Genomic DNA, 72,089 nt, shown 5'->3' with positions numbered 1-72,089 from the left:
TAGTGTATCAGATACAAAACACGCAACATTAAATTTTGTGAACTATAAGTTAGCTAAGTGCATGATGTCTCTTTAAGGAAAGGATTCCAATCAGATTCCATCTAGGGCCCATTGAAACAAATGTGCATTTTGCTAGTAAAATGACCAGAGCTCCAGGTCTTTACCAGAAAAATGACAACAAGTTACATTATTTGATATCAGTTCCCTGCTGCTCCTTGGAGGAAGACAGTGCTGTAGGAAAGCTGACGTCTACCCAAAGGGAATTAGCAGGATAGAAACCTGTTAAGGTTCTAGATATCAGCTGTTGATATCAATTTCATGCCAGATTGTAAAAGTGATTATTAAGGAGGAAAGAAAGAAAAAGACTACGTAGACTTTCAGTGGGATATTCTAAAAAGTCAATTTAACTCAACTCCACATTTTGTAGCTTTGTTCCCATATCTGTTGATTGCTAATATGAGATCCCAATAGACAGAGATGTGCTATGATGCAAAATTTAAAATGCCAATATACTTACCGTGTTTGTTTAATTATAAACTGAGAACAAGGAGTTTAGAAATGATCTGGCTATATTGTAAGCAGTCATGTAAGCAGTTTGGAGAGTAATATACAGAAAAAAATATTTTCAAAATAGTACACAGAAGGTATGTAACCAGGTTCCAGTGGTATTTGAGGAACACATCTCCTTAAACTGATTTAAAAGTGGACATGTAGAATCTCACAAAAAAAAAAAAAAAAGTTATAACTATTATTGATAATGTGTTCCAATACCCATTGCCAAATGTGCTTGAATTAGAGGGCAATACAATTTCGCATTCTTAATGTCAAATGTAGAATATATGAACTCCTTTTGCCTATAATCACTTAGATCAAGCCTTCCTCTTGCACCTGTAATGTGCAAGGAATCTCAGCATGTAGCATTTTGCCATCCATGGTTTGGCTGACTATGATTCCCAATAAATCACTGGAGCCAGAAGATCCTGAAAAAGAGTCAAAAACCTAAGAAACAGTACAAGTTATAAAACAGTCAGTCAGTTAAGATAAATTTGGGGAAATAATAAATCATTTGGTTCAGATGCAACTCCATTCTCTGGAAAGATTGTGTTAAATTACTCAGTAGAAGACATCATCTGGAAAAGAGAACATGGGTGATTTCCTTGTTAAGCAGTTAGCTGCATGAACTGTAACTGAAAACGATGAATGTAGAAGACATTGTTTATTCAGGATAAACACAAAAAGCAGTTAATATCATTTGTGAAAGAGCCAACACTCAGAGCACAGATCATATTCAAAACTGGAATCTGAGCGATGAAGACAGATGAATTTTTAAGTGGACTAGATAAGCATATAAAAAGGCAGAGTTCTCATCTCAATTTTGTAGCCAATGAGTGGCAGCACCTGGCTGCAGCTGTAGGCAGCAGAAAAAAGGTCTGGAGCAGTAGGAGCATGAAGCTTAAGGTGACCCTTCTGGCAGGGTCCTTCTAGAAAGTGATCTGGAGAATCCTGAGTAAAGAGTTGGACTTGCTGCATTCTTGCTCTCTTTAGGGAAATCAGAGAGAATATACATTGCTTGTAAATAACAGGATCAATTTTTTAAAAGTCCTAATTCTTTCATCCAATTTATTTTCTGCTACTACAAACAGTCCGTACACCTTCAAATTTTGGCTATCTGTTCTGGGCACAAGCAGATAAAATGGTTGAGAACGTACTACACAATCACAGAACACTCCAGAGAGCAATGGTATCTCTGAATGTTGTAAATAATGCAGAAAGGGCATGAGATGCAGAAAGGAGGTAAATATTTAGTCTGAGATTGTCAAAGAAGCATGAGGGAATTAGACTTCTAAATCCTAATAAAATTCAACAGGAGCTGGAAACCTTAATTCTCTTAGTCTCCTTTGAAAATCCCATTTGTAATTTCATATTTAAGGAGGAACACTGGTTCTACATAATATCAATTTCGCTAAGAAGACACCAGTCTATTTTCTACACTTCTCATTTCAAAAGGCTTGTTAATCAACATTGTAAACATAACCAGTCCAGCTGAGGTCAGTGGGTCAAAATTAGACTCAAAGTGTGGGGTAATTTTCTGTACTGATTTATACAATTAATATCCATAATATTTTTCATTTTGCTTTAGTTAACAGCTATACTACTGTATTTAGAATATTCCCTTGCTGTTTCCTACTCAAGCACTTTAATTATGAGATAAGGACTTACTGTTTCCTGCTTTGATAGGAATTGCTCATCTCTCAAGTGAGTTGGAGTTAACAGTGTTTTTTCTTTTTTCTTTTTTCACATTAAATAGACTTCCTTTATTAATTCCTTGTGTTAGTGCATTTCAGTACACTGAAAAAAATAAAATGAAATAAAATAAAAATAACATAAATAAAATAAAATAAATAAAATAAAATAAAATAAATAAAAAACCTTCAGTGTTATGTAGCATATCCATGATTCTTTTCTCTCCCTGAAATATATTTATTTTGTGTAGTGGTGTATGTTTTCCTCTTTGAATCCTTCACTTCTTATTTGTCAAGTAAGCAGTTTTATTTGTTTTAGCTAAAAAAGTTAAGAAATATCAGTTTTTATATAACTTTTATATAAAATTTTTTATATATATTTGGTCTTCTGGATTGTTTCTCACACCTCTGTGTAACAAAATGGGAAAGCAGAAGTTTATACTTACTTGGCACTGTTGTACACATATACAACATGCAAGGCTGTGGAAAATCAAGCTCTCCAGTTCTTACCTTCTCTTTGTATGTTTTTACACATTGCTGCAAGGCAAAACCAGGTTATATTAGACAATACTTGTGGGGATGCAGCTGTGTACTAATTACCTTTCCAGACTATCAGCAGAAAAATGAAAGCAATATAGTGTAGTCCATTAATTTTACAAACATTGGGGCAGATCTTCAACTGACGTAAGTGGACATTGCTGCAATGACTTTATCTGATGGATTTACTCCTGCTGGGGATAAAGCCTCCTTTATTGACTTTTCAAAGCATTTTTAGATTTCAGGCCAAACCTTACGTTACATTTTGATTAATTTCTCTTAGCCCATGTAGATCTAGCCCATCTTGACTGCTGCACAGATTATACTCATCCCGTATCTGAAGTGTAAGGTTACTATTGTATTTTATTTGCTGTGTTGTATAAAGCTTCTCACTGATTTTTAATCCATGGATCATTCTTATTCAGCATTACAAGTAGATTTACAGGATCTGAGCAAAATAACTCTAAAAAAAATGAACTGCTATCAGATGTGATCTTTTCAGTTTAATAGTAAATTAATTACTTATTATTTGTATTTTAAACAACAACAAACAACCTCAGCTTTTGTTATGATAGAAAGCATGCTATCCTTTTTAACATCATTTTAGGGACCACTAATAACATCGAACAGTTATTGAATACACTCAAACCATTTCTTTTTCTCTTTCTCTTGGATGTAATGAGCTAATCTACCTACACAAGGGGCTGAATACAAAGTGTGAAGAGGAAGGTCCATGGAAAGAAAGGGACAAATATATACATTGTTGAAGTTTGCTTATTTGGAGCTGAGTGAAGTCCATAAATTGAAAGTACCTTTTAAACAATGGAATGTGCTTCTTTGAAGGAAACTGAAATTAAAAGGACCTCAGACAAGCAGGGATCCTGCTTCATGGATAGGCTTATACTGAAAAGGCTCTGCCGCGAAAGCTATGACCAATGTTTCACATCCATGTGGCACCAGGTAAGCATCTAAATTCAGTCTGAGTTCAGACCAGAGATGTATTTTGTTGTTCTTGTCTTTCTTTTTATTGCAAGAGGCCACATCAAGTACAATCTAGACAGGCCCCATGACCTAAAGAATCGGAAGCACAGCTCACAGCTGGAGGTGGCACACAATGGCAGCATGTACCCATGGCTGTCTACAGACATTCTCTGCTGTGAAACAGAGATGATCTAGAATGAAGGGAATCCACCTGAAGACATCCAAGGAAACTCAAATCCTTCCAAAACTGGCCCCAGGGGCATTTGCTTTAAGTAAGCAGCATGGACAAATATCTGATCGGGTCTAAAGAGCAGCCTGGGAGAGAGATGGTAGAAAAGGTCTTGGGTCTTGGTGAAGATAGGAACTACCAAAAGAAGTATAAAGTAACTGCTTCATTACCAAAAAAAAACAAACAAACAAACAAAAAAAAGAAAACACACTCCCATTTCAGTTTTGAAGTTTTGATTCTAATTTCCCAAGAAGAGGAGAACAGGAGAGTTTATTCCTAGTACAGATATTGCTGGGTTTGTACCTGGAAGTACAGTAATACCAAAACTTCTTAGATTGTTCTTTAAAAAAAAAAAAAAAAAGCAGTGGAGGAGTGGGAGAAAAAAGAAAAGATTAATTTAAACAGATAACATTCATTAGATATCCATGAAAATCCAAAACAAATACATTGCCTAATCAAGAATCAAGATGAAAGAACAAGAATACTTGTGATGTTTTAATCTGAAAAATAAACAGTTCAGTATATTGATAGGGCTTAATTATGTCCTTTCTTACTTAAATGACTTTCTGTATTAAAACTGTAGATATTAAATTATGCTAAAGTAAAATATTCTTTATCATTATTTAACATTTCTTTTATACTTGTGAAACTTTTGTGAGGTTAGTCCATAAATGCACATCAAATATTTTAATACAAAGGATGTTGACTTAAACTCATCATCTGCTTAATCAACATTTTTAGTTTATTATCAGAAAGAATCAGTAACCTTGATGCACTTTATCTTAATTTATGCTTTAATCAAATAGAGAGAAAGAACTAAATAATAAGTGATCACATTAGAAATACATTGCAAAGTGTGCACCAGAAAAATAATTCAGCAATATTTGGCAGCAAATACTATCTTCATGCAACCAAAGACTGACAATATAGTAACACATTCCTTATCAGAGTATATTTCTGTTGTGGGGCTGTGAACATCTATTATATTCCAAATTATGACTATAGTTGTACCTACAGTCCCTCTAGGTTATACCTGACTGACGAAATTAGTACTATTATCTTGAAGCATGTTTTCTTAAAGATATTCTTTCCAGATTCTTCCCTGAGTCCTTGTATACAGGAACTATAAGACAGTCCTTGAGGTGTTCCCAAGCAGTTCAATCAGATGAACTTGAGGGCAAACTCAAGCTGAGATTGGCATGTATGAAAAAACACTCCTGAGCGAGCAGCAGCAGGCAGGTGATGAGTGAAAAAAAAAATAGGAGGGCTCTCCTACTACCATGCTGTCATGTAATAAAGAAGTATTGAACACTCACTTGGGGTTTGTTTGTTTGTTTGTTTTTAGCACAACTTCACTCTTCTAAAACACTCCTGAAAACTTTGAAAGGGAAAACTGGAACAAATATTCACAGAACTTCTGCTCTGCCTTCATGAAGATGCCTTCTTTACAGTTAGAAACAAATACAAAACAATGAATTAACTGAGAGAAGTGTATCCTTTCATTCAGGTACTTATGCACAACAGAAACAAGGTGGGTCTTTAGCTTATGTAATAACTTGTTTTTTTTTTCCATTTCTAACCCACTGTCCATGCAAAATAAATATTCAATATACCACAAACTCAGAGGGTGCCATGACCCATGATGTGGTGACACGGGCTTTCTTCTCTGTCACAGGGATTCAGACAGGAGCAAATCCCAGGGGCATGGGATGTAGTTGAGGTCTCAGCAGCTTCACATGTTTCAAAATACATTTCTCATATTTGTTGCTTAAAAACTCCAGCACTTCAAACAAAGCATTTAAAACTTAATACCGGCTGCATCCTCGGAGTAATAGTTGATGATCATGAATATCTTATGGAACCAGCTGGAAATTATTTCCAAGGAAATAATTTAAACAAATATATGGAGAAAGAGTGTATTTTTTCAAAATCATCAGGCACTAATCAGTTCTATGAAGGCTGGGTGTTTTCAAGAACTCATAGCTTCCTTTCTGACATTCTGTAGTTGTCTATAATTCTTTGTCACAGATGAATGTCCTTGATTTCATCTATCATGCTTCTTTCTGCCTTCTTTTTCCCTAGTAAATTATTTTCCCTTTTCAGATTCCATGATGATAAACAAATAGTTATCTACAACAAATGAAAAAATCAATATGGTTGCAGAAAAAAAGTATGAATTCATGGAGGGATTTAAGTAAGGTAGATGTACTGAATCTCAGAGAAGGAGAAAAGATCACACCTTGTTCTGGACTCAAGGAAGCTAGACCAAACATTTGTTTGCGAAAATCAGGGGTGATGTTTGCTTTGAGTAAAATCATTTCCCAGGTGTACAAATGTAGCTTAGCCCTAATCATTCAGACAGAAATGGTCTTGTCAAGGCTTATTTGGTAAAACTAATTTTTGGGGACCATAGAAGTTCCTACTCATTTAAGCCAAAGTGGTATGTAGGTAATGTAAATTAATACAATCGTTACATGTTTGTACATAGTGCTATCACGAGCCTTCAACAAAGGCTGCGTATGCTTTTCACAAGACAAAAGCCAAATTAAGATCTCAGCTAAAAATAAGAATTAGATTTCCATTTATCATTGTACAAGCCATTCAAAATCACTGGCAAGGCCTGGAAGAAGTAGTCTGAGCTTTTGGGATGTCCAAGAATTTTATAAGTAGAATAGATCCTACAACTCATGCTTCTGTTTTGAAATTAAACTCAAATGAGGAAACTGATTATCTTCGGCTGTGAGCTGAACTGTATGGTCTCCTGAAGCATCTGGTATTTGCATAATGTAGTCTGAAAGTCCTTCTTTGCCTTTACAGTACCTTTTGTATTCTGGGTTAGTGAATTCAATGACTATGAAGAGATTATTAACTTTTTTCTGTTTATCCCAGAAGAATAAAGCGAGGCCTTGTTTTTTCATGTGTTCTACTTGATGAATGTGTTTTTCTCTATGTTATTATCTTTTTGCACTGAGAACATTTTCAGTAAAAATCTTGTTTAGGAACCACATGAAACTGACACAAAGCATATGCATCCACAGATTTATTTGTCTTTTTGCAAAGTGAGTTTCTATTACCATGTGTACCCTTTTAAAAGCTGCTGAAGTATAAAAGCTTTTATCATTTGGTGAGTAGCTATTTTATATTACTACTTTATGGAGTCACATCATAATCTGTCAAACTCCCCTTTATAATTATTAGTGAATCCTAAATGACAGAGTTCATTCCTTGACACCTTGTATGACAGTAAAAAATAAGATTTTTCGTGTAAGTTGCTTGCAATATAGACTAATTGGCATACTAATTGACTTTTACTATAATTTAAGTTTATTGTTTATTGCTTTTAGATTGTTAGCTGACATTCATTTTTCTACTATAACACAGTAGATATTGTTTTCGTAAAGACAAATGCACTTTAATTGTACCATACCAGTGAGATGTCTCAGTTTTCTGTTTGAACAACCTGTATACCTAAGGTGAGGTTTTTTAAGGGATTTTGTCTGGACTAGTATTATTCAAGTGACAGGATCCTTTACTTTCCAATATTTTAGGTAAGTCAGATATATGGTTTATTGGCCATACTTAATAGCTTGCTTAAATCCATTAAATACAAAGTAAGTTTAAGTAACATTAAAGATCTATCATAGGCCAACAAACAGAAAAAAAGTTCTAGATCAAATTTGGAGCAACCCTTTGTAGACAGACGAGAGAGGAAGTAATTTGGTAACATGAATTAGTCTCAGGTTTAAATCTATATTTCTAGATTTTATAAAGCTAATGTCAATCACTGGATGAATTTTATTAAAATCAACTTAACAGCTGTGATTTATGTATATAATATGCCAAGGGATCTAGCTGATAAATTCAAATTCCTAAAAAAAGTAACACTGCTTTTTGTGTGACATAATAAATCTCAGGATAGAGTACTGACCGTTGCCTGGGCTCTATTCAGATTTTTCATCAAGAAAGACATCCATTTCTTTGACACCATCAATAAAATTAGTCTATTTCATTTAAGGCATGTTTTATTCTACAGTGTATATGAATATTACATCATCTTTATTTTTAAGCATCTATTTCACAGTAATGTTATTACCCATAATAAGTTTCATACTGATAGTGCTGACAGTACTGAAAATTGTCCTCTCTTCATCCACACAAGCAAGCAAAGGTAATTTTCTCATACTGCGGTCCAATTTTTGTGCCATACAGATAAGCCCCATGATCTGTATCACATTTATACATATATGTCTAGGTATCCAACACAGTAAATTACAGTGATTATCATTATCTGGTACAAGGAGCTCTCACTCTAAAGCTTTGTTACAGCTACTCTTAAACTCTGCTTAGAAAACTGTTTTGTCCTTGTTATTGACTGAGGATATAGATAAAGATTCATTTTTCCTCAAGATTAACTGAGGAACACAAAATGACCTGGCAGAACTTGCACAACTGTGGCAGAGGGGAGGAGTAGGACTGTATTTCTTCCAAAAATGAAACTTTGCTGCTTCTTGTGGATAATATTTGTTCATGTGGATATCATTAGTTTACAAATGATTTCATAAGTTGTGGATGATTTAAGTGCGACAAATGAAAATGCACATGTAACTTTAGAGCCTGACAAATAAAAAATACTTGTAACTTCTCTGTTGAAGTTTAGATTTTGAATATGGAACCAAGAAACATTCATTCCAAATGGCAGACATTTATCTTGCCATGTATTTTTTTAAGCACCAATATTCAAAGTTCTTTAAAATGGAAAGAGTCAAGGCATTGATGGGCAGAGTACTTTTTAAAGATGTTAAATGGACCATCACTTCAAGAAACGATTGACATTGACAAAGAAATTAGAATCTCAGAATTAGACATTTTATCATCTAGTTAAAGCCTGAGAAAGCAGAAGGCAAAGACTGAGTCACCAAGGAAATGCTGAAAGCTTGTTATGATGAGATTCCCAATAAAACTTCCAATTTTTTCAGTGAAGGAAGGAACCTGAAGAAAACTCAGAACAAGGTGAAAGCCTGTCTGCAGTGGCTGGTGAGTATTACAGGTCTTTCAGTGATAGGCAAAGTCTTCTGTAGTCTCACTTTAAGTAGAATAAAAGATATGACTGGGGAAATCTACAGGAAAAGTAGAACAAAGATATGAACAATTAATTCAAGAAAATGAATTCATAACATCCTGAGATTTGCATAGACTATATAAATATATATGTATATATGTATATATCTGACAAGTGTCAAGTATCCACCACAACAAGTATGCCATGAGGCAGCTGGTGAAACAGAGAGCAACTTACTAAAGAGCCAGCCTGCTGAACCATTTTGACAGGCATACATGAGTGTGGTTTTTCAAGCACTTCTGTTAGGAAGAGACATGCACAGAAATCATTACTATAATGGTATCATTAATAATTCCACCATCATCATTAGGTGTTCACACATTTAATTTGCTTATGGTGCTTAAGATGTTTTACCAGCCCTGGAAGCTCAAGGAGGATGGACACCTCCCATTGTGGTGGAGATCAGTGGACTGTCTTTCAAGAAGACCTTTTACATTCTAGTGAAGCTACTAGCATAACCTTTAAATTTGATTGATTAAGCAATGAGTTGGGGTCAGTCTTAAAACTGTGCAGACCAGAAACAGACATTTTGCTTTGTGCTACTTCAAAAAAAAAAAAAAAAAAAGAAACTAAAAGAAATGAAACAAAACAAAATGAAAGAAAATGGAACAAAATGAAAAGGAGTGCCTTCTTATCATCAAAGATATGCAGAACTTCAAAAATTCCAAATACAGTGAAAGGTTATCCATAGCATTTTCTGTTGCATCAAAACATACATAGTGTCAGAGAAAGTAATAGTTTGGTAAAACATATATTTTATACCAGCTATGTATATGGGTCATTATTTTCACCTATACTACTTCATATTTCACTGTGAAAAGCTTAATTCTGACCCAGGATGAAAAGCTTTCCCACCTCAGTATAGAATGTGAGCAGCAGAAACAGGTCCTGGTTTTCCTTGGTACATAAAGTCATAACATCTCCCTGGGAATACCAGTCAGTATTAGAGATAGCAACAGAATACAGAGATAAAGTGCTTCCTGGCAGTGGAGGAACTGAAGCAGGCAGAGGAGGGTTGGCTGATATACCCTAACAGCGGTAGTCAGGATGAAGTGGACCTAATGTGGAAGACAACCCCAAGCAAGAGGTTACAGACAGGGAAGTCCTACTGATGGAGAAGCAGTCAGACCACAAAGCAGGAAGAGAAAGAAGGGACTTCTAGGAGAAGAGCGGAAAGGAAGCACTTCGGAGTCCTGAAAGACAAAGCTAGAGAAATGGATGGATGGAGGCTGAGTGTAAAGGCAACTTCACAGGATAGTAGGATACATGCCATATAGGGGTACCAAAAGGATTAAAATGAAAGACAGGAAATGCTGAATGGTAGCATGAGAGTATAATCCAAGTGAAACTATGGTTGATGACGACTTTCAAGGACCAAGCAAAGGATATTTGAACAAGCTGGAGGTGCACAAGGAGCTTGGAGGAGATACAACCAGGACAGCTGACCCAAACCAGCCAAAAGATATTCCATACCATATGATACCATGTGGGACAATAAAAACTGGGATGAGTGAGAGGGGGGTGGGGGGATGGGACATACCGCTGCTCAGGGACTGACTGGACATCAATCAGCAGGTGGTGAGCAATCACATTGTGCATCACTTGTTTTTTATATATTTGTTTGTGTGTTTGTTACTATTATTTTCCCTTTGTTTTCTATCCTATTAAACTCTCTTTATCTCAACCTACAAGTTTCTACTTTTTTTCTTCCGATTCTGTCCCCCATTCCACTCAGGGCTGGGTGAGCAAATGGCTGTGTGGTGCTTAGCTGCCTGCTGGGTTAAACAACAATTGCCTTTTTGGCAAAGAAAAGATTGGCTGTCTTTGAGGAGGAAGGATGAAAGAATAAAGTTGGAGGCCAGAGGAAAATATACAGAAAAAAATCTAAGGAATGAAAGAATGCTGACTATATTGAGATGAGAAACAGCAATGCATGAAGGACTTTTGAAAGGGTAGGAATGGAAATCTCCAGGGCAAAAGGGGAAAGTGTACATGAGTGAAGAAAGATGTTGATAGTGATGATGAATCTTGTATCTTCATAAACTACATAAATGTCTCTCTTCTATTCAAATAAATAGAAAATTGCCAGTTGTTTCAGTAAGGACATCAGTTCAGTGAAATTTTGAACAGGCGGGAGCATAGACTGGGGCTAGTCCATAACTGTGGACTTATGCAACAATTACGTACTGTGTGGAAGACATTTATCAAGGACACGTTCCAAGTTTAGTGAAGGTAATTCACTTGGGGGTATGTGTGTATGAGAAGTTCTACAGTTGTCTGTGACCCTAACTAAATGGACCACAACTGCTCATTCCTTTCATGCTTAAAACTTTACTCACTTAAGCTGATAACTCTTTACATTCTTATTTGTCTAGTAGCAGATGCCTGTGGCAGGGTTTAAAATTCACCACTTAAAACTGCATTTTGGTCTAATGACATAAGTCTTGTTAATGTTAGTTGATGTTTGCTATCTGAATCCCTAGAAAAACACTTCAAATTTTACTCAGCCTTCAGTCAGTATCCTGACTTATCTTTAAACTCTCTGTGAAAAGTACTTCTGGTTGTCAAGCAAATACAGTTTCTAATTAATTAAACTTTTAAAATTCTTTTTCCTTATATAAGCAGAGGAATATTTAGTTGGTATAATGCTTTGCTTTGTCTATAGTACATATGAAACATTGAGTATCAGCTACAGAATAGCTCCACTCTGAGATAACATTCATGAGTGGTCTGTGTGTCAATTTACTTTTATTATTCCTCATTAACCTTTTAGCATTCAGCTTCCAATTTCCAGTATCACAAAGCAAACATCAGCTGTGGAGTAGTCAATAGTTCCTTCTGCCACTGGACAATAATAATACAAAAAAAGATGTAGTTTTTCATTTCTTTTACACCACACATATTTGCTTATGATGACAGCTGAAATTCTTTGAGAATTGCTGTGCTTTGTTTTTGTTTTTGCTTTTAAATTAGTTCTTCCCCAAATTATAATACGTGAATACTTTGTTGAGTATTTTTGCTACTAATTCTTTTTTCCTCAAACACAAGATATATGATTACAACTTTTCAGCACTTGCAGTGTGCAACATTTTAAAATTTTTGCAATTTTTGATATTTTTTCTATTGTTTTTCCTCTAGCTTGTACAATTTCCCTTACTTTTGTTAAGTCCTACTCTTTCTACCTCATATTTTAGATTTTCAGTCTTTTTTATCTTCAATACTCGTAGTATTGAATGAACTTAAAGGCTTTTTGGAGGACTGTATTGTCAGCTGAAAGACTTCTAAGACTTCTGTGAATTGCCAGGTACCAACTACTATCAAAAATTGGTTTTAAATTTATTTTTGCTGCATTTGTATTTGCGCTCATTAGTCATAGCTCTGGATTTTAATGTTCTCTCCTCTGAGCAGCAATCTCATCTCTGACATGCTCCGTCTCTCATTTCTGAATCATCTCTATTGGTCTTACTTTTTTTGCACTTTTGTCATAATAATTCTTCTTAAAAGAACAATTACTAAGTGAGGCCAGCTCCCACTGCAGAGGTAGCATGCTTTTATAACATACTAAATTGTTCACTTTTCGAATGTAATATTTTAGCACCACACTCTTCTGAGTGGCTTACATTAACTGTGTAAATACTGTTCTATGTAAATACACTTACTCTCAGAAATTTCACTTGACTGCCGGCCTAGCCATGACAACATTTTAGTGGTCTCAGAATTGTACTAGGGTATACCAAAGAATCTAATTTTACTAAAAATACTTATGAAATTACACCAGTACCAAAGTCTTCTAGTTTTCATTGACTAAAAATGGTAAGCCATGTGTCACAAATGCCTACCAAGGCATTCTGCCATCTGCTCATATAATGTGGTATGTAAAACAAGCATTTCAAATACCTAGCATACATAGTCCAAAAGTATATAGCTAAAGAAAATAATAATACTATGATATCTAGCATAAAATTACTTTTTCATTGGTTCCATTATGTCGTTAATCTTTCTAGCTGATATTCACAACATTTTATTTTTTATTGCCTTCTATGCATTTCTTTATAGTCCACCTCAATGCTATTCAGTTTTATATTTTTGGAATACCCAAAGTCTTGAATATGCCAGATTCAAAATGTCTGCTCTTAGTTTCCAGGGTCCTGCCAACAAAATAATATAACCTACACACTCATTTCACACTGGTGAGTGCTGGGTTTACAGCTTCATTTGCAGTCACTCTTCTGTCTGAACACATCTCCTCTGTTCCGCCATTTCATCATTTTCTTCTCCCTGTCCCACTTCATTTGTGCTCATTTCATGAGGCATAGCATATCTTCTAATGCAGTATATATTCTTCTGCCCTGACTTGTTTTGCGGTAAACATGCAAATGCACAGGTTTTGGTGAGCCTTCTTGATTTTTTTTTCTGAAATTATCATTGTAGCTGTAATCCTATTTTTTCTGTATTCACGGAAAATTAAAATGTTGAAAGAATGCAAAACTTCTGGTTATTTTGTAATTTAATCAAAGGCCGTGATTTTATGGAAACAGGAAAGTGATATGTATCCACATGATCACAAACACCCTTTCATTTCTTTAACACAGGCAGTCATTTTTCACTAGTATATATTTTGTGGTCTTGATTATTTTGGCATACAGAGACTCTCATGCCACAGACAGCATTTGTAGTAACCCTTTTTTAACTATGTATCAAATTATATGTATTTTAGTACACTTGGGTAAAATTATAAACTTACCTTTTTATTTTTTTCCTTTTTGTCAGTGATAGGAAGGTGTGTGCATTTTCTTAATCTTCAAAATGTGAGTCCTTTAAAATCCTGCTGTTGTGATTTAGACTTAGAGAGGCTCAGTTATTAGATGAGTACTGCCATTTGACTGAAGTAGAGGCCGTATTACACACAGAAAAAAAAATAAATAAATCTCTCTTCAGGTACTGTATGAATTCTTCCATGCAACTATTTCCTTTTGTTTTAATAGCTTTTTTTTTTTTTGCCTATTTAAAAAAAAAAAAAAACTTTTTTCCTAGGCTCAATTGCAGCATTCTCAATACCCACTAATCTCTAGATTCTGTCCAACTTCCTCATCTTCTGTAAACTACCAACTTCCAAATCCAGTTTGTAATAAACCTGCTATAAACTTTTCTAAGGTTTACTTGTCCCACAGGAATTTAGCTTTCATTTTACTTTCTCTAATACACATTGCGTACCTTGTCACTTTGGTTCCATTACATCCTGTCATTTATATTATAATAAGTCATTCCCGAGTTAATCAACATCCCTACTTACAATGTTTATTAATGTGACACATTCTGGTGTTCCTTCTTCTGTGACCATTAAATTTTAAAAGCATATTCCTTCTCCTTTCATTCCTCTACCTCTTTGAAAGGGATTTTTGTATTTTACTCTGCTTTTTTCACTATGTTCCCCACCCTCCATGCTATTCTATTTTCCTTCATTTTACATACCCTTGTCAAATGAGCCTAACAATATGGTACTTGATGTCTATTTTTCTTTCTCTCTCTTTTTTTTTTAATAATTTTTCTCAGATGTCTAGAAAGACCTTAATGGTACCAGTAATTGTTTGCATGAAAATTAAACCTGTGGGACCCAGTCAGGTGAGCTCTTATTATCCTGAGTGCTATACAAATGCAGTTGTTGCCTGAGGTCAACAGGACACAGAGTTATATATTTTGGTTGCAGATTTAATATAAGAGAAGGTGCAACAAAGGATCACAACAGAGCAAGAAAAGGAGAGCACAGGGTACCACTTCAGAGCAGTAGATACACTTTGGCCTGAACTTATATTAATTTTCAGCACTTGGAAAGTCTGGAGAGTCTAGTTGAACCTAGTTACCCTGAGCCCCTGCAGAGTCTACAAAGACAGCTGCAATGAAGCACTTTGGCAATAGGAGTGTAGTGTAGAGGCTGCTAACTCCCAAAGTGACTCAACACTTTACTTCAGTCCCTCAGAATACCTGGAAAACCTGGAAACTTAAACTCAGATGACATAATGTACAGGCAAATACTTTGACCAAGCCGGAATCAAAATTTTCTCTATATGGCCTGTATCCATTGCCATCTGTAAAATCTCTTTGGCAGTACAGATAAAAATATATGATGTGAAGAAAGAAAATGTCAATTACTCAGCATTTCCAAACTCTTGACTGAGATATGAAAAGAAAGAAGTGTATTTTTATCTTGTTTTTCTCATCCTTACAACACACTATTGCATTCTAGCTCCAGTTTAGGCTTAGTTTCAGAGGAAAAAATCATGTGTCTTTTTATCATTGCTTGTGGATGCTCATTGTCAGAAATGTTGCCTGAGATGAAACATTTGCCTGAATTATCTTGTGAACAATTATATCTATGAAGTCTACCACTTAAAATAAATCTTCCACGCTTCCTTCCACTAACGTCCTTCAAAAATTGGCAGAATGTCAACCCGTCTTACTGACACAGTGAACTTTGCAGTCATAGTACTGCCTGCATTTTTACCTCCTTCCTATGTAAGTGGAAAAAAATAAGGAGTTTCTGTCTTTCAACTGCCATTCAACCTATATCTTTTAAACCATACCATACACCATGTTGGAAACCCAGTTAGCTGGGGGGTAAAATTCCATTACCATTCCTATTCAGTTCTGTCTTCACAGGTTAGACAATCCAGGCTCCTGGTAATTTGTTACTTATCTCTCAACTGCCAGCAACTTAATGATACTGTTTTTATAAAGCAGTACTTACAAGTAAACATCATATTTCAGAGGCTATTGCATCAGAATCCAGCTCAAAAAGACTACGATTGTGTTTGGTTTTTCATTGACGTATGCTATAGGCTTGTATCTACAGGTCAGGTCGGTACCTGAAAGTTATAGTGTTACAATTTGGATGATGATTTTGCTATTTAAAAATAGTGTGCACCTAAATGTGAACATATAAGTATAGATATACATTAGATGGAGATTGCTTAACTCCATTCCTGTGTTGAATATCTATACCATTATATAGCACATTCATATTTGTAGGATCATGAATGCTCAAAAAGGATAGTACAGCTTTAAATATACATTATGTGCTTAAAGTGGGAGAATTTTCTCTTTAAGATGAGCTTCTTTGGTTCTTCTAATCATTCAGACTTTTTCAACCCTAAAAACTTCCAAGTTTTCCCTTCTAGTTAAATATTTGAGCTGTGGATCATTTTTTCCTGAGGTATATTAGCTCTCATTTTTCCCATGTTAAATCTCATGGGCAGTTAGCCAGCTTCTTTATTACTCCTCCTATAATCTTTTAACCCTCCCTTCATTTTCTGCTTTCTGAACCCTTTATGAGAGAATCAAAGTGAACTCTGGAACATATGTACACGCAGCTACGTCCATTTTAAATTGCTAATTGCACCTTTTTCTTGAAGACTGGGAATGGATTTGCTTTCTTTATAGCTTTATTCTGATGTAATGCCACTCATTTGTAAAACTGCTTCATGTGAGAGAGGAGTCAGGCAGCATGGTCCTGATTTGAAGCCTACTGTTGAAAAGACCCTTATTGACTTTAGTAGGCTTGGGATTCAGCCATAAATCTGTGAAGTCAAATGATAGGGTCAATGGTTTAGTACTCTATAAATTTCATTTAATAAATGAATGCAAAATTTGATCCAGAATGTCCCCATAAATTTATACTCTCTTTTCGCATCCTTTAAATCAATATGGATGCAACACGAGGAATGTATCAGTGTCAAGCTACCAATAGCTCTGCCACTGTAATTTTTTGTTTTATATGCCCTTCCTTTTAAAGATAAGAAAACAAACATCTCTACTACGTTCATTTTTAATAACTATATAAATTCAAATTCAGAGTGACTTTGGGGGTTTTATACTTTTAAAAAAATATTGTACAAATTCAAACTCACTCTCTGGGGAAAAAAAAAAAATCTGTGCAAAATTTTAACCCCATGTAATATGTCTTAATGAAACAACTGTTAGAAATCCAGAGAAAGAAAGGTCTGTAACTGCAGCAATGACAGTGTTAATGGTGCTACTGCATCATACAGAGCCTGCAGAGGGCACATAGGCCTTCTTCAGAAAGATATGGAAAGACATTGATGTATCTCATAAAGCTGGCAGGTCGTCGCTATCCATTGTCTTGCAGAACAGATTAATAGATTCATTGGCTCTTACTAGACAAAACTGTTCACAGCAGATAGAATTTATCCTGAAAAGTTGCTGCATTCTGCTTGCTGGTACAAAACGCTCTTCAGCTTTCCATCTTTCAATGTTGGCAGGTACTTAAATAAGAAATACAGAGAACCAGTTTACAGTTATGAGTCTCTGTCCTCACTCATAATTATAGTTTTTAGATAGATTTTAAAAACTTTTTTTGTCCAAAATAGAACATTACATAGACCCCAGGGGCACAATTAATCACCCTCCAGGTATGTCAACAGCATGATACAAGTGTTGGTAAATTTCATGTTATTTTTTTGTGTATGTGTTGGATAGAAATCAAAAAGGAACTCTTTGGCAATACACCTCAGATCATTACAAAGTTGTCTACTGTGGCATTCCAACCTTGACAGCCACAGATCTGCTCTGGAGGAAACTTGCAGAGCCAAAGGGGACTTGCAACACCAAACTGGTCCTCATTCTGTTATCTTAAATACCTTCACCTAGGCCACTCCAGTGTATCTGTTACAATAAAGACGGGAAAAAAGAGGAAAAAAACTAATGTCTTTTACATGAGTGAACAAAATAGAGAAGTAGTTAAATGGTTACTAATATTATTCAAGAGTTAGCATTTGTATGAATATTCTCTTTGATGGGACTGAGTAAGGGCTCATCAAGGGCATGTGTAGGGTACATAACCAGGTTCTATATCTTCTTGGAACTGATCCAATAACTGTTTCATCATAGTCTCTGTGTCTAGTGCCTTTCAAATCGCATGCAAAAAAATTACAAAATCTGAAAAGGTGATAGTAAACATTGCTGTTTTATTCCCTGCTATTTTAAAACAATTGTCAGGAGAATATATGTGGATTCACAACTTAATGCTTTTTACAACTGTTATTTTGTATTACATCACTTATTCAAAAATACTGGGAAATGTTTTGCAATAACTCTCACATGGTATTACCAGTCTCATGGTGTTATTTGAGATAATGTCTAAAGTAGGCTTTGTTATTATGTTTGCTTCTTGTTCTTTTCTCTGTGCTGTATCTCCATCTTCTTTTATTTAACCTGAGTGGTTTTGCAAGTCAAAGTCTGAAACTGCTTCACCATGTAGGTTTTTTGATCCTCAATACTACCTGGGGCACTAGTATTAGCTTAAATATCTCCAAATCTATAGGGGAATACTGCTGAGTCATGAAAACAGAACTTCTTGGTTAAAGAGAAACCAAAGCAGTACCAGGCATATTTCATTGTATTCCATGAGCTGAAACAGAAATGAGCAGACATCTGCAAAAGAAAAAAGTAATGTCTTGCTGAATTTTATTGTCTACACAAACAACATCCATGAACATCAAACAGGACAGCCAGATCTTACATAGATTGCAGCAAATGGAAAGGCTTTGTGACAAAAGTATTGTTTCAAAACTGGTGAGTCTATGGATTCTCTAAAATAATAATAATAATAAAATTTAAAAAACGAGCATTCAAGCATTCGTTCTTAATTCTCCCAAGGCTATTGGCAGGTGGAAAATGGCTTCTGTGAAGGTAGAAGGTGCTTTTGATGTACTTTATTTCTCTTGAACAGTTCCATCTTGACGCTTAACAGTGACACAGCAATTTTTAAATGCTGTTTCTTTTGGTGGAAAATCATGTTCAAACTAAGACCATGCATCAATGAGTTGGAATATAGTCTACTAAATTTATGAAGACAAAAAGTGATCATGCTGCCTTTTGCTATTATTCTCCTGGCTGGTGGGTGTGAAGAAAATAAGATGTCCTCACAGTTAAGGGGTCAGGTTAGAGTTTAGAGCATCATGACTGTTTACCTACATGTCTTCTATATTGTTTTATATGGGCCTACATATACAAAATGAAAACTGGAGTAAGAATATCTGTCTGATGTATACCTGCACTTCAAGACTAAATTATGATTCTTTAATGCATTGAAGTGTTTGGGGGGGTGTTCAAATAGGGGTCAAATTAATAGTAATAAGGTAAGGGGTTGGAATGTAATTTCTAACAGGGCTTTTAATGATTTAAATTTTAGGTCAAGCAAGCTCCAGTTAATATATACTCAATACTCACTCTCCAGTCTGCCAGTTCCGCCCAGTGTGCAATTCTCCCCATCAAAATATACAGTGTCATGGATAGTCAGAGCTCCTGGGTCTTACCTGAGGCTCTAGTGCTATTTTTTACTTCTAATGCTGCATATTGCTCTCTGTCTTTAGGAAAAGTGAATATATGATAATCAGTTTGCTGTTTGAGAATTAAGGGAAAAAAGAGGAGGGAGGGCTATACCTTGGGGCGTCTTTAGTTCTTTCAGTTATCCTCAAACACTCTAGTCTTTTAAACAAATACAAAAATCTGAGTTTCTAATCACTGAGGGGAGCAGCTATCATTTTTATTTTTTTTCTGTTCAATAAGTTTTAGACCAAAAAATACATTTTAAATAGAAATATATCTTCTTCCTGCACTCCAACCTCCAAATTATGGTCTAATATCTCAGTTCCACGTAAGAGTTCCAGGTGGTTTATGGGAGTCTAAGTGCTATTTGGGTAGCCTGTCCATCAGCAGGGCTAAATACCTCAACCTCAGTAATTCCAGGTTCAGGGAATGCAGAAGAGCTCGTTCTTCAGATTTGGCTATGTTTCTGGCTCTTCAATCTGCACCTGATGATGTCTCTAAAAGGTGTAGGCAGAGATGAACTCTGTAAAATATGTGCTGGGGGAAGGCTTTTAGTGATCCATCTTATCTCTTCTGCCAGAAAATATTCCCCCTAGAATCCACTGATTATGGCATTCTCCCTAACCCATTTCAGTTACAGCAAGTCAGATAAGTGAGCCCTGTGATTTAAATAGTCTGAGCCAACCTGGCTCATCTTCAGAGAAACATGTTAGGGAATGATTATATGAGCAACTGTCATGAGAGATGAGGCTGAGCTGGGGGGAGGGAGGAGGAGGAATAACCCCAAAGAGAAGGTCAGTGGAGAGCAGCTGTGGACACACAAGAGAAGGGAATTGATTGTGCTGGCACATCTGGAAGACAACAGCTGTCCAGACCTCAGAGACCATTGTTCTGGCAGTTGAGGTAAAAGATGCAGAATACGTGCCAGGAGGTACCAAAAAGATTAACAGCATCACTATTTTTGATGCCAGGTAGTTCTGGAAAGATCCTTTTGGTGTGCTTGGACACGGTTAGTAAGAACGTGCTCTGAGAGCAGGCAGTGCCCACTGTAGAACAAGATGAGGCAGTTTTAGTTGCTTTCTTTAAAGCCCTTTTTCCTCAGCTCTGGTAGTTCTTGGTACTCTGGTAGAAAGTCCATGATGCTCACGAAACACTGTAGGGAAGGAGTTTTATGGATATTACTAATGCATCTTACCAGAAAAAAAAAAAAATTTAAGCCAAACTGGTCGACTTTTCTTTTCTTTTCTTTTCTTTTCTTTTCTTTTCTTTTCTTTTCTTTTCTTTTCTTTTCTTTTCTTTTCTTTTTTTCTTTTCTCTTCTCTTCTCTTCTCTTCTCTTCTCTTCTCTTCTCTTCTCTTCTCTTCTTTTTTCTTTTCTTCTTTTCTTTTCTTTTCTTTTCTTTTCTTTTCTTTTCTTTTCTTTTCTTTTCTTTTCTTTTCTTTTCTTTTCTTTTCTTTTCTTTTCTTTTCTTTTCTTTTCTTTTTTCTTCTTTCTCCCAGTGAGCAGCTGACAAAAGGCTGACCTATTTATTTCTAAACTGCTTTCCTGACACTGATGTAGTTACAATGAAATCAGCTCTTTGGTGCAGACAAAACCAAAACTGATCTTTAGGGCTTTTACTGCATGTCACAGTAGGGTCTTCATGGGAAGAACTGGAAAGCAACTGGAATGCTGGCAGATTAGTCAGCATCATGAGAAATATGCTGTTGCAGAGAGTGATGTGACATGAAAACATTTGCACAGAGAAGTTGTATTTCAGTTCTCTGTGTTTCCTAGTGCCAAAAGGTGAGCGAACATATTGCAAGCCTTCACCTGGGCCTAACCCCAGGCACGTGGAGACTGTGGGACAATTCTTTGGTTCAGCTGCAACATTCTTGTATTGTGAACAAAGTGCTGCAATGGTAGGAGGCTGGCTACAGTGGGCCAATGTTTGAGACTTCATTTTCTTTAAAGACCAAATTAAAGGAAATACAAGGTCTTTCTCTCTCTCACACAATTTTTAAGAATAGAAAAGAAATAGAAGCATCACAATGTCACAGTATTAAAATATTTGCATTTTTATCTCATTTTCTTCAAACTTTCCCTTTTCCATATCCGTGCCCTCTTATTAGTGTCCCCTTTGCTTCCTCTTTTTTCCTCCCTCCATTGCTTGTCTCTGACACATAACCTTTCTATCTTACTTTTCCAAACAATTTATGAAATTCTAGTTTTCCATAAGATTTTTCATAATATAGGAGTACTATCTTACTGCAAATATTTAAGGAAAAACACATGAAGATAAAGTGAAGTACTTCAGCACTGAAGTGTGTATTCAGCTGCCTTCAACATTAAGTCAGTGGTAGCTAACAAAACTTCTAATAGTAATCCTTAGTAAAACAACATACTGAATTTTAATCAAAAATCAAGTGTTTTTTTCTATATCTCTTGTGAATTTTCTTTTTCTTATTGCTTATGGGAGTTACCTTGAAAATAGTATTATATGTATTCAGAAAGTGTGTAATGAGACAACAGTAAAATACAAACAATGCATCTGTGAAACCTTATTTGATCAGTATATTTAGAGTGCCAAATCTACCATTGTCTACTCCTCTGCAGTACCCTCTGTTTGGGAATTTATTCATATCACCTACTTATGAGATGCATTCAAAACAGAAACATCGTAATTAGTCCTTTATGCCAGAATTTCAGGGGAATTAAAATTCAACTCTTCCCTATAATTTTAATCTGGCTAAAATCAGAGGCAATTGCAGAGCTGAAGCAACATATTTTGCTCTGCGGATCTGGTTTAGATGAACCCTTTGATAATATCATGTGAGAAGAGTTGATGTAAAGAGATTTCCAACATAGGACTGATAGTGACAGTGATAGGCACCTGGAATTACTTATGATAGATGGACAAATAGGTAGGATAAGCAGTTTTAAATCAGTTTTTCTAGGAAATGAAATCTTCCACTCTTAAGATCTCCAGAGTAGTTTAATTTAGTTTCCCTGACCAACTCATCTACCCCTTTACTCCATGAACACAGTCAGCATTTTCACAGAATAGAGTGACTCCCTCTCAACTTGCCCTCGCAGAAGCTCCCTGAGACCTTGGGCTGCCTTGGGCTCCCTTTGGCTCTCACCCTGTGCCAAATCCAACAGCCATGCCTCCTAAGGCCCCCAGTACCCTGCAGCACCCTTCCACCTTGCTTCCATGTCTGATCACTAATGCAGTTTCTCTTCAGTCAGAGTCATCTCTTTCAGGTGTCACCAGGTGCTGCTGAGCAGCTTCCCAGGGTGCAGTAGGACACAAGGAACATCTGTGCCAGAGCAAATGTCACACTGTGCTAGGAAAAGCAGGACTTGACCCAAAGGGTTTCTGTAATATAGTGGTATAGCCAGCCTCCAAAAGTTCAGTGGGTAAATTAAATATGAACTAAAAGGTAAGATGGGACAAGTCTTTCATCTTGGACTCCACTTTTATCTAATGCACTTAGTTGTTTTCACACGTTGACTTCAGTGTTTTCATTCCCACATTGCAGTGAGTTTGAAAAGTGTCCCGATCCCATTTCAAAGACAATGATTCAAGGCAAAGGTGCACATTCTCAAAGACTACACCTACTCTGCTAAAGGCATCTGTCTTGGCCGATGGTCCCCTTGCTGCAGGCTAAGTGGCAGCCTGATTCATGTTCACATTGTTCAAGTTTAACTCCCTCTAGAAGAGAATGGATGCATCCACACTGACTAGCCAGTGGCTCTGCTTATCCTTTTGGTTCAAAGTAATGCCCTTAATACATACATCTTCTTCTTGTGTCCTTTATACGTAAAAGTGCCTAAACCTGAGAACTGTCATGGCCCAGTAGAGTGATGTTTTCAGCATGTCCCCAAGGATTCTCTTCTAAGACATAAAATAAAAGCTTAGGATTGCCTCAGATTTATTGCCTTGGATATTTTACACAGATAGATTTGAAGGGTTTTATAAAACAGGATGAACCAAACCTGGCAGTCTTGTTTACAATCTTGCCTTGAAGGAACCTCCCCCACATTTCACACGAATTAGATCTAGGAGAGATGAAATTGAATTACTCCTGAGGAATAATGTGAGGGGAAAATAACACACACACATAGTGTTGATGATCAGTGGACTAGGACCTGGGAGTGAACTGGAGAACCAAGTTATTTGAGAGTGTAGCTGCACTGCAGGTATTAAGACACTTCATTTCTATCATTCTCAATAGCAAGTCAAATCCACATAAGGATATGGGTCTAAGTAACTTGTCTGAAGCAGTGAAAAAATTAACCTACACTTAGCCTCCGAAATATGCCGAAAAGGCAGGAAAAGTTACTAACTAGCTGAAAACCATTTTGTGCTTGTACTCCAGTTCATTGGGAGTATGAGGCCAGAGCTCCAGATTAGAGTACTGGTGATTCACCTGGTGCTTTGCAATTCTAAAGCTAGCTAGAACTTGAGGCCTGAGACAAAGCATCCTCTGAGCACACTGTAACCACATGAAAGACTGAAAATAGCAGTCTCACTACCATTTCTCACAGACAACAAATGCTTGCAAGGGGGTCACTCTTTGCTTTTCCTCTTTTCCTCTTCTTACTCTGTCTACCTGAAGTGAAGACAGTGCAGAACAAAGAAAGAAGATTAATGCTGGAGTACTGCTTGCCATCTCCCCAGGTTGATAGCACAATAAGGAAAATAGCCGTGGGCCTTCCACTCACGATGCTTAGTCCCATACTAAGGTAGGCTTTAAGTTCAACCTCTGAAAGAAATACCATCTAAAATCAAATTTTCTTCTGTTGAAATAGGGAGCCTGTGATGGAGTTCAGCATTGGTCCTGTGTTCCCCAAGGTACCATTACAGTTCCTGATTTAAAAGGGCAATGGGAGAAAGATAAACTTCCAGCCTAGTCTCACTTTGCCATTTAGTCACTCTTTCAACAATACATGCTTGAATTATGGTGACAAAGTGTTAGAACATTCTACCCTGTTTTGGGCAGAGTGTAGCAAATCTGTATTTTAAGCATATTCCAAATTAATAAAAAGCACCAGAGAGGGTACATGCATAAGTGAAAAATCAAACATAAGTGGGCTGGCCTGAGGATATCATTATTTATTGAAACAGATTTTTTTTTCTTTATGGTTTTAGGAACAAATGGCAGGTGTAAACAAAGAATAATATCAGTCATAATTAGTTGTGCAGACTATTTTGAATCACACAGCTGAGAACTGGATAAATAATTCAGATTTGACTCATTAGATCTAAAACCAAAATCCATTTATAAACTAGAATGCTTAATATGTAGTCCTCAGATTAACAGTTTGAGTGAATTACCAAAATAGTCTTGCAGCTCTGGTAACCTTAATCACATGCTGTGTTTCTGTTCTTCATTCACAATTTCTCTGTTTCGTGCCAGTCAATGTCTTTATCAGAATATTTTTGGAAATTAAAAGCTTAGTTGAGGAAAGTTTCTTTTTAAGGTCAGCAAATTTTCTGCATTCCCCACCTTGTCCTTCCTGATACCTGTGCAGCGCTTGTGACTAACCAGCACCTTCCCAAATGCTGTCTCTAAAATCAGGGCCCAGCTTTCAGCATTTTGACAAACTTCCTTTACAATGTTTCATAAGTTCTTGCCAAACTCTACTCTTCAGCTCCTCTAACCTTTCAGTCTATAGCCAGAAGTTCCCACTTGACCCAGTCATATGTCTTTACCATTTTCAGCCCCGTTTTGAGAAATCAAAAAAAAAAATCTCCTTTTAAATATTTGGTGAACACCATTAAGTCACCTGTTCATCTGAATATAGAAAATGTTGCAAGTTTCCTTAATACCTCACTTAATATTTTGCATTTCTGGCCTTGCAATTTTTTATTTTTTTTATTTTTTTTCAAATCCTATCTAATATATCTGTCTCTTTCTCAGCCTTTTTATCCTCTCTGAAGTTTGGGCCTGGGAACCAAAGTATTCACAGTAACAGGATAAGTAATGAATGATATGTTAAGTAGCAACAGCACTTCATATTACCAGCTGCTTTCACCCTGCTTATCTACCCAAAAGCCACATTCTTAGCTGCTTGCACATCCTCATCTGTTTTATTACCACCACCAAACTATTTCATCAGTAAAGACACAGTACTAGCTTCAGGTAATCGATGAATATAAAGAATAGCAATAGAATGAATATGGGAATTGTCTTTAAATATGGCTGTCTTTAAATATTTGTGTATTTAAAGAGGCTCTGGGTGTTTGGGAGAATAATAGATGAAGAAGCCTTATAGGTGAACCGAATAAATTAGTTGAAATAATAATTTAAAACAAAGTAACAAAACGCTTGGGAGACCATGGCTAAATAAGAGCCAATCAGCACAGTTTCTACAGAGCAAAATATTGTTGTGTTAATCTCCTAGAACTCCTTGAATATGTTAATAAAGAAGAGCAGCTGGCGTAATTTATTCTAACCTCTCTGGGCTACTGACAAAATTCTTTGTGAGAAGCTACGAAGGAAGCTAAGTAGTGATGGATCAAGAAGTGGTGGAGGCAAAAGAGGTGAAGGGCAGGATTAAATGGTCAATTTCATCATGTCAAAGGATAACAGCGGTGGGCCCCAAGGTTCCTGCTCATCTGCTTATTTATTAATCATTTGGGAAGCTGGAAGAGCTGTGAGGCAGCAAAATTTGCAAGGGATAAAAAATAGTTCAGTTAAAGTTCAGAGATTATTGTGTGCAACTTCTGAAACAAACAAAATTGTGTGACCTACTCACTCTGACAAATGAATTATCAACAAAAGCAAAGTAAGGTACACTGGGTGGAAAAAATATGAATTACTCAACACCTCACAGAGCTCTAAATTAGCGTACCAGCTTTAGAAAGGGACCTAGTTATCCTTGTAAATTACTTCAGTAAAGACTTCTGCTTAACGTGCAGCTGTACCAGATAAGCAAACATATTAAGATGCATAAAGAATGGGAACTAATAGAGAAAGGATTAAACTGCCAATGCTATAGTCTGATCTGAAATACTGTGTGCAGTACCAGTGACTCCATCTTATAAACAATAATGCTGATTTAGAGAGGGTTCAGTGAAGGACAATGGGAATGATCAAGAGCATTAAAAAGTTCTCTTATGAAAAAAGATCGAAGATGCTGGGGCTGTTGACCATGAAAAAAGGGATGTCAAATTTACAAAGAGTAATGAAGTATAGAGTAAAGGTATGTCTAATAACACACACACAAAGGGAGAGGCAAAACAATTAGAAAGAGTAAAATGGAAAAATGAATACTTTTCCAGTTAGATTCTGAAACTGAGGAATCACTAAGGCCAGGAAAGGAAGAGAATTCACAAAGAGACTTCTCGACAGGTATAGGGATGCCCAGAATTTTCAGGGATAACATCTGTTAGAACCAGCTTATTTTTGAGTCAAACTGAGTTAGGGAAGCCTGCTGTGGCACAAATTATCCCACATCCTTGCTGCTAGATTTCTTTGAACACCTCCCTCTGAATCATCCTGAGTGTTATAGAAGACAAAGTATTAAATAAGACAATTTGAGATGATTCCTACAGTTGCCATGAGTCGAATGCCTTCATTTTATACTGCAAACCACTTGCAATACCTACTTGTGCTTTATTCATTAGCAGCTTTTTAACCTATTTCATTATTTTTTATACTGTTCTCCCCTGAGTCTGTGCAATGCTATTTGTTAAAATCATAATGTAACATAAGTGGTAAAATTCATCATAGAGATCTAAGTATATTATGTTAACACTTTAATCTTTATCACCCAGACTTAAATGATCTTATGAAAAAATGATAACAGATTTCCTTGATAAGACCTATTTTCCATAAAACCGTATTAACTGGCATTAATTATGCTGAAATCTTATTCTTTTTTACTGATTGTGTCCCATACAAGCCCTTCCATGGTTTTAAGAGAAACTGATATCAGACTAAGTAGCCTGTAACTCCTTATATGATCTCATTTCACTCTTTTTAAAATAGTAACATTTGTTACTACTAGTCCTCTGGATCTTTTTTTTTTTTTTCCCCCCACAAATCAAGATTTGCTCAAAATCAGCATTAATATTCTGAGTGTTGCTAAGCCGGTTCTTTAATACTACTGGGTGCAAGTTATTGGGCACAGTAGATTCTAAAATGCTTAATGGTTTTTGTTTCACATCCTCCCCAGTTTCTAATGGAATAGAAAGTGTTTAATTAATCACTGTAAGAGATGAATACATCATGCTAATGATGAATACTTCTGTTTTTCCTGCATAGTGATCGACAATTTTACAATCCTGGTCAAGTACTGGATCTATGCCATTTCTAGGATTTCATTTGTTTCTGATTTAGTTAAAACATTCCTTCTCAACTCTTCTTACATGTCTTTTAGCTTTCCTTGTTAATTGTCAGCTTTTTCTAACTGCTGGTTTGGGCTCACCATGATGAGTTTCCCTGTGTTTCCTTTTTTCTCCATGTGCTACTGTGGCAGGTGCTTTCACCTGTCCTCTTCACAAGGATGTTTTCTTACCCAGAGATGACTTTAGTGATTCTTGCAGAAGTGCACTGATGGAACCAGGGCCTCAGAGTCCTCCAAGCTGAAGACTCATGTCAGAATTACCGACTGGTAGTGAAATACTTGCCCTCATCACATTCAAAAAGATTTCTGTAGCCTTCTGGCTACAGAAATACAAATAGAGTGATGCAATTGGAGTAGACCTGCAAAGAGAAGTGTCGGGCATTGAGCATCTGGAGTTCACACCACATTTCTCTGGGGTTTTTCCTTAGGACGAGCTCTAGTCACAGTTCCCAGACTGAATGGGACACGTCTAGGTTTAGTGAATCTAAAGATTCACTTCAGGAGCACATTATTGACCTGAGTAGAAATAATAACGTAGACGCATCTTTTAATAAAAAAAATACTGACTTGATCCAGATTTTTCCAGGATCTGCTTGACTCTCAGCTATCAAATAACCCTAAAAAATTAAATATATATATATATATACATACATATATATGTATATAAAAGGAGAGGGAGAGAGAGAGAGAATTATTTCTTTTTGTAATGTCATGTGTGGTGAAAATCATCCTACTGACTATTTCTTTTGAAGATCTATATATATTCTTGCAGAATGAACCTATGAAACACCACTTTTTCTACTAAATCTAACACAAAACAAAGGCATCTGCTGAAACAAAGGGACAAGGATACGGCCAAAGACAAGCTGAAAAAAAAATCTTATCCTTCAAAATTGCACGTTGTGTGTTGTTGTTGTTTGTATATATATATATATATATAAAATTAAGATGGCTAGGAATTATCAAAAGAATCTAAGTACAGAGAAAGTCTGAAGGGGTTGTAATGAACAGCTTTTGAGTTAGAGGTAGCAAAACATTAAATAACTAAAATTCCAATCAGTGTAATTTTTAAATGACCTCTAAATCAAAACTAGTTTGATTATACACTGTTTGAAGAAAATTAATTATCCTTCTTTTCCTTCAAAGTATGGAAATTTTCAGGCCAAATCAATTTCCAAGCCAAAGTTATAGAAGGGCAAAAATAGGACTTTAGAAGCTGTTTGCAACCTTAACAATAGGGAGAATACTGTTTTTCCATAATAAAGAGAAGGTGGACGTGACAAAACTGCCTGAGAGGGCTACAGATTTGATAAGAAGAGGGGATGAACCAAAACTTTTTAGAAATCCAACACTTAGAGAGTTTAGCTGAAACTTCTTTCATGTGTAGCGTTGAATAGTCTGACACAGGACTAGTACAGGTAGCTGTTCCTGTTATGCACTTTGTCTCCAGAAGGAAACTTCAATGTGCAAATGTCGGGTAGAAAAAAAGGACACCCCAAAACGGGGCACTGCATTTCTACCTCTCTGAAATATTACTCTGTAAGTAGAATAGAAAGCTGAATGTTTTCTTTTCCTATAAATTCAGCAATGCAAAGCTTGTTTCACACATGGAGCCACGGTTTCTCATTCCAGCATCTTAACTTCTTCTGTCAGTTGGTGGTGGACCTGTTGGACATAGATAAGATGAAGAAGATTCAGCCAAGGTGAAATAGCATGTTACAGCTTAACTCAGACTTTCCTGATAGCATCAAGGCTGAACTTGACTGTTGGTTGCACCTTACTTTCTGGATGTAATGATGAAATACAGTCATTGAATTATCTTGAGTCACCCATTTGCTGGGAAGTTCAGGTTTCTAAAAAAATTGATTATATAGCTGAAATACTGGGGAAAGTCATATATCAGCAACAGAGCTGCATGAATGACAATTCATTTGTGATGAGGGGCTTTTTGCTTCATTTACCATTTGTCACTCTTACATGTAATTATTTGAAATATTTTGTTGAATAATTTCTATAAATATTTTTGGTATGCAGGTTATTGGAAGGCAGTTTAACCACCGTATCTGATATTAGGCATTCAAAAGGGTATCCGATTGGATATATCAGTCACATGTTTGTTTTCTAATTGGATGAGAATATCTCTCAGAATCTGCCTGCTAGTAATAATAATAATTATAAATGCAAAGTCATTGTGGCATTGATCATTCTTGCCAATAAACTGATATACTGGATTATTTGTGGAAAGCAAACACAAAAAGGATGTGAATAGTTAATTACAGCTCATTCATTTGAACAACTATTTGCAAAAAAAAAAAAATGATTGGGAATGTTCCACCAAACAATAGTCACTGCTATCTTCTTCCCTCTCCTGTCTTTGAAACTCTGTTGTTTGAAGGACAGATGCTGGCATTCAGTTGTCCTTTCAGGACTTGTCAAAATGCCATATGTAGTGTGAAACCTCAGGTTAAAATAGTTAAGTAGAAATTTTTACTTTAGCGTTTCTTGTTCCCAGTGGCATCCGGTGTAGAGTACAGAGTAATGGTTTATATTGCCCTGTATATACTATTTGCTTATGAACAAATATTTTAAAGGTTTGTAAAAAATCTTTTAACTAACTTTCACAAGATATAGATATTTGACTCAGGATGGCTTGGCTCCAGAGTACTTCCCTGGTGACACCTTATATGAATCACAAAAACTGAAGTGTCGTTTGTAACAATTGCTTCATAATTTGGAAATACCAGCAGAATATATCTTTATTTCAATGCATTAATACATGGCTCCTCTGATCCTCTTTACAGATGATTTCCAGTTTAGCACATGGCCTAATTCAGAGAGTTACTCACTCTTCTTCACTCATTAAAGTAGAACTGGAAAAAAACTACTTGATCTCCATCCATACCCAAATGTTTCTGCCTTGCCAGCAAGAATTCACTGATTTCTTCTGGATAATTATATTATAGACCTGACTACACTGGGCATCAAAAAAAGCTGAAGATAAAATCTGCATAACATTTACATATATTTACATACATATGCCTGGCCAGAAAATACAGCAGAAGAGGGCTAATGGAAGTGTTCTCTGTTCTTTTGGTGTGCCTTTCTCTTTTTATTTTTATTTTTTTTCTTTGTCAGGCATCTGTTTTACTCAAAAACTTTCCAAGTTGTCCCTGTGCCCCAGATTTGCTTCCACTCAACCATGATTAGTTATCACACTTTTTCAGTTTTTGTCCTTACCTACTGTACACAATTTTCTCAATCTAGCAGGATTCTTTAAAAATGTCCTAATTCACCACTATTAATGTATTCAAAACATTTCCACTGCTAGCTTGCGTCTTATTTCCCCAACTTTGTCCTTCAACATCCTAGATCTCCTCTCCGTTTCTGCCTCCACAGCTCCTCCCATGTTTTCTTTCCACCGTGGAACAGAAGAACAGGATGAGGAGGATAGTGTTGTATTTGCTGTACCTACGTTTCTGCCATTTAGATAAGTTCAGTGGCTTTCCTGTTTTCTTCTGGGTTAATGCAGATATCACAGATGATATGCTTGATGATATTCAGCTACCATCCCAGGTTTATTGTCTTGACCGTAAAAGCTACAGAACATATCAGAGAGATGCTGGAGAATGGAAATAGAGCTTCTGAAAGATGATAGTTAAATACACATAGTGCTGTCTTCACCTCTTAAATTTCCTAGTCACAGCCTGGTCAGATGAAGAGATTCCTTCATGAGAAGCAATCATAAGAACTAGCATATTAAAGAAAAACAAAACAAAACAAAACAAGGAACAATTCTTTCTTAAAAAATAAACTGAGAAAAAAATCAAGACTTGGATGTCATTGAAGTCTGCTGCATGTTAAGTCTATGCTAAAATATGGAGAAAGTTGTTAACAGGTGAGGGTGATAACTATAGCCTTTATAGCAATGGAAAGGCAAAAATTACCACTGAGCCTTTCCCCTTGGACTCCAAATTACATCGCAACAGATTCATATATTTCTGTAAGGACATTCATACCGCAGTTAAAGGTGTGCTCTGAGTTAGGCCAACAGCAGCAATATTCTTTAAGGGAATCTGTTTTCTTATTCAGACTTTCAGCTGAGTCTAACTGCCAAAGCTAATCATGTTGTTTTTCCCCTAGAGCCCTGATTCAGTCAATTCTGGGGCAAAGATTTTGTATAGAATTTCTTCCCCAATTAGAGATTTCCACGGACTGATTTCAAGTAGCTAATGAGAATGTACAGGGATTATAAACATACTTTCTCTGGGTATTTTGGGTATGATTAATCCTGTTTCCTGACTTCAGAACACTAATATGTATATAATGAATTCTTTCTACTGTTGTTCTCATTTTCTTTGGACTTCAGGTATGAAAAAAGAAGGGGTAAAAAAGGAAGTTGATTAGTACTGCTTCTGGCATTAAACGATTGAGCTGGAGTTAGGAAAATACTTTTGAAGAGATTTTTCTGCCACTGTTCAAAAGCTGCTTGAACTTACAAAATAGCCAATGAAGGCTTAAGAATCTTGTGGCAAATTTTCTACTAAAAGTAAGTTTATATATTTCATTTCTCATGCTGTCACCAAAAGGGAATGAATGTATTTTTGCAATAACAATTTAAAGGTAGATTGAAGTTCACTTCCAGTAGAAGCTGTTATCAAAGTTACAGTTAAGAAGTTCATTGTTGGTAACTGTGCAAAAGAGGATATGCACTGATAGTTTGTTCAGTTTCTAGTTAAAAAGTATTTCTCAATGAATTAAAAATATGGACTCTCCTGGGGAAATCTAACAAAAGATTTCTGCACGTAACCTTTAGGTAAAGAAGTCAAACCTTGTAAACTACTAGAACAGAATCTCTGAGGGAAAAATGATTGTGAAATAACTGAACAGTGCATAATGGGTTAACCAAGTCAACAGACTTATTACATTAATGTAATATATTCTGCTATTTGTGAACATATCACCAAAGCATATATCTGCCGATGAACAGATTAAAAGAAGTGCCTGTATAGAGAGCGATTGGCTTCCTTTGGGATAATGTAGGAGGATGTGTGTAAGATTTAAAATTATGTTTTCCTTTCAGGAATTGTAATGGGGCCCTTATTTTCTTCTTCCTTTGGAAAAATAAATAAATAAATAAATAAAATAAAATAAATAAAAAATAAAAAAATTAAGCATTAATCTCCTAGTGGTACCTAGTAACAAAATGTGCTAAGATGTAGTCTATAGGAATAGAGGCAGAGAAAATGCATCTCAGTGACTCTTATCAAGACCAGCAAATACATTATGTAGCAAATGCTTAGGCCAATATTTAACAGTAACCTCTTTTGTCAGTCACTGACAATTGATTTAAGTGTCTGAGGTAAAAGGCTAGCTTGGCTTTGAAAACATCACTGGCTGGTGTCACCAGTTCCACGTTTGTAGCATCTAACACTGTGTAAACTTATCCTAAATGACACTTGTATCTGCACTTTTGAGGAACTGCACCAGTTCCTGCACATGGATTTTCTTTATAATTGATGTTATGGGAAATATTTTTTTTCAAATGTTAATTTCAGAAGGTATGGAAATGCTGTGTATTGAGCCAAAACATTTGGAGGTTTTCTGCCACCCATTCTACCTGATATTTTTTCCACCCACTTAAAATCAGTTAGTAACATCTTCCAGTGTGAGACTCAGGACTAAGTTAAGTAGGAGAAGGTTGTAAAATGCCTTATTAGCTGTAGATGTTAACTTTTGTTCAAGGTAACTGCTTTAGCAGATCTAAGCCTTCAAGAACAGCTATGCTGTTCTTGTTTGCATATACTTATATTTTTCTCTGTATACTCAGTGCTACAATTATTACCCTCAATTGCTGTCACTTGAAAAAGTTCAACTGAATCCATGGATGTCTATCAATTTTTTGATCTCTAAAACTGTAATCTAGAGTCTAAATTATACTCTCTACCTTAAAGTAGTACCCTTTTAGAAGTTGTATTACACAGTGGTTCACATCCGTCTTTAGAGAATCAGAGAGAGAATTCAACCGATCACAGAGGTTAATTTGGTCCATATACTTAGTCAATAGCAGGTCTGAGGAAAATTAGCACCAATAATTATAAAACTGATGTAAGTCATGAATCTTATTAGAGTAATTTTTAACAATTTAAGGACTAAAGGATCACAAATGTCAGGAATTCAGTCATATCCTTGGCTTTTAATAAATGGCAAATATTGTTAGAATTTAGGCTCCCTGTGTTTGTGAGCTTAATTAGCCTCCAAGAACACAGAAGATAAAACGATCAATTTTAAAGCAGTGTTACTAAGCTAAGAGATTCAAGTCAAATTGGACATGGATATTATTAGACTGTATTTATTGCAAAAGGGGAACTCTTACTGATTTTTTCTACTAGCATCAATCAGAAATGATTTTCATTTATTTTTCTTTTGAGTGACTATATATGCTACTAAGAAACAGGTGTTGCTGCTTCTCATACAGGCCCATAAACAGAAGAATTCTGTTTTATTATACTATAACCTGCAAGCTGTAGGTGATTTAACTACCCAAGTATCTATTGCAAAAGTAATACATCAGGACACAAGCTGTCCAGCAAGTCCATGAATGCATTGCTGAGACAATTAGTTACATAGGATAGGAAAATGGTATGGATGAGCTTTCAGAAAATGCTTCTAACTCATAGAAAATTAAGAGGCAAGCATTACCATGGAATGGTAGAGTTTAAGATGTTTGGAAAGGGTTAGCTCACATAAAGCCAATAGATTTCAGATAAAGACAAACATCAATAAACTCAGAGAATTGATAGGTGAGGTCTCCAGTGATGTTGGTCTCAGGGAATAATGATTAAGGATATCTGGCACATGTTCAAGACAGAGGAAAGCTAGGAAATACACCACAACACCAATTAGACTGAAATATAAATTCAGACTTGAGATTCAACCCTAATCTAAAGGAAAACAATTTCAGTTAGAAAGTAACACAAGTGTAAAAGTGCAGCACAATTTTAGGGGCAAAAATGAGAACAGCACTTAAACTGAAATGCACTTAGTAATGGACATGTGTAAGAAAGAATTCTGAAAGGACCTGAATATTCAAAGGCAAACCAAAGAAAAAACTAGTCTCCCAATGAGCATAACAGAAGAGCTACTTATCTGAGATGTCAAGATTTAATACAGTTTTTCCGCTTTCTTAGGTGGCTCTTCTAGTTATTTCCAGTGATAAAGGTATTCACAGAATTTAGATAAGATAGTTCTGAATCATCCGCATGTGATGAATTTTGTCGTTTTAAAAAATCTGGCTCATGAAATCTTGGAGCCATTAACAATAATATATGAAATTGTGGAAGACAACAGATACAGTGGGGGCTGGAAATGTCTTTGCTAAAGCAGCCAAGCATAATGCCTGTCTCAAAAAGAGGGAGAAAATAGGAACAGTCCCCAAAGAGAATGCAATAATTTAATAATTTGTAAGCACCTGGATGAAAAAGAGAATTTTCTTATACCTGATGCAGATTTTAAAAATTCATACCACATTTCAAACTGCTAGAAGATAGAAGTCATGTAAGTAGGAAAGAGGATAAGCTATATGACTTGATTTCACTGAGTCTACCAGTATGTGACAAGTTTCTTATAAGCAAATTAAGGAAATGCGCCCTCACTGGAACAGTTTGAAAGACATACTTTAAGGAGGAAATCTCAATGACTTATTGACGTATTTGTGTTATGCTCCCACAAGGTTTTGTCCTCAGTTTAGTACCGATCAATACTTCCATTACTAGTGACCAGAAGTATAGAAAAAATATTACAATATCACACCAACTGAGAAAGGATTTCCATCATACTGATGACCTGCTTAGAATCCAAAATGGTCTAAAAAAATGTGAAACTTTTTATGAATCCAAGTTTGGGGTGACGGAGTTACTGTCACTGAAAGTTCTTATGGACAGATTAGACTAACATCTGCCCAAAACAATAGGTAGATAACAGCGATGCTCTAATCCAGTGGCAAAATAGGCTCATGAATTCTTTTTCAGGTACATAATTCATTTTAGTTTCAGTCATGGATTTATGAAAACATGAATGGAGTAAAGGCGCTGAGTTCCTCTTCTTGTGCCAGCAGAATCCTTACAGGCTTTGTAGAGTTCTGCTAAATGTAATAAACAACTTTAACTTTTCCAGCATCAGTCCTTCAGGCACAAATGGTTCATTAGTATACCAGCATTTACCTCCATCAGATAACTATGGTGCCTGCCTCAGCCTCACAGCAGGGCCTTTGCTTTTCTTCTACCCTGCCAGGATTTCAATCTGTTAGAGGCTAACAAAACTGATTTATTTTTATTCTGAATTTGAGGCTTCTATCTTACTGTTTCTCTAACTTACTGTTCCAATTTATTGATGAATTTGATGCTTTTAAACACACTAGAAACACTACTGTAGAGACACATATGCCGAAAATTTACTGCTACATGTGATGTCAAATATTAGCTTTGATTTGTCCACAACAGATAAATTTCCTAGTTTCATTTTCACATACGTGATTTACAGTAGTACTTTACCTTACCTGTAATTTCTATATTCCTAATATTGTTTGATTTACAGTTTGTTTGATTTATGGTTATGCTTGAATTTCTTCTTGCTTTTCTTTTTTAAATACATCAACTTTTTGAATACACACTGAAATAAAATCATTCTGTCCATTGTTGTCTCATATGTTGTAACGATATATATAATGCTTTTCTGGTATACAGAACGCTAAATTTTGGTTCTTGTCTTGGAATACCTCTTGCATTCTCTTAGCCTTATAGGATTTGAGTTTATCCAATTTACACCTGCCCTTCAAGGATTTGTATTTCTTTTATTTCCTGATACAGTTTTGATGTTATCTCTAATTTGATCTTAGACTGATGTCGGATCTTTTCTCAACAGCTGTAGAATATATATACAGTCGTTACAGTTCAGAGCTATCTCTTATAGAGAAGACATTGAATACTTTAGCTCTGTGATTTGACTGGACCCAGGAGTGTTTCAGTAACTACTAATATTTACCTTTAGTGGGATTTCTTGAAAAGAAAAGCATTCCTTAGAGAGTCAATCCCTTTTACGTTTATAAAACCAGAATGCACTTGTATTCAGATATTTGGTGCAGTTATTGTGGGAATTGCAGAAGCAAAAAATGAAGACAATGAATCATCTGGCTGGAAGCCACGATGTAGCCAGTATCAGACAAACATATTTTAAACCCTCTCTTTTTTCTGTTGGTTTCTGTTTTTCTTTCAAATAATATGGTTTGCCCCACACTGACAGATCTTTGTTTAACAGGTTTCCTATCAGAGACCTGCACCTGTACTGGGGAATCACCTGCACTGAAATTTTGTGTGAGTATTAATGCTTAGTTTTGGCAGATGTTACTTCAGGAACAAAAGCTATATGGGAATAATGGCAGTCCTAAGGTTTATGACTTAATGAAAAAGTAAAGTGGGTGACAGCCCTGCCCATGTCAGGGCAGTTGGAACTAGATATTCTTTAAGGTCCCTTTCAACCCAAGCCATTCTATGACTCTATGATTCTGTGAAAGAAGGAAAGAGAGAAGGAAGGAGAGAAAGGGGGACAGAGGAGAGAGAAGGAGAGAGGTGAGAAAGAAGAAAAAAAAAAAAAGAAGAAGAAGAAAAAGGAAGGGAAGGGAAGGGAAGGGAAGGGAAGGGAAGGGAAGGGAAGGGAAGGGAAGGGAAGGGAAGGGAAGGGAAGGGAAGGGAAGGGAAGGGAAGGGAAGGGAAGGGAAGGGAAGGGAAGGGAAGGGAAGGGAAGGGAAGGGAAGGGAAGGGAAGGGAAGGGAAGGGAAGGGAAGGGAAGGAAATGTTGCAGTCTCAAGAAGCACCAGTAGGGCCAAAAAAACAATAGTGCCTGACCAAGATGTGCTCTGTAGTCAGCCAAAAAAACTGCCCTGGAAATCTATGGACTGTTTTACTGATGGGTTAAAACAAGGCTTTGTGTTTTAGAGATGGCTGTGGGCATCTGTGCGTGTTTGTGTTGATGCAAGTTTCCCCAGAGTAAGCAAAGTTATATCCTCTTTTTTTTACCTTTTACCTTGTAAGCTAATGCTGTTAGTGCTTCTAGCTATGCCAAATGCCAAAGATGTTGCAAGAAAGCAAAATGAAAAGCATAAGGCAGTGGTTCAAATGTTAAAGGATGTGGGCAAAGCCAGTGGTGACAGATAAACAAAGGAGGAGTTCCAGGAAGGAATTGAATGAAAGAGCTTTTTGAAAAATAGGCAAGGGTGTGTGTGCGTTGTGTGTGTGACTTAAACTTCCTTACTTCATTCAATTCATTTCTATATTTTCCACTTCTGTGGAAAAGTACTCTGAACCACTACCTCAGACAATAAGCTTTGCAAAAACTTCCATGCAAAATTATCCTTCATTATTGTTAAATTCCATCAAATACTTTTAAATTATTTCCCAGTCATTAACTATTTGAATACAAACAATCTATGTAGCAAAATGCAAATGAGGGATTTTCAACCCACAGACTGCTTCTAATGGGCTCAGAAAAGTTAACTAAAAAAGGCTAGCATGTTGCCAAAGGGTTCAAATTTGTCATACAGCAACTTCCACTTGAAAATATTTAGGGATCTGCATGCAGAAGAAAAGATTAAAATCACTGATGTAAATGATACCAGAAGAAGCATTAGCTTTTTTGCATGGTTAGGGGCATATCCTTTTTACTTATTATTCCAGGTTCCTTATGAAGTGCCAATAGCTGCACTTGGTATTGTACAATATTCATACAGCCTCCAGAGAAAAGAGCATGCATTGAAAAGGAGACAGTTGCAAAATAGACACTGCGCCTTGAAAAGCACAAAGGAAGCTATAAGTAGGAGGGTTGACATTTTTCTCTTCTTTTATCTTTCCTGGACATCATCAAAAAAGGAGGCCTTCATTTTAAAGATTTACAATAGGGCATTTTGAAAAAGATGGATTCATGTTGTGACACTGTGCAACCAGGTCACCGCGTTACAGGTCTTGCAAAAACCTGTTCTATTTGCATTGCTAATCTTAAGTACCCATAAACAGACAACTGCAGTACATTGTTGATTCCACTAGAGGGGTCAATTGTTCCTGTATGATAAATGCTTAGCCGGAAGACTGGTAAGTGGATAGCCTCTCAGTAATACCTGCTGGTTGCCAGTTCTTTCCGATCTCTAACAAACAAACACAAGAAATTATTTGCCTTAATAGAAAATTAACAGACAACTACCAGACTTCTATACACTTCATGTTTTACAAAGCCCATAAGAAACTTTTCAATCTTATGACTTGTACTGCCATTCAGAGGTGGTAATTACTGCTGTACTTTAGGATTTGTTATAAGCTTGCAGCCTCTTCCTCCTTTGGAGATGAATTATTTATTATTGAGGTAAATCAGAAGGTCTGCTGAAAGAACTGGGATAGTAAAGACAAGATTTGGAGGCTGCTCCTCTAAATGGTATTTACCTGGCTCTGGGAGAAGTGCTGCAGAAGTCAGTTCAGCAGTCTGGCTGAAAATATGCCCAATGCAATAGCTAGCCAGAATGTCACAGTCTGAAAAAACTTCTGATCATTTTTAACTTACAGAATTTTAAGCAGCATTATTTGCCTTCAGAAAGCTATCAATAACCCTGAGTTTATAACTATACCTTTGTTTTGAGTAGCAGTCAGTTATAAAAGAGCCTGGCTAGAGGGAGACATGCTAAGACTCCCTGTCTTTGTCTTTGAGGAACAGGTGGAATATGGGCCAAGATTTCCTCTACTTATTCCCTTTGCTTTTCCTAATCTGCTCTTCAGCTGGGTACCTGCTTCAGCAGCTAAGAAAGCACTGGAGGAACAGGAAATGGAAATGCTGCAGTACAAAGTGTGGTTAATAATATTTATTAATGCATGCAGAGAACTATTAAATTAAAAAAATTAATGGAGGTCAAAAGCCAGCTTCTAATTCTCTTTAGGCAAAAGAACGAATTTATTAAAAAGCAGAAAAGGTATCCACAGAGAAACTTTCCCCATTTGCGTTATGTGCATAAAATATAGACATCATCTTGACATTCAGTTGATGAAAGAGAAGAAAAGAAACTAAAATTAACGCTCAGGCAGTTAACATTAGCCGCATTATGGGAGGGGGGACAAAAGCCCTGCATGCTCTGTTTGACACAGGCTGTTCTAAAGATCTGTTAAAGTTTGGAGAGTGCCATTTCCTAAGAAATCTTTTTGCAGAACCAGCTTTCATCATACCATATCTTCAGTACAAATAATCTTGGCATGGCATTATTTTACACAATGCAGCAAGCTGAAAATCTGAAGAAAGGATATCCAGATCTTCCGGCTGTGTGGATGTGACACAAAAAATTGGAGCACATAGGAAAGGAGTCACAAGCATGCAACAAACATGCCTTTTATTAGTGAAGGCATTCTTCTCTGCTGACAAAAATATTTGTTCAAATTTCACATCAAGACAAGATTCAGGTGTAGTTGATCAAATAACCTAAAGCTGCCTGATAACTTAAATAAATTCTCAGGAAGCACCTCAAGTATTTTTTAATTTTCTGCGTGCTGGCAAGATGATTCTCAGTATGGTTTCCCTGCAAAATCTGCATGAAGAGAGAAAAAGTAACATGGTTTGAACCAATTGCTACATTTTGCAGAGACAGTTGTGCAGGAAAAAAAAAAAAAAAAGGGGGGGGGGGGAGTTTTAAAATGTCACGGTTCTACTGCCACCAAAGCCAGCTGCAAGCCTCCATAGTTTTCTCATAGAGATGAAATCTATACATGTGTGTAAGGACAACATAAAGGCTGGGTACAGCCTGAATCTTTCTGAACCTTTTAAAATAAGGGATTTGTAGAGGCGTTGGGCAGGACCCTCTGCACACAGGTGAATTTCACCGTGGCAACAAACCAGGACTGTTGTCTAAACACAGGATTTTTTTTATCCACTTATTTTTCCTGGATTAAACTCTTTGTGCTTAATCAGTCTTGTTAAAATCTGACATTATTTCCCCTGATATTAACCCCCAATTTATCATTTGCTCAAGACTGCGCAAGGTTTCATCCTGGGAGTAGTTTTTTTCCTTTATCCATCTCCTTAAAAGCATAATTATCCTTTTGTAGGATTTTGCTGTGATCGGAGGTGTTCCTGGCTTCATGAACACACAGGAAGATAAGGATCTTACATTCTAATTATAATTTCAAATAATTAAATATGAGGCCTGAGACTAGAAGCAAACCTGTAAGAACCAAGAAACAATGCTGGCAAGAAATACAAGGAACTGCAAGGAACAGTCCAAGTTCAGTCATGTATAAAATTTACGACACAGCTGAAGGGCAGGTCTATCATTTTCACTTTCCACTTTGGCTTGGATTATTGAAAAAGTTGTGGTTTAAATCCAGAAGGATCAGGCCTGCATTCATCACCTTACAACATCCTCAGCAGGACCCTTAGTCCCAAGCTCAGCACTGTGCTAGCACAGCTGTGCAGCTTCTGCCGGGGAGCTGGCACCAGCCTTGCCAGTTCAGAGAGAAGGGAATATTCCACCATGCAGACTTCTCATACAAGTATACAGATTTCCCCTTTCCTTCTTTTCACTCTGAATAACCTGACCTGAAAATATCGGACTGAAGGCTAGCATTGAGCTAATCAGCAAACAAAAGTTTTTCCACAAAAATTATCTGAAGGGGTATTCATAGCAAGCTCCCGGCAAATGTGCTAATCCAATCTGTTGTGTAAATATTACGTCTGGGACTGAGAGCCTGTGTGTGTACTGTATGAGATGATAAATCCGGGGTGTCACGCTGTATGTGCACAGCAGTACATGCAATGGAACCCTTGGACAAGGGCAATGGCAAACTATGAATGTCACCAGTGATGTCAGGGGCATCTTAATGTACGAGGAATGCTCTGATATCATGCCTCCATGGTATTCCTTGGACAAACTTTAACTCCTGGGCTTTTCTGCTTCTGCAGCTTTGTGCATCACAAAACCTGCAGCTTGTAGTTAATTTATATGAGTCAAGTGCTGTTTCATTAACAAGGCATTTTTGTGCTACCATGTCTTGGCAGGATTTAGAGATGTAGGAGATCAAACATCCCAGTCAAGTTGTCTTTATTTCATGTCTGTTCTCACAGAATCACAGACTTATAGATTGGCTGAGGCTAGAAGGAACCTCTGAAGGCCATCTGGTCCAACCCCTGCTCAAGCTGGGCTGCCTAGGACCATGTCCAGGCGACTTTTGAATATTTAACCTCTGATATTCAGAGGCCAGTGTCAGACAACAAGATGAATGCAATATATCTCTACAATGAAGCTCAATAATATTTTGTGAATATTTTGGTTGGGTTTGTGCAGTTTCAGAAAGCAATGGCAGAGTCCTGCCGTCTGCTTTGATAGATAGATATTCCTCCTTGCAGGAAGCCCAACGTAGCAGGGAAGATGGGTCCATGAACAAGGAGTCAGCAAAAAAAAACTGCTGTAGAGGGTTGTTGTTACTGATCATTTGTATCCTACTCATGTGGGACACCCACTCAGTGGGTGGCATCCCATAGGCAGGGACGCCACCCACTAAATCAGGTTGCTCAGGGTCTCATCTAAACTGGTCTTGAGTATTGTAATTTTGTATATTGTAATCTTGAATATTGCGATCTTGTGTATTCCTAAAAGGTATGTTTACCAGCTAATAAGTGATGGAAATCCATCACTTTTAAACTATTTGCAAGTCAACTATTCTTTCCAGGTTTTCTTTGGGATAACAATTTATGTAGTGTTTTAAGCTGCACTCACTTTTTGACTTCATGTCTTCATGCTCTAAACCCACCACCCACCCACCCACCCCCTCACACTCCTTACCCTCAATCATTTCTTCATGTCTTGAGTTACTAGATGGTTTGTTGTTGTTGCTGTTTTCTTTTCTATCAGCTATTGGTAAATGAATGTTTTTAATGTCAGACCAAATAACTTTTTCTCTTTTTCTAAATTGGGTTGCCTATGACAGTAGGTTCATGGAAATTTCGTCTGTTCATTTCTTTTCATGGTAGTCTTTTATCACATTAGCACCTCTCCTTATACAAGAAAGGAATTACAGGTTATATTGTTGTTGTGACAGTTTAGCTGTCTGTGTCTGGATTTTGGCATTGCCAAATAAGTGGTATGAATTTCCTCCTTTCATTCTCCAGGATTACACTACTACATTCTTTTCCTGGTGTCAATTTACTTTTCTTGAAATTGGCAGGTAGGCAGCACCCAGGAAGGGCATAAATCTGGAAATAAAATGTTTTTGTGGTATTCTTTACACCCCTCTGCAAAAATGGCTGTCTAGATTTACATGCCAACTTGGCACTCCAGTACTTACATAAATGGCCCAATTTTAAAATAATTATTATTGTTGAATATCTAAAGTTTCCCACTGAATGGAATGAACTTAAATTCTCAGATCAAACAGAATTAAATAAAAACTCCAAGGTAAATGCTAGAATATATAACTGAATCTAAGCAGAAACCCAAGAAATAACTACTAATTAACATTGCTATATGGAGTTCTGTTATTTTTACATCGTGTTAAATCCTATTTAGTGAATATATTTAAATACTTGCACCTACAACATTGGTATGTTAATGTAAACTATTGCTAAATAAAAATCACTGAAATATGCATGTCCATCCCAATTATGAGATGTAGCTTCAACCTTTGTCTGCATCTTTTTGCAATGATTTGTAATCTGCACTCAGTGCATTAAGATTTGTTAAAGAAAGTTGAAATGATTTCCATTTATAAAGAAATAACAACAGTGTTTCAATTTGCTTCATTTTTTTAATTAGGACTTTTATTGGGTCATTATTTTCCCAGCTCTGCTTCAGATTTGAAAAGTACTTTTAATCAGGAACACAATTTGTCTGTTATACCATAGCAAAAGAGGGAGATGCATAAACATGAGTATACAAGCGATGTTGAAAAATAAACTGTGGGATGTTTTCCCTGTATGCTTGGTTTATGAAACATTTGTTGAATGATGTTTATTTATCCTGTTGGATTTGTTTATGCTTTTTTTCCATAGAAAATGTCTAAAATTTCAGCAGTAAAAATAAGAACAGAGATTTTAATAAATCGCATTGTTCAAATGTAATCTTACAGGCAAAGTCCTCTAAGGTATTTAATAAAGTAGGCCAGAGAACTCTCCTTTGTGGATAAAACTCTGTTGCAACTTCCAAGTTGTTGGTGAGATAGATCTATTACATTATTAGCTCTGGGGTAAGGTTTCCCAGTGCTGCTAAAATATGCTCAATTTAAATTCTATATTATATCACCCTGTCTGAATAATTTTATATCTATATTTTACTTTTAAATGCTTAGCTGACTCATGTATTTTAAAGAATTCTAAACATCTTTAAAAAAATAATATACATTTTCATGTTACCTTTCTTTTTTATTACATTTAACTAGAATAGGAGAAGGATCAAGGCCAAGGTTAAAACCGGAGGTTGCACTATATTTATATTTTGCTCAATACCAGCACTTAAGAACAGAGGCCAGGCATTTAAAAATAGGCTGAAGGGGATGAAAAGATTTAGAAGGGAATGCCTGGCAATCTCAGAAACTACCAGGTGAGTCATAGCTCTGCCACTGCAATGAGCTCTGGTCAGGGAAATTGGTACAATTTAGCTCAGAAAAGGGAGAGAGCAAAAATATAGAGGCAGAACAGGGCTGTATTTCAATATTATTAAGAAATCCTTCCCACTTTGAGCTGCATCTACAGAGTCTTCCAGCATCCATGCAGATCAGTACAGGATTCTGGCACCAACCTGAAGGTTTCTGTAGGAGTACTAGCTAGGACTGTCAGTAAGATGTCCCACTGTAAGTGGAACTGGTCGGTAGCTCAGGATGCTGCCTACAGGTCTGTGCTCCTGTTGTACTGGAGGGTATGGACAAGGTGCTTATGTCCACGCACCCATGCAGACCACTTAATACTAGTTTGTACTCTAAGAAAACAAGAAGTAAGTGATGCACATACATGAGTTGTGCCAAAGAGACCTAGATCTAAGGCAATCTCATAAATTCTTAGGGTTGGATTTAGGAAATTTTCACATGTGAAATTTTTTTGTTTGCTTCTCAATGAAGAGGGATTTGATGTTGCTGGAAGTGGCATTTGTTCTGAAAGAGGAAATTTCTTTTTTCAAATACTCCATCATACCAATGTGAAGTATTCCCACAGAGGCTTCAGTTAAAACTCCAGTCTGTGTACAAACAAAACAAACTGTAGAACTGTAGTACTTCTCATAAGGAAAGGATATATATAAATTCAGCTTCTTGGCCAAAGTTGAGCTCAGGTAAGAATACTCCTTTTTTACCCAAGCTTCTCTTTACCCAAGAGAAAAGAGAGAAAAGAGAGAAAAGAAAGAAAAGAGAGAAAAGATGAGAAAAGAGAGAAAAAAAAGAAAAAATGAGAGGAGAGGGAGAGGAGAGGAGAGGAGAGGAGAGGAGAGGAGAGGAGAGGAGAGGAGAGGAGAGGAGAGGAGAGGAGAGGAGAGGAGAGGAGAGGAGAGGAGAGGAGAGGAGAGGAGAGGAGAGGAGAGGAGAGGAGAGGAGGGTCTCAGCAGCTTGTTTTAATTCTCAGCAGTTTGTTAAACAGCTGCCTATATCCAGGGTCTTAAACTGATAATAAATGTGAGTTCCTCCAGGATTGCCACTAACCTCCAAGTCCAAAATGACCCCTGCTTTCTAAATCTGTATCAAATGGAATAAAGAGTATCTTCTACGTGAGTAGAAATAAGTTCTCTCTGTGCTTTAGACTTCACATTGTTATCACATAATATTTTTTCACTTCCTGGGGCTGCTAGTGGCTAATTCCAGTTTTTTCCCGTCCTTTTGTCTTTTTTTCCTTTGTTTCAAGGGGGTCATTCCCCACAGGAAATGCCAGTATTGAGTCAAAGTGTGATTTCAAACCCACATAGTCACACATTTTCCACTGGCTGGTGGGTCTGATCATATAATTACCTTTTGACACTTCCATGGTATCCTTTTTCACCCAAGTACAATGAGTTGGGCATTTCAATATCTGCTCATCCTCAATTTAGACCTGTTTTGAAAATACAAAAGAACCTTAAGTGATCTGTCCACAGCATTGAAATACCAACCTTAGTGGGTACTTTGAAAACTCAAAGGCTTTACAAGATGAATAGCAAACTGCGGATGACAGCTCCTGTGGAGCCATTATTGAATTGCAGCAGTGATGACTGCATTCCTTTGGATTTAGATAAAAGACTCCATACAAGACAAATGGTAGGAGGACATCAAACAAGACTGTGTCCATGCAGTGACAGAAGCAATCCAATTGAAGAAGCTGTTGATTTCCCCAAGGCAACTTAGTATTTCTTCTTGAGTAATTTATATTAAGGAACTAAAGATTGTATATTCATCTTCTATTTATATTTTTCTCTAAAAATACTGCTTCTAGTTGTCAAATATGTTATTTGCTTAAACTGTTTGCTGGAAAGGAAATACCAGTATTGGAACTTGTTAATTTTTTTGCATCTGTGTTTTATTTAGCCTCAATATCACTATGTCTAAAGGTTATAGACTGAGAGTAACAATCAATACTGATCAGATAAAAAGATTAGTCAGCAAATCAATAACATACATATCAACAGGAAGCACTGTGCACCCTAGACAACATTGAATACAAAGGGTACAGATAAACATCTTCACCTTTATTTAGATAAAAGCTGATTCTAGAGCACTTCCACTATCTCTTTAATAATGCACAAACCTTTTGGAGTCTTAGTTGGCTATACAAGCAGAATGTAGATCTTGAATAAGTTTTAAGATATGGCCTGATTGACACATAAAATAGCTTTGTACAAAAACATCAGATTTGGGGTTTACTGACAGCTATACAAGCTGCATCATGGAAAGGATGTTTGTGTAACTTCTTTTATATGAGCCAGCAGTGTGCCCTGGCAGCCAGGAGGGCCAACCGTATCCTGGGGTGCATCAAGCACGGCATTGCTAACCGGTCGAGGGAGGTGATTGTCCCGCTCTACTCTGCACTGGTCCAGCTTCACCTCGAGTACTGTGTGCAGTTCTGGGCACCACAGTACAAAAAGGACATTAAACTGTTGGAGAGAGTCCAGAGGAGGGCGACGAAGATGGTGAAGGGCCTAGAGGGTAAGACGTATGAGTAGCGGCTGAGGTCACTGGGCCTGTTCAGCCTGGAGAAGAGGATGCTGAGGGGGGACCTCATCGCAGTCTACAACTTCCTCGCGAGAGGGATTGGAGAGGCAGATGACCTATTCTCTGTTATGACCAGTGACAGGACCCGTGGGAACGGTGTGAAGCTGATGCGGGGGAAGTTTAGGCTGGACATCAGGAAGAGGTTCTTCACTGAGAGGGTGGTCGCACACTGGAACAGGCTCCCCAGTGAAGTAGTCACTGCACCAAGCCTGTCTGAATTTAAGAAGCGATTGGACTGTGCACTTAGTCACATGGTCTAAACTTTTGGGCAGACCTGTGCGGTGCTAGGAGTTGAACTTGATGATCCTTATGGGTCCCTTCCAACTCAGGATATTCTATGATTCTATGATTCTATGGTTTTAGGAAGTCTACATAAGCATTTGAGTCGTCCTGTCGTTCCCACATACTGTCAATTACAGGTTTACAAGGAATGAGGTTGGGTCACATGAACCAGCTTGTCTCCTAACAAACTGCAGAGGAGAGAGAGAGAGAGAGAATATACACCCTGTAAGCAAACAAATATCATGCGCTGCAGCTGGGAATGGGCATTCAGCCCACAGAGCTGGTCTGTAACTTTTCCTGAGCAGAACTGCCTGAAACGCCTATAATGCTGTATAGGTCTTCATATATGATCCATGTCAATAGGTCTTTAATATATACTGGTTCATTCTATGGATACACTTTTATTTGTCCATCATAATTACTAATAGTGAGAGACAAAGACTTAGTTTCTTGGAGTAAAACTACAGGTGAAAAGTTCAGTTCTAAATGCTGAAACAGCATTTACTTTACTGTAGCTTCTTAAAGGTGCATATTTGCATTTTTTAGGTAAAGTAAGTCATTCTATGAAGGTGAAGAGATTAAACATATATATACACATAGGTGTGCATAGAAGCATATAAATAAAAATGAATTACCATAAATTTTGTATCTGCTCTCCTTGTATATTCATTTATTTATTTATTTACAACTTGCTATGCTTGCTTTCTGCTTTGGATCAGGTCTAGTTGCCATCCTTGTATTTTCTGCTCTTCCCCAATATGTCTCGGCACATGTTTCTCTCTGCATGCCTTCTTCTTCTTCCCTTCTGACTTCTTTTCATTCCCAGGCCATTCTTATGAAATTTAGAGTAGGCTAGATTGAGATTAAAGTAAATAACCCTCAAATAATAAGTCCTTTCTGATCCTTCCACTCCTCCCTCCCACACATACTACTTGACAAAGCATGGTTGGTTATCATCAAAAATCTCACCTGGGATGCCACCCTGCCAGAAGGTATGGTCCAAAATCCCTCCTCATCCTGATGCAGTATATACCTTTGTTGCTGAAAGCTTAATATAAATGCCACACATTTTCAAATGACATTAGAGCAGAAAAAGCCTTTAGCCTGTCATCCCCTTGCAACAAGAAAAGGACTTCCAAATCCAAAGAGTTTTGGGGAAAAACCCGAATAGCAATTTTTTTGCATAATCAAGAAAAAGATCCCCTCCACCCCACCTTCAAATGCTTGACTGATTTAATGTGTGCATGTGAGTCTCTGAACTCCTTGCAATGATCTTAGTTTCAGGAGGAATTATCCGCATCTGCTCCTTTCCTTTCAGGATACTATGAGCAATATGTCAGAGAATCTAAAAGCTAAGTTTGTTCTGAGCAGTTTCATTGGAAAGAACAGGTTTCAATAAGCTAAACTTAAAAATAGCTTCAATACTGTCTAATCTGTGATTTCTGCTTGGCACTGATAATTAGAACTAAAAAAAAAAAAAAAGAAAAGAAAAAGAAGACAGAAAACTAACATGATTGATCTCAGTGAAAACAGTTTTGTTTTGTTCTCTTGAAGCTACCCTCAGAATTCTACTTTGCATGATTACTTGCAGTATTTTTCCATCTTCTTTTTTTACTTTTCAGAACTGGTAATTTTGTCCGAAACCCAAATAACTGGCAAGTGCAATTGTCAGCCTAGGGATAAGATCCAAATAAAATTATTCTCGCTTTCTTTTTCACCCAGGTCCTAATGGGAGCAAGGCTACCTTTCTCATTACAGAGTTTTTACTTTTAATTAGCTCCTTCCTCTTGCTGACACCTGCAGTATTTGGCTCCTGGTTGGGAGGCTGGAGCACTCGATGCCTTCCCGGTTCTTCCCTTGGTGAGCCAGTTGGAGAAGGAAGAACTAAACCACCTCTCGCATCTGAAAAAGTAGCATAGGTATGTATGGCTCCCCTGACTTCATCCGTATTTATGGCTGCTCAGCATCTCTAAAAAGCAGAACACAACAGCAGTCTTTATGCCTTATAGTCAAAAACTAGAGACCTTCAGGCTCAAGCTGTTTCCTCCCTTCTAGGATATCATACGTGCAGAAAGGTGTCTGTGGGGAACCACATTTTTTTCATCAATATCTATACGTGTATTGCTCCTTTAACCAGAAGAAATGTGAAGAGAGCAAAATCAGGTACCCTCTGAAACCTTTTTCAAGTAAACAATTGGATCAGAAAAATTTGTGTTTTATTTCATGTGGCAGAGGAATCCACCTGTTTGCCCTCCACTTTTTATTGCTCATATAGTTTGCAAAATTAGTTTTCCCCCTAAAGAAAATTTCTTATGTGGATTTTGTCTTTTGGTTTCTTCCTTCCTGCAGACACTTACCTGATTAAACTCTTCTGATCCGAAGAACTGAATATCAACTTACTAATGGTAATAGGCTGCAATTCGTATGCAGCCTCCTCTCTGGGGAAAAAAAAAAAGAGAGAGAGAAAAGAAAGAAAAAGAGAGAAAAGAAGAGAAAAGCAGAGAAAACAAAAAAGAAAAGAAAAGAAAAGAAAAGAAAAGAAAAGAAAAGAAAAGAAAAGAAAAAAAGAAAAGAAAAGAAAAAAGAAAAAGAAAAGAAAAAAGAAATGGAAAAAGAAAAAAAGAAGCAAACCACCTCCAAGCCAGTGTCAAAGGCAGGTCTCAAAAGCATATGTTGATTCCACAGTACAAAGTCACTTTAAATCCCCTAGTCCTTCATTTCTACTCCCCAAGAGGAATCAAAGCAAACAGAGAACAGCTTACATTGTCAAGACCTGGGAGCTCATTGTAAGAATAACTAGTTCTTGACATTTGAAATTACTCTGGTTCAAACATTTTTTGATCTTTCCTATTAGCCCCGTGTCTTGAGAAATAAAAATATGATAATCGGAAAGTACATAATTGGGTTCAGGGTATTCTGTGGTCACCCTCACTGGCTCTGGAGATAAAGGCACTTTGAAAGATTACACACAGATATCTGGAATTTATTCTGCACAGTCTGTGAAATGACAGATCTTTTTTCTTAATTATGCTGGCTATCAGTCTAACACCTGTAGTTAGCCATTCTGTCCTGAGGAATCTCTTCTGATACACTTTATTGTTCCACCAGAGACATAGCAGCAAAGCAGTATGTGGATATTAGGACATTTATTTCTGCAGACTCCGAGGATAACTCTCATCCCCACTCCCACTGTTTGACACCACTATGCCTCCACCGCCTCCAGGCTTTGAGGGACAATCCACAGGGGATGCTGCCACACTTCCCCAAGCATTATGGACTGCAAGCTGCAGTATTACAAGGTGTTTGGACAGAACTACATGTGCATTAACCAACCCACGCAACTTCTAATTAGATGTTTTCAGGAGGGTCAGTCCAGTGCATTCATGTGGCAGTTGCCAGCACGGCCGCCTGACAGCTGTTCCCGTTCCCTGCTTCCCAGCCCATCACCAGCTCTTCTTCAAACCTCCACAAGTACCTTTGCTGCTGCAATGAATCACATGCAGAGGGCTTTCCACAAGCCAGGTTTATTGAGCTGTATTATAGGAAAATATATCTCAGATGACCCAGCTGCAGCCAAAACAATCTGTCATTTTTAATTCTTTCTGTCATCTCATTAGGTATACAGCTAGAGTGACAGTGAAAAAAAAAAAAAAAAAAGAAAAAAAAAAGAAACTACAACAAAAACAAAACAGCAAGCAAAAGCCAGAACACAATGTGTTCATTGTGTTTCATTTCAACACAGCTTCTGTTCAGATTTTAACAGAAACACCAACCAAGGCACCGAAAGATTCATTGGCCAAACATATGTGACTTGGTGTTGTGTATAACAAAGTGACATGTAGAATGCTCTCAATAGGCACATAAAGCAATTAAAAATAACTGTGCTTCAGAGCATTGTATTATAACATAAAAGGTCATCCCTATAAACATGAAAAAGATGACTGTATTTTTTCCTGCAAACAGACAAACAAATGCTCAACTAGAGGTTCCCTACTCACAAGGTAATCTTTAAAAATCTCTGAAAAGATGACATATCCTGTATCCTTCTCCCTCAGACTGTCTTTTCATCAAGGGTTAATATTTTAAGTGAATGCAATTGGAAATAGTAGAGAGGCCAATTATATATCAGACGACAATACTGTACTAAATACAAAATATTAACCCTGTGCATACACATGACAGTGAAGTGAACCCTGGCTAAAATTTTGTGAAAATTAAAATCCTACTTTTTCCTCCTAAAGCTTGCTTGTTTTCACGTTAATGCATTAAAGCTGTATTCCAATGGAAGCTGCAGAGAGTACATTTTGAGGACTCTGATAATTTTTGCAGTAACACTCTGAGTTTGTGATAATAATGTTTATGCACAGACGTAAAGAGTGTGCTGACAGAATAAAAAGGAGTCAGATAGTGTTTGCACAGTGTTCATTTTTATTTAAGGAAAAAAAAGGAGTACTACACCCGGCTATGGACAAATAGCTTTTTCAGAAGTGGAAGTAATTCACAGTATATTGCAACTCCCTAAACTCCCTGGATTAATCCAAAAAATTCAAGTTATGGACAAATCAGAGTATCATAAGTTTTTATTTTTATGCCAATAAAGAGTTCTCTTTAAATGACTGTCCTACTAATACTAAAAGGAATCTTAGCCCAAACAGCAGTGTTATTAAGTAAGGATGTGTTCAAAAAATGTACATTTATTGCAAAGAAATGGAAGTGCTATGCACTTCTTTCTCTTGTATTAAGGCTATATTCACATTCCACCTCTGCTTGGAATGCCGTAATGCCCCCAGGGGTGTATTGAATGATAATAAAGGTACAAATGTAGCATATGGCAATAGTTATCTGCTGTTTCTTAATATGCAGCTACGGTATTTGAAAGCTAATTGATGTACCAAAACCTCATATTTTACAATGCCATAGGATGAGAAGAGATTACAGGTAATGTCATTTGCTCTCCAACTGATCAGAGAAATTGCCCTGATCAATACCTGCAGAACTGTGTAGCAGTTCCATTTGGAGGAAATACACTGAATTGGGTAGAAAGAAAAGGAAACAGTCATGAAGAGTAGAGGAGAAGCAGTGAAATATTCAGTTGGAAGAAGTATTTATTTGGAAAGTTGGAGCAAGCAAAAATCTGCAGCTTCACGACAGACTCTTGAATTGCAATGAGTAACCACAACCAATGCCTCCCTCTTTTGGAGCATTCAACTCTCAACCTAATTAGAGCAGGGGCAGAGAGATCAGATGTTCCTTGCTACTTTTGAAAAGTAACTGAGAAAAATCCATGTAATCAGGAGGTATTTATGATTTCCATTGATTTTCAATTTTCTTGGTTCATCTGTTCCCTTTCAGACCGTTTGATGTTAGTCTGTTCTAAACTGTATGTTGAATTTGCTTTAATCAGGTGTCTTTGTAACAGGTATTAGGTCATTTACTGTTTGATTTTTTCAGTGAAAATACAGATCTTCTTAGTTTCAAAAGTGTCCTTTGAAGAAGCCTGTCATATTCCAGGCAGAAAAAAAAAAAAAAAAAAAAGAAAAAAAAAAGAAAAAAAAAGAAAAAAAAGAAAAAAAAGAAAAAAAAGAAAAAAAAAAAGAAAAAAAAAGGATCAAGCAGGATAGTAGGGAGCAATCCTGCAAACCTCATCTTTCCCCACAATTGTGGAGAACTCCCACTCCAATGTGAGTGGGACCCTTTCTATTCATCATTGCTCCTCATTTTCCTATCTCTTGTAATCTGGGCTCATGCCAATTACCAAATGTAGAACTTAAAATCAAGGCAGAGAATTATGTACACTAAGGGCTAGCTCATCCAAATGCTTTTCTCAATTTTACACCTCCTCTCTTCAGAACCTTCTCACACCTTTGCTGCTTCAGGACTCTAAAGTCCCATTTCCCGTGCATCATATCTGAGTTTAGAGTCACAGCCTTAATGGCACCTTATCTCCAGCCCCAGATTTGAGCTTCTTATCCAATCTCACCTATCTGCTGGCCATTGCAGCCACCTGAAATCCCCCTTCTCACCAGCTATCCCCATTAAATCAAAAGTCCTACTACTCACAAGGATATTCTAAGTGCTGCACTTAATGAAAAGCCACTAAATCGATGCTCTGTGGTTAGAAGCAATCTCATACAGTCAGTGGGTATAAGTTCCGCTCAAGCAGGATGAATTTCCCTTTGGAAGGGCATGTCTTTCTACTTTGCCTGTAGAAGGAGCCCACAACAAATAAGCTCCTTATCTCCTCACCTAGCAAGCATCAATAAAGTGACTAAAGCTAAGTCTCTGCTTGTTTAGCTTTAAAGTTTAGCTTAAAAGAATATGTTTAATTAGAAAATTTAGCTCCTATACTTTGGCAGTGAGAACTCTGAAAAGTCTCTGCCAAAGAAACATAGAGTCACCTCTAATAGACATATTTTTACTTTTTAGAGGAGCTCTCTCATATATTCTAGGTTCAACATTAGTAGTAGGTGCTGAACACCATTGAAAAACAAAGCATAAACCATCTTGAAAATTTATTTTAATTGTTCCTAATATACTTTTTTAAGATTAATATCTCCTTACTAGCATTATGAAGGGGGGTCTTAAGATGGTACTGTTTGGGACATGGAAAGAATAAATTGTGTAGTGCCAACAGAAAAGGTGCTGAGGTAGCTGGTAATTGACAGAGTTAATGAAGTATGTTAAGCAGGTACAATATAGATGAAGTTGTCCCCTGCAGAGTGATTGGCCACTGGGGAAATAATGTGACAGTTGTCTTTGTGTAAAAATAATGTGGTACTCTTTCTTTGCCAAATCCTATCTACAATGAGAGATGAAAGAGGTCTTGCAAGGATATCTAGGTCTTCCTATAGCAAATACTGTGCTTGTAGCTAGCAAATAAAGGACAAGAAAAGGAGAGGGTATGAAATGTAATGGCTATCTGTAAAGTAGTTAGGCTATTTTCTACAACCCACACAGGAATTACTCACTATAGAAAAGTAATAATTTTACACTGTTTTCTATAATCCACTTTCATATATTACAATACATTATGGTGCTGTCTGGGGATGAATAAGAGAAGAATTTGGCCTGCCAGTTTTCTGGAAGTTGATTATTTTTAGATACTGTTTTAATAATTAACTATTTCCCAAGCAGTACGATGGATTTAGACAGCAAAGGATATTTTTTGAGAGTAATATAGTTATTGTGTTATTATCTCGGTCCATTGTATATCAATATTACCGTTGAAACATCAAGGAAAATATCAAATGGAAACAGAGCTCAGCCTATCAATTATAAGAAGCTGTGTGGTCAGCACTAGTTCCAAAAGAGGCATGTAGAATAATGAGTAATGAAAAATCATTGATAGCATCAGTTTGGTGTCTAAACAGTCCAATGTGTTATCCCAGTATTGTTCTTATTATAAATATCTTAGAAGAGCAGTTACTCTTCCTTGGCCATCAGATCTCAAAACACCCTGCAGCTTTCTTGAATCTTTCAGGGGTTGACAGTATTTTCATGTCATGGACAGATGAAAATTATATATTTTTTAATTATTGAAGTTATGGCTGTTGACATTTTCTTAGTTGATATTTATGAATTCATAATACAAGTGAGTTACTTCTCATTGAACCTTTAAGTTTTTCAGTGTGGCTTTATCTTCATCAACATCTTACAAATACAAGAAAAAAAGGAAAAGCACTTTACCAAAAAATATCCTTTAAAAGGTGTCCTTCAAATAGAGACACCAAAGATTAGCCAAGTGGTCTTCCTAGTGTTCTTAAAGATAATGGCATTTAGAGAGAGAATCAATGCTTAGCAAACACTTGAGAAAAGAAACTAAGAAGATATTTCTAAGCATCACATGGCAAACCATCTACTAATTTTCAAAATGTAGCAGTTGGGAAAGAGATTAAAAGAAAACACTTATTCATTGTAGGATTTAGGCTTACTATAACCATGTACTCTTTTCCGAAGCTTTCTTGTGATTTTAAGATTTGTATAGCCATTTGTTATTACATTATCAAGAATAACAATAACATGAGAACATTTTCAGAAAAACTTTTTATTATGGGTATTTGGAAATCATTCCTTTAAAATTTATTAGGGACTGCAGTTTAAAACATTTTAGTGCCAAAAATATCTCAGGTGATGTCATTAATATGGCATAAAATAACACAAAATACCAAGAGATCAAACCTAGTAGCAATTATCTAAAGCATTTTTCTGGTATCTACCCAGATTTGCCTTTTGGGAGTGCTAACTTAGTAAATAATCACTATACATAAACAAAGCATTGGCTATAACTCTCAGAAGAACTTAAAATCATCTTCAAAGTGTTTTGCTTTGTTTGACAAAATAGTCTTTGGGGATGTACTAATGGACAAAGCTAAGGATCTGAGGAAAGGGAACTTGATCCATTTGAAAAAGAATAGAAGGCTGAAGGAAGCAAATGTAAAAATATGCTGGTATTCACTCAAAAAGTGCTGACTTCCTCTTGTAGGTCATCTCACCAGCCCACCTTTTACTACAAAACAACATAATTAAAAAGTGCTGATGTTCTGTGCTAGCAAGACTTTTCTCTTTTCAACCCTTGTTTAGGACTAACCAATGAGACAGAGTAAGCTACATATAGGGTTGTGAGTTTGTATCTTCTAGTCTGCCTTAAAGATAAAAGATACCGTACAATCCCACAAAATCAGGTCAACCAAAGCACTCTTAATCTATAAGTAATTAATAAACGCTGAAATTGTATTTTATATCTCAAGGCTTTGTACAAATATCCACATGATATAGCTGTAATTAACTACTAAAGATGGCAAGCAGTTGCAAATTGTATGTGCAGGAATGAGAAACCAACATGCTCAGGCAGATAGGGTACCTTATACAATGCAATGTAAAAAATTGTCCAGGATAAAGGCTGTTTTACGAAGTCTAGCAAGAAAGACACTAGTCATTCCTCCATCCCTTTCATCTTCCTGCTAAATATCCTACCTTTTCTAAATCCCTATGCAAGTATTTGAAGGGCAACAAGTCTGGGCCTGTTGTGAGGAATTAATTGAACATACAAGGGGATTGTGCTGTGTGCAACATCTCAATTAACTTACTTGTTAAATAGGTAATGGCACTTGACTGCTAACTTGTGAAGGAATCTGTTTTCTAAATGGATATTGCTACTTGTGTAAAGGATATGGTCTAGGGTCTTGCTAAATAATGAGGAGTGCAAAATGTGCAGAAATCTAAACAGCATACCAGGAAGGGCTAGATAATGAAAGCCTACCCTTCCTCCTGGCTCAGATACTTTCCTCTGTTTCCCAGAGAATTTGAATGAGAGGACATGTTTTCTCAGATTTGAAGAACCGCTGGCCATGCAGAGAATGAGCCAGCCACATTCAGATGAAAAACTGCAAATGATTTCCTAGAATATCAGGGAAAGGTGTGTTTTGTTCTTGTTAATTTTTTCTTTCTCCAGTTAATAAACTTTCAGATCTCCATTGAGACAAGGACTGAGCTGAGATGCCAAATATCAAAACTCTCAAAAGAATCTACAGCATCATGTTCCTCAAAGGTACACTCTTGATGTATATATATCTTCCATTCCAGAATTTTCCCTTACATCACTAGCTTCCTTAACAGCAGAGATAACCAAGCTTGAGAGGGTTTTGCTCTTAAATGTCGATGCTGTTTTTCTTTTTTTTTTTTTTTTACTTTGTCTACTCTTGATTTCAACAAATTGGTCTAAATCACCAGGTCGTGGTCTGTGTTAATCATAACTGCTGGGGATCAGGTACAAAGAAATTTAAATAATATGGTCCGTATACTTAGTTTTCAAGGAACTTTGAGTCTATGCCTCCACAAGTTTTTATCTAGTTACGTTGTTGATGTTTGGTTTGGTTTGGTTTGGTTTGGTTAAAAAAGAAGGCTTAAAAAAACCCACTGCATTATCTGATGTTAAAAAGTTTGAAGAGAATATATTCTGATCTGGAGTTCTGCTGAAGAACACGTCTAATTTTAATTAAAGCAAACTATTACAGAATGTAAAGTCCGCATGTTTCAGTTCCATTCTCCCTTGGTACAGGCCATCTTATAAATACAGTGGCATCTCTTTGAAAGTGAGACAGACTCTCTAACCTCTGGCAGGATTCATAAAATCCTGCCCATATGTCATGTGGCTGCCACCTTACCTTCTCATGGGACAGAAAGTCCTGGCAACCACTTCAGAAATTGAAAGAGCACTTTTTTTTTTTCTTTTTTTTTAAAGAAGGTTTCTCAAATAAAAACAAAGCTTCACACTGTCTAAAGCATCATCAAGTTTCTTAAAGGATTAACCCTCTCCTCAGTGCCTATATCACAGCTCTCAGATGGATACTGGGAAACTAAGTGCAATCAAAGGAAGAAACATTTTCTCTGTAGATTTTAAGTAAGACATTGCTCCTGCTTAAGAAATGTCATTGGTTCATTGGCTTCTGCTTTTGTGAAAAAGATCAGAGAACAGTTTTGTAAAGTTACTGGGACAATTGCAGTTTTCTTCATCTGGAACTTGAAAATGCCTTTTTAAGAGCCTTTTCCAACAGATGATACATTAAAAAAAGACTGGCATGCCACAATGCATTTCTGTAAACAAGGGTGTCCCCTGGCACTGGACAGATCTCTTTGAAACCATCAGAGCTCCATCCAAGCCCAGGAACTCCGGCAGGTCTGGCTGCAGGATTGATGGTCACAGTCTGGCTGCTGTTTTTGCAATGCTCTGGCATACTTGCTCGTATGGGTTACGGTCATCTTTCACATTTTTGTGTGTGAAATCAAAAACTCTCGAGGACAGCGGAAAAAGAAAATTTCTCTGTCAGATGGAAACACAGAGGAAAACACCACAAATACAGTGCATTTCAATAAATCTTAATTACATATATAAATTAATAAACTAAACTTGGACATGCAGTTAGTAGTTTAATTATTCTGTAATGGAACTGAATACTGAAACAGATGACCATGTGCCAGCCTCCACCCCACTCAGTTGTCTTTGTGCTCTAACTTATATACATAATGGTGTCTCTGCTCTTTCGTATCTTCTGCTGAAAATATTAAAGTGCCAGATATGTAAATGCCACTAATTTCTCACTTAAGCCACTAGTTCTTCCAAATCTGTGTTAGCAATCAGCTTGCCATTACAAGGCTGTGACTGAGGAGGCCCTGTTGTGGTGTGTCCCTGGTCCAAAAGCTTTGGCCCTGGCCCAAAAAGTCAAAGTAGGCAAGATTTAGAAAAGTGTTGCTGTCCTTGTTCCGCCTACAAAAACTTGAGCTACGAATAGATGAGATGTGAGCTGATTTCCACAGATATTGAGGTGCTTGATTACATTCATGAACTTTTCAATAATGGCCATTAATTACAGGTTTCGCCAAACTTGAGGCCTTTGTTGGAATGCCCGTGTAAGATCTCAGAATAATCAAGGCAGTCACAGGTGATTTGGTTGCACACAGAGCAGGACTGAGGTGCCTTTCTTATGTTCCTGGTATCAGCTAGGAGGAGTCCAGGACTAAATTACTCCTTTACGTACTCTACCCAAGATCAGTTTGTAGCAGAGAGAAGGAATCAAATCCTGCAGTTTCATAATTTTTGGCAAATTAGTTTTAAATGTTATACCACTTGTTTGCATAAGTTTGTCTAGAACTTTCTAAAGGTACTGATGCTATTAGCATCAGCAGTGTCTAAATATCGGTATTTTGATTACTGTTAATATACATAAGTTTCAATAAAATGAATTTACCTAAGAATAAAAATATCTTTTATACAAGATATAGCAATTTTTAGCAATGTATTGATTTAATGTACTTAGTTTGGTGAAAAATCTGTTAGATTAAGCTATCTGTCATTAGTTTCAATTAAAATCTATTGATCTGAGTAAATGTTGGTTAGGTTAAGTGTTGTCTGACTGTGAGAAAAGTATTTGCTTAAGCAAAAATTGTATGCGTATTTAGACATGCATTTTAGGTTGAGGACTCTTCTAGCATCAGTAGAACCATTTAGGTATCAATAAATTTATTTAAACATAAATGAAAATATCCTTTCTGAAACAAAAAAAGCTGATTACAGTAACATTGGGACTACTATGCATATTAATTCTAGTAAAATTGTTTTGAAATAATAAGCATTCAGGAAAGAATACTGTAACTTGAAAATGATGGATATCCAAACTCTCTGTGAGAGAAATCAGGCTTCCCATGGAAAGGTGTTATTTTTGAACCACAAAACTGAGATTTCTTGGTATCTTCTGAAATAAAATTTTTTAGATAGTAAAATATCCGGGTAGTCTTAGTTAGCAGGACAACACAGATGCAGAATAGGGCATGCAGCTGTTTTAAAGTACTATGTGTACTTTATTCATGGGATTAATTTTAATTCTGAATATTAAAATACATATGGAAATAAAAAGTATGCAAGCAATAAGACCAATACACCAGTCCTTTATTAGTTCTATAAAGACTGGAAGCCCTTGGGACTCTGATCTGTGAGCAACAGAATACCTTCACGCCATGATAAAAGCTGTAATTGCCTGCTTGCCACTGTCCTCAGCCGCTTGCCTTTGCACCCAGGTGATAACTCCTGGGCATGGCCAGCCAGAGAGCAGCCTGAATTTATCCCACAGTGCTTTGCCTACGGCCATGCAGCAGCGCAGCACCAGGGCTCAGAATAAAAAATCAGGAGATCTGAACTGGTTGCTGTATAGTTATTCTTCACTGACACACATCCTATTCATTTACACTGTTTACACTATAATTGATTATTTTAGACAAATATTGTTTATTTTATTCTTATGCATTTAATTAAAAAAATAATTATTTAAAATGTATTTATTTAAAAAAATAATTAAATAATTAAAAAAATAATTAAAAAAATATGACCCTGGATAGAAACTAAGGTGTTGTGTTTTTCACACAACTTTCAGCCAGGAATTTATCCATCAGCTATTTCCTTTTAACTTTTCTGTTTCAAGCTGCTATTGGGTCTACCAGTTGTATAGAAATAATCCTTGGTTTGGCTTTTTCCTTTGCTTATACAGAAAAATACAGTTTCTATTCTCATTTTCCCAGTGTTTTTGACTGTTAAGAGATGTCAAAATAATCTCTTTGGATGTATGGGTCACAGTCATGTTTTGGGCAGGGGTTCCTTTAGTTTCAGCCAGCCATTTCCATAAAGATGTGCTTTCACACTTACTTGAAATGAAGAACACTTACTTCTTCAAGCTTCCACAAGGTTTTGTTTAAATCCTACAGTAATGAGAGTTATACGCCAGCACTATGTCCTTACACAAGAAAAATAGAAAGTCATACCTGAAAATGTGATGTGTATAAACTTTCACATTGGGATAGACCTCTCAGACTGCATGTCACATAGCAATTATAACAACCATTATCATCCAAAAGGAACAACTATGCAAGTGTGAAAATGAGAGATGAAATCCAGGTGCATTCCTATAAAGGAATGTATGGATCAGTGAGCAAGCCTTGGGGCAAGACATGGCATGAAAATCAGCCACAGCACTGAGCAGCCAACACCCCATATAGTACTTGATTATCAACTGTTAAGCAAAAAGTAAGCTATGAGCTTCAGAAACAAAAAGCACAGATAAAAAGCTGATCCCAGGCATCCTACAATCTAACACCTTTTCTAGGGCTGGGACATTAACACAACTCTTTGTTGATTTCCTTCACCTCTCATTTGGAGGAATCAGCATAGAGTAGAAAAGGGAAGGAAGAATTCTCTTCCTTGATGTTCATGTTTGCTTGTACTTATTAATATTCTTACATGTTGCCAATCTTGCTAAATTGGCAGAGAAATTTACAGAACCAGAACAAATCTCTACAGTCTTTTTAACACAAGAATGTTGAGAGATTGCTACTTGCCCATCCAAAGTACTTATTCACCTGGAGTGAGTTAAAATTGCGAAACCAGAAAGCTATCTGCTAAGCAGGCATTTCTGATGCCTGATCAGAAAAAAAAAGAAAAAAAGAAAAAGAAAAAAATCAGAAAAAAGTCACCACCACCACCACCTTGCCTTCCTTATTTACCTCAGTGGGAGTTTGTGTCTGAATAATTAGAGTTATCTTCAGAGGTTGAAAAACTGAAGCTGCTTTTGAAACAATGAGATAACGGGTACCCAAGCACTTGGAGAACAAAGCTGCTTACAACATGATCCCAGTCACTTAGGGGCTAAGTCTCAGAGACACAGAAGCTCCCTTAACCAAAGCCAGCCCCAGTAACTAAAATCCCAGCAAAACACAGATGACAGGGCAGAATATAGAAAAGCAGGAATACTTACGTTATAGGATTTATTTTAATCCATATCATAAACTAGGTCAGATGACTATCTAAGCAGGTAAGGATTAAATGAAGAAGAATAAGTGCAACAAATAAGAAAGAAAAGAATCAGTAAAAGATAAGATGAAACAGCAAGACAAACAGAAAATACAGTATCAGGCCAAAGCAGCAAAACACGTGCAGAGGGTTGTTGGCAGGTTAATAGGCAGTGCTACAGATGTGAATAAAAACTCAAGGAAAGGATTCCACAAGGTGACAGAGATATTTTTAACTAATTTAATATATTACTTTTAAATGTTCGCTGTAATAATGCTTTAATGTCATCTATACCAGTCTATATCAGGAGTACCATATTCCATTATACTTTGAGTATTTCATGGGTCACATTTTGCCCACTTCCTACTTGAACACATCGAGGCTGCCTTAAAGTGCTTACTGCCTCCTGGTTGCTTCCACCTGGCTGGGGGGAGTGAGTAAAGGAGGCCAGAAGGACCATACACCTACTTGTACCCACTGAGGTTTGCTCTAGCAAGCCTTCAGGATCTTCCCAGTTCTCAGTGTGGGATCTATGACTCCATCATAGGTATGTTGCAATATGATGTAATTAAGATGAAATTGATAGTAATTGAGACAAACGCTCTTTCCTTTCCTTTCCTTTAGTCTGACAATGAGTCTACCACTGTGAAAAAATCTGAAGGCCACTGAAGCAATGGAAATGAGTTCCCTCTCTCAGGGGAGTGTGTGGTAGTAACTATAGGCAGTATTCTGTAGCTATCTGCCTTTTCTTCTTCTATGCTTTTGAAACAGAGCTAGACTCATCCTCATGCCAGCTACTAAAGCGCTCTGAAGGCAGAGCCAGTGGAGTGAGACATGCTGCTCCCGTGCCTCATGTTATCTTATCAGCTTCCACTCCTGATCCCTGGGATGCAGGGGAATTTCTAGCATAAACCTTAAGCACTCCCACAAGCCATCGAGTCAGCTTAAATGCAGAAATTATTAAGCTTCTTAATTTAGTCATTTTATTTCTTAAGCCTGAATCTCTCTCCAGAAAGTGGGGGAGAAAAGTCAAACATTTATTAGAATACTCACTTATCTGACTGAGTTCAGCTTCTCTGTAGATAGCTTTTCTACTTTCTCATGCATGTTTACCCACCCTCTGGTCTCTTCATCTTTAGAAAAGCTTTCCTGGATCTAGAAATTTTTAGGAAAGATAAAACAAGAATCTGTGCAAATGAAGAAAGTCTGGATTTCTTGTAAAATATATATCTTTCACTAACAGAGGCAGCATGTTTCCACAGACAATTTAACTTGCAGAACTCAGGTGCCCAAACCTGGGCTCATGAAGTTAACATGAGGTTGTTCTACAGCGTGTTTCACATATCAGCATGTGTCGAGTATTTCAAGACTATCAATTCTGTCTTAATTAAATCATATAGCATCACACCTATGATGGAGTCATAGACCCCACACTGAGAACTGGAAAGATCCTAAAGGCTTGCTAAAGCAAACCTCAGTGGGTACAAGTAGGTGTATGGTCCTTCTGGCCTCCTTTACTCACTCCCCCCAGCTAGGTGGAAGCAATCAAGAGGCAGTAAGTACTTTAAGGCTGTGTTTCAAGTAAGGCTTTAAGGCTTTGTTTCAAGTAAGGAACTGGGCTCTGAGGATCATACTTCTGCTGTGCAGGCTCCAGCCCCAATGTAAGAGCCTGCTCTGCTGGAAAGACTTTTTCTGAGGGCAGAATTCAACCATCCTGTGATGCTATCTTCTGTGTGATCTTCTCTAATTTGCATAACATAACAATGTTGACTCATAATTTTTGTCATCTATTACAACCCCTAAATCCCTTATTAAAAAGTAGACAAAAAAGAGACCCCCACAGCAGTGTCTCCTTTCTTACGATTTCATCTGAAGAGGGGCAGGAGATTTCATTTCAGAAGCTCCTTGCACCTGTTCAGCCACCCTGCATTGGACCTGCAGAGCTGCTTTTCACCCAGCCCCACTGCACACATGCAGAAGCAATATGGTAAGTGCAAAACTGCAATATGAATTGTACAGCTCAGTTACTTAGACATTGCTTTTAACTAGAAGCATTTACTCCCATCAATTAAGGGCTAGCTAGTGTGACTGAACACTGCAGAATACTCTCTCTGACCGTTTGTTTCAATTCCTAGTCAAATTTGCCTGCAATCACATTCCTTCTGCGTGCACTTCTCACAAATGACCTACTCATTAGTTTTATGCTAGGCGAGAAATATGTGCTGAAAATGGAGCTACTCAAAACAATTCCAGTTCAACATCAAAAAAAAAAAAAAGAGAGAAAAGAGAAAAGAAAGAGAAAAGAGGGGTGAAAATTTTAACTGTGTTCTCAGCTGTGAATAAAAAAAAGAGAGAAATAAAAATTGAAAGTGAGTTTCAAATTTGTAACTATGGCAATGGCAGGTCTCTAATGGGCAGAGACTGCCAGAGAGTAGCACTATCCACTGAAGAAGGGGCATCACTGCACATATTTAGCAAACAGGCCCCAAATGACATCTAAGGCCATCCAGGATGTTCCAGGTTTAAGACAGAAGCTCAAATTCTAGGATGAACCTGAGGCAGGCCAAAAGGTATGGAGAGAAGCTGTGCTTGCTGTTGTTTTCCATCGTTTTCTGTCTCTTGAGACTGTAAGTGCTTCAGGCCACAACAGTACATAAGCACATTTCCGGATAAAAGCAACAAAGGCAAGCAAAAAATGTATACTATGGGTGGAAAGGGTTAACGAAAGCTGTTGAACAACTAAAACTATGAATTTATTTTTATCTTCAGACTACTCTTAAAATGTCTGGGAAGGAGCTGTGAGCATTGTTTCAGTGTTTGTTTGTTTGTTTTTATGTAGCCAAAACTTACCTTAACAGTTGGGAGGATGAGTCAAGAAGATAAGATGAAAAGGTGAGGCAGGAGGAGCAAAAGCAGCAGCCCAAGCTGGAAAAAACACATCCAGGAGGATGTTAACAAAATAAACACCCACCCAGCAGAGCATCTAATGCCAAAGATCAAGCTGTGGCATGTAGCTGGTAACATCTGAGGTCAAGAGGCTGCAAACCCTCTAATGATGGTTATCTCTGTCTCTTGGCTTCCTGTACTTTGGCCTTACGCTCCATTTCTTTCACCAGCCCTCATGCTAAGTGCCTAGTTGATGGCAATTCTGCTCAGCCTCTAAGAAGGGTAAGCCCCAGCCAGCATTTCTGTGGGTTCTGTTTCCTGTGTTAGCAAATAACTCCGAGTAACAAATGCATTCAGGAAAATCAGGGTCTGTTCATGGACAATTTGCAAACATAAGAAGATTCAAAAATTCAATGAATAACTGACTTGTTATGAATTATTACCTCTTCTGCTTGCAGCTCAGCAACTGTGCACAGCCAATCAAGCCAGCACACACCCCAAAAAAACGTGAGGCAAATCACTTCTGACCTTGTTTTTCCTGTGACCTTACAGCGCTGGCTTGCAGAAGGAATATGTGTATACAGATACCTTGGCATAACTTCAAGAGCAGTTCAGTAAGTAGTTCACAACTGCTGACCATCTGGCTGTTAGATCTAAGAGGGATCTGTTAATGTTAGAGCTAGAACATTGACAAACTGCAGCAGAATCTGTGCGGCAGAAGTGCATATAGGTCCTCTTTCAAAACCCCAATAGAAATCATGGCAATTGTTTTTTCTACCCATTTATTCAAGTAATGTCACATTATTTCTGGTGCCACCCCATCCAGAGGCATTATTTAGGAAGGAGCTCCATTGTTTGACTATATGGTCATAAGCAGCCCAAAAGAGCTTCCAAACTAAGTTTCTCTTTCCATGGTATACAGGGAAAAGGACAAATTTTTGTGCACCCTCTTGGTCCTTCCTGCACTTTCAGATGATCAAAAGCAATGGAATAGATAGATATAGCTGCTGTTAACACAGTTCCAACCTTGTGTTAGAGGCAAGGTAATTTATATGGGGCTCTGCACTGTAGTATGGTTAACACTGCTCTTTCTCAGTTTGAAGCCTGGTAGAATAAGTCTGCATCCATCCACAGAATGTGTGATAAGCAAGGAACAAAGAGCAGGGATGGGGAAATATATGAATGTATACAGTTTACAGGCCAATTTATGCAGTATCATGAGGGCTGCTGCACAGACTCTTCACATGGACATCTCTCCACACTTTTATTATATTGGTGTCACAGAAGAAATGATCCTGAAGGATCCGGCAGTAACAACATGTATCATCTTGTATGTCAGTTTAGGAAGGTCTTTTCGTTCAGTGGGAGCAGCAAGAAAGAAAAACTATGAGCAGCATGAAAAATTGTAGTGAGTTGGCATTGTTACTACCGATTTTACAAAAGACCTTGGAAGTCATTTCGGAAACAATAAAATGTGATTATAAATACTACATTTGCCCCCAAATAGAGATTTTGACAACTGCCTAAACACCCATGCTTTCCCTTAAAGAGTCATTTAAATGTATTCAGAATGTGTTTAATCATAGGCCCAAGATTAAAATGTACTGTGTTTTATTTTCTAAACATTTTCTCATTTTTCCCACTGGGCTGATTGGTCTAACTTAAAATATTACCTCAAAGTACTTTTCCCTCTTATGTATGCTTCCAGTGAGCAGATCAGTCCATGAAATTTAGAGATTTTATCTTAATTGAACCCAGTAGAAAAAAACTGAGCTTTGCCCATCACTGCTTACATCGCTGCTTTTGAAAAATAGCCTCAAGTCTATTTAATTAATCGTTCATTGTTTTAATCTCCCAACCCAGGTAGACTAATACCTACACTGCCCACAGATCAATGATTTCTGAAGTCTCCTACATATTAGCACATCTGTAGTTTAAAGCCATTTTGCCTTAGAAGGAAAGAAAAAATGAATGAATGAATGAAATAAAGAAAGAGTAAAAATATTCCCAGGAGGAACCTTTCAGGGATCAATTCATAAGCAAAGAAAAAACATGCTATTCTCAGCAAGGAAACAATGTACTTTATGTCTGCTACAGTGACTAATAACATCCTGTACCTAGAGCATATATAAAGGGCTCCATCAATCTGTTTAGGCCAAAATCTGACCCATTTTAAATTCTTAAAATATGATGAGAAATATTCCAACTATTTTTTTTTCCCCAAATTTAAAGAAACAAATGAAAGCTATAGAATTGCCATGAATTATTTCCTCCACAAAGAGCACCATAACTGCTAGAAGCACCCAGAAACTTGTGGTAGAAGTTTAGCAGTGCAGCACTCTGAATAAAATGTTAGGGCTTAAACCAACTTAAAACTTTCCAAAACTCATGGCAGAAGGGAACTGCAAGGTATCCTGCTGATGATTTTTTATGCACGCAACAACTCAGAAGAGGAAGGATTTTTTTCCTAGCCCAGATTTGATCTCTCAGGTGAAGTTCTGCCTGTCTTCTGACTTGAAGGGCCATAAACATAGAGCTGGAAAAATTAGGGTTTTGTGTCCATTTCTGTCTAACAGAGGTGGTAACACTGTTCTAGAACTGAGATATCATTGATGTCTATAAGCATTCAGGAGCTGAAAGACTACATCCCAGTTTACGTTTAATAAAATCAGTCCTCAGCCTTGAGCCTTCCCTCCTCCACATGAACTGCAGCTGAATGTTTTGATGGCCTTATAGAGCCATCAAACCAGTGCTTATTACCTTTAAGGATCAGATCCTTGAGCTCTCCTCCAGCAAAGCACATATACAGCTACTCAGAAGGTGAGTAATCTTGAAGATTTCAGTAGGACTAGTCAGAAACACAGTCACATTGGGATTTTATTGGGCAGGAGACTTTCAAAAATAAGTAAATTCATAAATCCTCAAAGCATGCGGAGGCTAAAAAATTTGAATTTTTTAAAAATCATCAAAATCTTCAATCAAAATAGATAAAAATCTCATTTTTCTTATCTACTGAAAAAGTACATTTCTTGAAGACGAAAACTGAATTATTAATATACATCCAATAGCCAAGCACAAGACAGAGTGTATGCTAATTGGAGAGTTCAAATAGGCATTTGTGATCCTAAATTTAGCCTCCCATTACAAATAATAATAACAATAATAATAATCTTGGCCAAGCATTAAGAGTGAAGCACAGAAAGCTAGGGCACTGTCTTGCATCTCAGACAGGCAACAGAAGGGCTAGCAAGGAATACCTCCATCCATCCCATTACACAGGTGGTGTTTGGTGGGACCAATCAATTGCATGTCACACCCATCACAATAAAAAGAAATAAATGCTAACTGGTAAAGTTAGCAGGACTGATGACAAAATAAAATCCTTGATATAATACAGAATGGATAAATAAGAACACAAATTCTTGAGAACTCAGTTAAAGATATCCAGCATGAAAAAAAAAATGTGAATTTGTGGGTGGGCGAGTGGACTCCTGCTGTTGGGTTAGAGCTTTCAGAGAGCAGCAAGCAAGGCAGCAAACAAGGGCTGCTTCTGTCTGGCCTCCAACATGGTCTGGTCCCTTTGAACCATGAATGCCTCAGAATTGCCTCCACCAGCTTGGTGAACAAAGACTATGTTCTTGCTTTGCTCTTTTTCATGGGAAACTCATGCAGTGCTTTAGATGCCTAGATGTCTTGGAAGGATTCAGGGCAGTTTACGGCATCTCAGTATTATCCCAAGAGCTTTTAGAAAATTGGGGAGCTTAGCCCTATATGACTGGAAAGTACTCCCCAGATCTGGTCCTATGCTACCAGGGTGCACTGGGTTAGCATTACCTGCATGTAGGACATAATGAAATTCATCCTTGAATGGCAAATACTTTGCATGCTTTTTTGTCGTATATCACCAACGTATATTCTCACTCCAGTTATTACTTATTTCTAAAACCTTCATTACGGAAGCAGTTAAAAAATAACTTTCTCCTTTTAAAATGTTGATTTGTTTTTCTTGCAGTGAATGTGCTGCAAGATGTTGAGGTAAGCATTAGTTAAAGGGCTACTACACTGTGCCAGCAGGAGCAATTTACTTCTTATGCATATATTCCTGAACATTATTTTGTTCCCTTTCTCTTTGTGAATGGGAACCACTTCCTTACAGCAGCTGACTGTTTTCCTCCCCCCGCTCCAGCCCTTTCTTCACCTGCTCAACAGCAGGGACATGTTGAGGGCATGGGCAGTGGAGGTACACATAGCAGATCTGTGCATTAATAGACACAGTTGCACCAAATAAATGCAGTCTACAGACATAATTTCAAGCTGAAAACTCTACCTTATCTGTGTGTTAAAACTGTGTTAAGCTGTTTAATTGTTCTGTGATTACCAGAGTACCTACCTTGTGAGGATATTAATTATCCAGGCATAAAGAGACCAAATTTTTCTGTAAGGAGAGTGCCATTCTCTCTCTCTCTTTCTCTCTTTTAAGTTATTCAAGTTTCTTTTACTCATTCCAGCTAAATAAATCTTGCCCAGGAAAGACGAAAAAAAAAAAAAAAAAAGGGGTCTAAATGCAAATTAACATTACTGTTTAAATATCACAGACCATTTTCTCTGAGCCCAGTTACAATAACTAGTAATTATAAAAATTGCTTGCCTTGGGCTTCTGGCTAAGCCAATGCTAAACTTGTCCTTTTATTAGATCTGTCAGACTGAGTTAATTATCTTTATGATAATAGATGTGCCTTACCTCAAACAAAACAAATACCCTTATAATTAGCTTTTTAGTTAGAATTTTAATTTATTTATAAAGACTGTTTGTTTTGTTTCTTTTTCTCCTTTACAAAGAAGTTTGGGTTTTAACAGGTTACTAGTCATCTTAGCCATGCTGAAAAAGAAAACCGACTCACTATTCTGACCAAAGATTTTGTGGTTAACACTGTATCTCCTGTAGCCACTGCAAAAACTATTGGGCTCTGTGAAAGTGCCTGTGCATGCTGGTGTGAAAGACAAGAGAAAGGATGAGAAGAAGAAACGAGGCATATTCTTTTAATCCAGCACCTTCTCTTTGAGCTGACTTTTGAAACAGCACATTAACTGAATTTAATAGTGAAGCATGCTAGCAAACACTAACCCTGGCTGCATGTTTTCTTTTGAATCCTTGTTCTGAAGTCAGGGCTGAACTTCCCTTAGACTACTGAAAATAGAAAGCATAGTCTGGTTTAATATATCTCTGTCTCCACAAAATACCTTTCAATCTCTCTCTCTCTCTTTCTGTCCTCTTTCTTCCTTTCTTATCTTCCTCACATATTCTTTGAACTCATCCTGCAAGCCCTCCAAGCAGAGCTCCCAGTAAGAACTGAGACATGCAGAATGGGATCTATACTTTATTCTGGATTTCTGATTCTTTATTCAGGACTTTGTGTTTCTTCCACAAAATAAGAAAAAGTGTCTCATGCATCTACAACATCTCAAAATAAAACAACATTTTATTTTCTGAACTGGAAAAAAAAATGAAGAAAAAAAGAATAAAGACTTTCATACCAAGGCTGGTGGAAATTGCAGTCTGCAGATTAAAGAAATTAAAGAGTGTGGTTAGGAAACAAGTGCCTTATCTGGTATTTTACTTCTGTCACAGTGACAGGAACAGGTTGGACTTGTCAGATGAAACCTGTTTAAATAGAGTCATTGTGTAAGTCCCCTAACTTCTCCAGATCTGGGTGTCCCCAAGTAAGTAACGCAGTCTATCTGAAAGCATCAGCAGAGGCTCGACTCATTAATATTTCTATCAGCATTTGAGCTCCAAGCATTAGGTGAAGTTAACTAATACTGTTTTATCATATCATATTTCCTCTTATTGAAGTAGTCGAACAGGCTTGATATGCAACAAATGTAAGGGGAATGTGTATAAAAATGTGGTAGCAATTACAGTAGGAGGCGATATTACTAATATTTACAAGTTTTTCAATTAATGAAGTAATTTCAAAAGTAAACAGCTTTGCAACCAAATGAACGCAAATGCAGCTGTTTGGTAATGAAAAAAATACCCATTGCTATGCACCTTGTGTAAGCATATGAAAGGGAAAATGGCCCAGCTGAAATCAACATAGATTAATCTTTGTGCTGTCTATATATTTAAAAACAATGAAACATACAAGCACGTCAGAAGTACAGAAAATAATACATAACAATAAATACACAATATTCGATAAAAAGAGTAGTGACAGCTAACGTCAAAGCTAAGCCAATATAGACATATTTCTGTTTGCAGTTTAAAAAATTCTTAATTAATTTTTCATAATTCAAAGCTTTTTGGTGAAAACAAATATTTCTGTGGCCACTAATTAAAATTAATGTGATTGAAGGTTATATTTTCCTACCATTGTAGAGTCTATTTGACTGGTCTAAGTCGCCATTAAAGACTGGACGATGATTCTGTTTTTTTGAGACATAACAGGAGAAATGGTAAAAGAAAGGGTACAGTAAATAGAAATAGAAATGGCAATATTTTAAATGTGAGAGATGAAAAGTGAATGAAATACAATGGCCTCACAACACTTCCATTTAGAAGGAAAGTTTTGTTGTGTGCCATACTTGCTTCCAGTTGGGTGTAAAATCTTTCTATTACGAAGACCAAGTTTATAACTTTGGGGGTCCTTCTGTAACCTTCTATTAGTTCCTTATGGGCAGTAGGGCTATATCTCCACTTCTTTTTCTGGCAGGGGAGAGAGGAGATACTCATGACACAGTCAGCTTTTTGATGAAGCCAGACCCCTGGAGCCCTGGTGCTGATTGCCCATACCAGTTCGTGGCCCAATGGAGAGGGCTTCCCCACATGGAAAGTCCTAGTGATCTCTGTTGCAGTGGTCCTCCTCCAAACAAAAGTTGATTTATTTGCCAGAACATGTGCTGCACCTATAAAAAGATATTTAGAATGATAAATAAACTCTTCCACCCCCAAAAAAATCACACCTAAAATTGGCATTTTGCGGTTGCCCATAGAGGAAAAATACTCTGATTTGCTGCTTCTCGTGTGGCCTCAGAAAGCCATTTGATGTTGAAAGCAGAAAGCTGATCTCCGTTTTTCTTAAGTCAAGGTGCAATACCACAATAACATTAGCCAAACTAACCTGAGGCTTCTTCTGTCACCCTTCATTCCCAGATTTTCCTGGTCCTTTGCATCAGCACTGGTGCTTGTCTGATCCTATACACATCTGGTGCAGGGAGCTGAACTAGCAGAAACTTTTTTTGCCAGGTTAGTTTTCTGCTAGCTTCACCTTCTGACTCACCTCACTGTGGTGTTGGATGAATGCCAGTGCCCATTCAGGTGAGACTAAGGCTAGAGGTGAGCTTTTAATGGCTTTCACTCGTGGGACTGCAACCCCAGGCATTGCTGCTGCAGAGCTATGCACCAGCTGGGTGGTTTTGGATGATTGCTGGGATTCTCACCCAAGCCAATATTTTAACTTTCCTGAATAGTTTCTTAAGCCAAACGTTTTGATCTATTTCTTTGTTACACAAAATAAGAGAACCAAAGAACACAGAATAATCTAGATAGATCCCAGTTCTC

The 72,089-nt window shown here is 37.0% G+C and overlaps 1 long non-coding RNA gene across 2 annotated transcripts; it reads left to right on the top strand.

Annotated features, from left to right (window-relative positions):
* Positions 1-12,232: 12,232 nt before the first annotated feature.
* LOC118250881 (uncharacterized) lies at positions 12,233-49,803 on the top strand. 2 transcript variants are annotated; one of them, XR_004779605.2, is made up of 5 exons: positions 12,233-12,413; positions 37,103-37,158; positions 49,033-49,229; positions 49,366-49,473; positions 49,660-49,803. It is a non-coding gene; the product is annotated as an uncharacterized LOC118250881 (long non-coding RNA). The 2 variants fall into 2 exon arrangements; XR_007708237.1 differs by lacking the exon at positions 12,233-12,413 and having other exon boundaries at positions 37,041-37,158.
* Positions 49,804-72,089: the final 22,286 nt, after the last annotated feature.

Source organism: Cygnus atratus, chromosome 4 (genome assembly GCF_013377495.2).
Source record: "Cygnus atratus isolate AKBS03 ecotype Queensland, Australia chromosome 4, CAtr_DNAZoo_HiC_assembly, whole genome shotgun sequence".
NCBI classification, from domain to species: domain Eukaryota; kingdom Metazoa; phylum Chordata; class Aves; order Anseriformes; family Anatidae; genus Cygnus; species Cygnus atratus.
The sequence above is the reverse complement of the archived record's forward strand: the minus strand, read 5'-3'. Positions and strand labels throughout refer to the sequence as shown.